This window comes from Trichoplax adhaerens, genomic scaffold (genome assembly GCF_000150275.1).
Source record: "Trichoplax adhaerens TRIADscaffold_1 genomic scaffold, whole genome shotgun sequence".
Classification (NCBI taxonomy): Eukaryota; Metazoa; Placozoa; class Uniplacotomia; order Trichoplacea; family Trichoplacidae; genus Trichoplax; species Trichoplax adhaerens.
In genome coordinates, this window is record NW_002060943.1 from 4,218,697 (window position 1) to 4,284,007 (window position 65,311).

Sequence of the window (65,311 nt, forward strand, 5' to 3'; positions counted from 1 at the left end):
GAAACTACTTACTTGAAAAATAAACGACGGGCCTCCAGCGGTGACCTCAGCAGGTAAACGAGAGAGCGGACAGCCTTCAACACTCATTAAATGCAATGATTCACACATTGCTAACTCCAAAGGTAAATCATTCAACTCTTCATTGTCATTTAAGTACAATTGTTCCAGAGACTTTAAATTACCTAATAATAAAGTTTTTTTAACATGTAACCTTATCCTGTCATAACTAATATGGAATTCAGTACCCAGATACCTATTTCTTCGGGAATTGACATCAGTCTATTTTCACCAGCAGCTAGATACATTAGCTTAGAAAGTTTTCTAACAGTAAACAAGGTTTGGAATTTTGTTAAAGTCAGAAGAATCAGCAATTTTAATTAAATAGAATTGCCCACTATAGGAAATTTAAAATACTATAACATATCTTACCCTATTTCTTTAGGCAGTTGGGTCAATAAATTATTATTTGCAACTAATCGTGTTAGCATAGACATGTCACCTTATAATCCAAAATTAAAATGTACTTAAGAAATATCACAAAGATTGAGACAAACTAGGCATTGGGTATACGAATATTATACCAATCTCAGGCGGGAGGAACTCTAGTTCATTTTCTTCAATTTCAAGAACTCTAAGTTTTTGCAAAGCTGGTAGAGCATTCTGTGGTAATGACGTTAGCATATTATTGCTTAGGATTAGAACTTCTAAGTTTACAAGATTTTCAAGGTCGTCTGAAAGGTTCGTAGAAAGCGATTTTAGGGAATAGATTTTATCATCATAACAAGCATTAACAATTAATGAGAGAATTAAATGTGTAGCAAGAAAATTACCTGATATGCTTCCGAGATGATTTGTTCCTAAGTTAAGTTCAGTTAGGCTAGTCCAAGTTCCAAAATCTAGGAGTCGTCATCAAATAGTAGTAAGCACTTACATGACTATATATTTGTTCTCTAAGTAAATTTAATCATTACCTGGCGGTAAAGATGCCAGTTGGTTGTCTTTCAAATTGAGTGAATTCTGTAAGAGATTTAAAAGTTAGCTAAATCTGTATAAATAACAAATAAGTGTGCCAGTGAAAAGTGTTACATTTTTAGATTAAATTCAAGATTGAATTTTATGCCTTGCAAGACTTACCAGTAGTTTAGCTAATTTGAAAATATTAGACGGAATTCTCTCGATCCGATTGTGTTCGATTACGATAGACTATTTCGATACATATTAGACAAAAATAATTATTTGTCAAAGGTATAGGTTGCCATAGAAATTATTGCATTGCAAGTCATTTACATTTGATAGAGAAATTGTATTTCAGAAACCTGAGTAAATGCAAATTGACTTGGATTTCCGGCAGGAAGTTCATGGAATTTATTTCTAGATAACTGGATTGACTTTAAAGATCTCATTCGTATTAGTGAATTCACCTAGTTTAAGGAATAACTTGGTCAAATGCGAGAGAATTCAAGTATGTTTTGATATTGAATAATTCGAATAAACTTCAATAGTTAATATTAATACCGGTAACTCCGATATATTATTGCCCTCTGCATTAAATTCTTCTAATAATCCAATATTAGAAATAGATGGGGGAACACTGTTTAATCTATTATATCTGTGTAGGCAAAAGAGTTTCGTGAATGTTACCAATTTAATTCATGCCGCGATTATAGAATTCCAATATTACAATGTACGCCATATTGAAAGGTTATAGATTGCGCTTTGACATTTGCGTAATATATATTTAATATACAGGTAAGGATTCGTAAACACACTTAATCTCTAGTCTTTTCAATGATCTTAAATTGCCGATAGAAGCAGGAATTTCTGTTAGCTCATTATGCTGCAAATCCAACGATGTTAACTGAAGGCAATTGCCTATTTCTATGGCAAAAAATGAGAAAACATGGTGAACTATGAAGTTTTGCAAGAATTTTGCAAATATGGGTTTATTACCAGATGGGATTTCTTCCAAATGATTGTAAGAAACATCGAATATTACTAACATTCGAAGATTGCCTGATACACAAAGAACATTGGTTAATAATCATATGGTATGAATAGATAAGTGCGACATGAATTTACTTGCTGAATGCTAGAAGTTTGTGATTCCTACCTATACTTGAAGGTAACTTTCTTATTTTATTTTCTCTTAAGCTGATCAAGTTCAATCTCTAAGATGTTTTATAGTAGTTTGTCAAATTAAGCGTTTATGACTTCGACAATGGTTAGCAAAATGTTTGCAAAGACTAATTAATTATAGCAAAAATAGATGCAGAAATTGACTTGAGCATACTGATAAGTTATCAATTTCGCGATCGACTTCGGTAATACGATTGAAACGTAATAGCAATGTTTCCAGGGAAATTAATTCATATATAACAGTCGGAATCTAAATAGAAATAGAAATGAAGCTGTAATCTCTTGGATATAGTGCAATTGTATTAAGATAAAAAAATTTACATACATCTTTCAATTTGTTATGTCTCATATCTAAAACAGTCAGCCTTTTAAGCTTCTCAAATGAATCTGTACAAAGTTATAGAGATACATGAATTAAGAGTATCGTCTAAATATAACACAGATTGATGATTATGAAATCTAGTTTGCTTTCACGTGAATGAAGATTCTATTACTTGCCTGGTAATGTTGTTATCGAATTTTCACTCAATGATAATTTGTTAAGATTTACTAAGTTTCCCATTTCATTCGGTAAAACACTAATTCGATTGCCATATAAATACAATTCCGTCAATTGAGTCAGCTAGAGCGAGGTTAAAGAAATATAATAATAAGCTTTGAATCAATATCTTGCAATCCTTCCTATCAGCACTAGACATTTAAAATTATAACGATAGATAAACTTTAAGCAAAAAATTGTTGATTATTATGACTAAGATTTCATCCTGCTAACATATATGGTTAATAGATCTGCAATTTAGTAATTTGAACCTAAAACATGACTTTATTTTTCACATAAAGGTATTGATATTAAGTTAGAATACATATAACTATCTTTAAACTTGTAAAATTATCTTTAACATCTCTAATAGTGTTACTTTAGACTAGGAACATCTACACAAAAGCTACGATTTAGTAATAGATAGATAAATAGATTTCAAGTGAGTAGCTATTCCATTAATATCAGTATAAAAACGAGATATGGAATGTACGATAATTTATTTTCTCGTTCATTTCAACAATGCAAAATTTCTATCTTATATTATTACTTACGTCTTTGACACTCAGCGGTACTGAAACTATCTATAAAATTGAAAAAAAATATTGTACATATTTATTTATACTCGTACCTAATATAACCAATAAATACATTAATCCTACTAGTATACGTACTTAATTGTCTAACATACGAGTATGTTAAGAATGTAAGGATGTATTCAGAAAATACGATTACTAGTTTTGCTTATTTCTATATTTTATTGCTTGCACGATTAAGTAAAAATGATAACAGTTTTTCAAGAACAATCCTCTCGTATTTATATCAACCAAAGTTATCATTATTGTTCAAAATAGCACAATGCTCGTTAGTGGCATCTTAATAAAATGACAATTGTTCGAAATAATTTCACTTTTTAACACAAAAGCAGTATCCTATCTATGATTATTATGCTAGTACATTCAGGTATCGTAGTGACGTCAGGCTTTATATTAATCATTTCGATATCATAGCTACATTTGATTTTTGAGAAGAAAATTCATTGCGCTCTGGTCTGTACGGACTGTGCTAAGATGTTATAGTTAAGCGTTAATAATTTTCATGTTAGGGTAAAAAAACGAAAAAAGTATTAAGTAAGATTCAGGATAAATACTTAAACTCTACATACTGTAATTAGAAAAGCAATACTGGAGTGGACGATATGTCTACAAATGTAAATTACAAGGTAAATTATGAGAAATAATCTTTTACATTCTTAAAAAAGAAATGATTTTGGGTGGAAATGGTTCAATTATATATTTAGTGCTAATCATCTTTGCTACATGTTTTTTATTAAATGAACAAGCTATGGACGACGTACTGTGTAATACAGTGTATAGTATTGATATCCCGATCAAAGATATCTATTAATGATAGTATGATAAATTGTATAATGTACAGTATCAGTAAAACCTTTAGTATAAGCATTAGATGCACAAATAAATTTGTACAAAGACAATATTAAAATTTGGAGATGAAACTACAGTAATATCATTATTTAACGGTAAGGATTCCAACATACAAACGTTTTTAAAAATTCATTTATCTTTATTAAGTAGTAAATGGATTCGGAACGGACGGTGTAATATATTGTATCGATTTTGTTATGCCATAAACATTACTATTACTAAAAAATTGAATAATAGAGTGTTACGGAGCAAAGCACCGTACTTGCTAATTAGATTTTGTCAGTATTTAGCTAATGGATCATATTGGTAATTATTAGATCGTGTACGAGAAGGTACTCGGCTACTCTACTAATAAAAACTATACTAATCTTTTAGAACAGTCTTATCCCTGTGTGACCGAAAGTAGTAAAGAACTACCACACAGTAGATCTCCAGGTGTAGTGGAGCAAGGCATATGTAATCTATTAGTTTAGTGTAGTAGTTCGCAACATAAGTTTGTGACAGAGTATCCAGAATCCTCTGGGATATTGATATTTCATTGAAAAAATGAATTAGATATACATATAATCCATTGAAGTGTATCTCTCATTAATCAGCAATCATGTAGACATAGCGATTATTTGGCTACAAGTTCGTAAAGTTTAAAAATGCGGATAACTGTTAATCTTTGTCATATAAACAAAACTATCATATGAATAATCAACGGATAATACTTTACTTCTGTCTCGGATATGATTTCAAGAAAAAGATATACGCGGTAGTAAAATAATAGGAATAGATATTGAACCGATAAATATTTTCTAATCAACAGTGATTGTCTTGTACTTCACAATTATTTTTTATTTACACTATACATATGAAACACTAGGTTACCACGGTTTTTCTTTTCATTGAATTCTATTAACATTTCAGTAATATTTATATGTACGAAAACAGGTAAGGATGTTAATAAATAGTACACGTACAATATACGACGCGAAAATGCGATAAATTGTATATCATTGTGGTAATGATATCCTATTGGCGTACGTTTTCGGTAGTGTATTGTACATTCTACTAACACAACACAATGCATAAAAAGTATTTTAAGTGGCATTTTGATTCTACTCTTGACTTCCGATCATCGTATTTGGTTGAAGCAAAGCTATCGTAAATTAAATTCATGATGATGATAAATCAACTCAATCTATTTTCTAATGTTACTATGTATCAAGGGTCAAAAATGGTAGAAAAAAGAAAGCGAAAACATAATAAAGCTCAATAATAATAAATCTTAAGCGCATAGTAACGTCGATTATACAGTACATTAGCTGTGAAGCTGCATTTCGATTAAGAGAAAAAACAGAGGCATTGTAATGTATAATAATCCACCATTGGCAGACATTAGGATAAATGAGATCAACTTTTAAATAAAAAAAAATCAATATTTTTAAACACCAAAGTCAATTTAATGCAAAAGAGGATCAGTCTATTATTAAATATTTGATGCTTGTACAATGTACTCGTACTCGTACTCTAGTAAGTATCTTATCAGCCTAATTTTTTTTATTTCATTTCCTACAGTTGACTGCAACAGTAGCAAGAATACATCTGCTTGAATATTTTATACTTGAATAGAATTAAATATAGCCTTGAATTATAAAGGAGTAATAGATATAAATTAAAAGAAAACGTCTTGTTTGTTGCATTGGCGCTCAGGTTACATCTAAGTACAACTTTCAAACTAACTCTGTTAACTTAGCTGTTGTTGTTACATTACCGATGTGCATGTATAATTGTATATCCGTGCTATCATAACCTAATTTTAGTAGTATACTCGTATCACTTTACTGACGTTCAATTTTATCGATGATTACCAGATAATTATAATAACTAGGTACAAATGATAGGATATACGTTATCGAACTAAACCGTATGTCAACTGTAATTTATCAATTGCCTAAACATCGATTTCATTACTATTTCCGCTACTCAATTTTTCACAGTAAGAATATTTGAAAAAGTTCTTTTATGTAATTTTTGATACTCAGCGTCTTTCTTGGATTGCATCGTCTCGAAATAAGAGGGTGGTCATAGATCGCTGATACGACATACAGTAGTTGATCAGTAAAATATGCACAAAGGGGATTTGTTGAACTATTATTTTTATCGCTTTCTGAATATTGTAGACTATACCGTAGACAATATGTCAAGCGTAATGTTTTTTACACAATCTTATTTAAAACAGATAAAAAAAATGAAGGCTGTTCATATATATATGTAGTGTTGTTGTCAGTAAGACTTGTGTCGTTATGATGATCATCATGGATACGCGTAGAAAGATCATTTTATAATAAAGCAGCATTAATGAATAGAAATTCGTAAATTATCATTGGAAGGGATAAAAAATAAAACTACTATCCTTATGCTTTGTATTTAGTAATTGGTACCATCTAAGATCACATGCAATTTTCTCGATAATAGCCGGTATTAATTTAGTTAATAGTGTTTAGTCAGGCTCAGTGAAATACGATAATTACTTGCACGAACATGGATGACTAATCCAGTTATAATGAAAAGATCTATACACGCATTCTATGAAAGATTTTAAATTTTTAGATCTATCCTGATTCACCCTATTTTTCTTTACTAGCAACGTTTTAAACATATAATATGCGGTATGTCGAATGATTATTCCGAAATATTAAAATGAAATCCAGTAATAAAGTACGGTAGATCAACTACAGACAGCTAAAACGTTTGGATTAACAAAGGATGGATATATACTGTACCCGGTAAGTATGATCTTTTGTTAAGCTAGAAAGGCAATATCAGAAAATTGTCAGAAGCTGTACTATAATGGACATTGTGCACGATCATTTTAGTAAGCCATATCGGTATTTTGATACTCCTATCAAACTTTAGTTCATCATCATGATAACAAATTATAATAATCGGTCAATCTAGAAAAAGATTACGTACTGTACTGTAGTGGCCTTTTAAATGTGTAACGCGTACTTGTAAAATTATCGTCGTTCGTCATGAGTATAACATGTTGTACGTAGCATACAATGCAAGACAACTTTCCTTTATATTTACTTAAAAGAAATAATAAAAGAGAGAAATAGATGAAGTTTATGTGTAAGAAAAAAATATTTTAGAGTATCAAATATCGAACATGATGCATTCTGGAGTAAGATAAAGCTGGTAATATTGAAAAAAAGTTTGTTGATATTTGTTGGCAATCCCGGAGGTAAACAAACCTATTCTATCTTTTTTACTCATTTTAACCTTTCCAATACAATAGTTCTTCGTAGACAGTACTTTAGAGTCAAAGTCCGAAATCACTTTAGACGGTTAAGTCATATTAATTTATTTTATGAGTTATGCGGAGTTCAATTATTGATAACGATGATATTAGGAGTAGAACAATAAAGTATTGAGGTATGCATCCGTGCCATCAGGCATAACTTTCGTTAGAGCAATTTCTAGTAGAATCGTCACTTTTAAAACTAAGGTCTATTTAACGACTACCTTGGTCGAAGGATAAGCGAAAAGGTAGTACAGTTTGAAATATGATCAATTAATATTATGTTTTATAAATGATCAAATGAGATTTATCGAAATACTGGCTTAATAGAGAAAAATACGGACATAGCAAAGGGCAATTAGAGTGCCATCATAGGTATTTAACATGGCGAGAACTTGTAAAAACATGTACTTGATTTAAATGTAGGAATAATCAAGCAACATCTCGAACGTTGCCTTTTTTACTCGTACAAATATATATCTGGAGTAGAAAAAGTAAAATCTGTCCTATGCTAGGTCGTCGTCTACACGTAGTAAATTAAATTCTATAGTGGACTGGATAAAAATCGCTAGCAATGCACATAAATCGAGTGCTTGCACCTGTATGGTAGATACTTTTCAGCCGGTAACAGCAAGATAATGATGATAACAATAATTGTTTAAAGTTTATTCTGCTACTGCATTAAGCTGTCTAGTACTGTGCTGTACTGTACTATATGTATGTACAGTAGTCTACACTCTACAGTATACTCGTCTATACAGTATATATATATATATATATATATACGTACAGTATACTGTATATGACGTATATATACGCGTACACATAATGCAAGTGGATCACTGCTAAGACTAAAAGAAAATTATCTAAATTAACGGTCAATATTACTGCAACATACCTCCATCTTGCTAAGATTTAAACGAGTAGAATATTGGTCACGGCATTGCGATAATTCCTTTGCAATCTCCTAAGATGTTGAAAAATTGAAAAAACTGGTGTTATACTACCAGAGTGCATAATACGTAGCAAATGCTGATAGTATTTGTCTAACAATAATTAATCTTTTCATTTGGCTAAATAAAAAGTTAAATGTAAAACTTTATGTGTCTTTTTTTCTCAATATAGCGATTGTCAAGGTTATAATATAGCACCACATTACTGGATAATATGTTGATATTACATAATTTAATTTTTAATTTTTAAAAAATATGACATGATGTTACTATGGAATAAAAATCTACAATTTTTTATGTGGACGATAAGACATGCAATTATGATACTGTTAGCAGTTAAATTATGAATAGAAGGGACATCAAGCATAAATTGAGTAAAACAGTAATTTGAAGTCGACTGTTGTATCGTTATATCATGGATCTAAGTTGGTTCATTAGCAGTGAAAATGTATGAGCCAGAAAAGGATGAAGGAAGTAGTTGATCCTATAACTGCAAGATTATGAATTTGTGATCAGCAGTCAATACGCGTATACTGAAGTACTGTAGTATAAGAGCGGGCAACCAAAATTGTTGCTATTTATTTATAAAATATTAAAAATTGCATGCATATAGACAACATAGGATTTCTACTGCAGGTAACTATAAGTATACTATGAGTATATGAATTTTTGCCATTTTTGAGGAGTTGATTGAAACCGTCCATGGCTACAATCATCTTGCACGCATTCCTAATGCGTGCAAGAATACAAGCTAGAATTGGATATTCACGAGCTTAACAACAGAGCGAGTGACAACGTTATGTTCGGTAGAATTCAAAGTCTTTGCCTTATAGTACACACTTATCCTGTTATGCGGAAGCTAGGTATACAGTACAAGGAATGAATCAACATTTAGTTCGTAATGTCCTTTACATTATCAGGCTGTTGGAAGATTGACTACGATATCTTTCGTCCGATGCCATGATTGTAGAGTACAGTGCATTTGTTGTGAATAAAAGTGGTAAGAGAAAGATTGGACTCAGTTCATAGACAATCTAAAGTTATGATTGGCATCATGTTATTGATGTACTATAGAGTTAAGCTACCCACTAATTCAATATTCATATCAAACTCATCAGTCGTCGACACAAGTTGCATTAACGGTTCTCAATATTACAGTACTGTTATCTCACTGTACATACTATTTTTGTAAAAGTATTTCAAAGCAATCATTTATTGATTGATTTTGTTGAATAAGATTGGTTTTCATTGCCATTTCTGATCTTGTAAAGTGCATGTATGACTACAAGATAGGCGAAGGTGCTCGTTGAGGATGATTGTGAAAGTAGTTTTATTTTTTGAAATGTGCTAGTATCATCAAAAATTCAAGAAGGCTCTTACCGCTTGACTTGAGGTAATGGATTGCTTTCTCTTATTCGTCGGTTTTGGTTTGAGTCCAGGTATACTGACGGTAACACGCTTTTTGGTTTCGTTATTTGCTGTGGCGGCTGCCATAGCGGCTACAGCTGATGCGTCTTCACTAAGTGAATTCCTGCCTTTACTTAACCTTCGAAATACTGCCATAATGAAATTGGGGGAAAAAAAAAAAATCAAGCAATTTTCGATGTTCTACACTGAGGTGCAAAATAGCAATCAGTACTGTTGACTGGATTCAGCTACGATACTGAATACTCGTACTTCAAGCTTACTACAGTAAATTAAACTCCTGTACGCCAGGTATACAGTAGAATCTCTTGCAATAAATCAATCTCTAAGAGTAGAATTAATGAAGGTTCCAACTGTTTCAAATCTTCTCTAAGCTATAGTCGTTATGATTATGGCAGCACGAAAATTGAAAATGAATTTTTCGTCGACATGACAATTTGAGAGACAAAAATTAACTGACAACGGTGCCACTCGCATACTGTACACTATCCCTTCCAGACCAGACAAGTGTGCCACAACTAGGTATTGCACAGGTATATATTGTCAGTACAACACAGTACAGTTGACTGAGTCGTCTACTGTACGTTCGTTCAATCAATAAACAGTGCGTTACTGTATTGTAGAAGTGTACAGTACAGTACTGTACTGTACTGGACTGGACTGTGTACAGTACAGTACGTGCCGTCGCATGGTATCATACTGTGCACTGTGCAGTAGAGATTCGATTACATACAAAGAGCTTTTATCTACGCCGCAACGTTTGTTGCCGCTGAGTTTCTGACTCGTGATTGAAATTTATTCTTATCTGGTGCGAACTTCTGCGACATCACAGACGATTGGACAGCGAGCGAGTGACGGCTGACAGTACAGTACAAAAGAAGAACGTTTCAGCCTGACTGATGCCTTCACTCAGGCAAGCTGTTTTACTGTACTGTATAGTAGTGTACTGAACTAATTGTCAAATCACCGTGGTTTGCCTATAGTGTAGAGTATGTTACTTACGCGTGTACTGTAAGTATGCGTTATGTGGTTGTTAGTACTGTACAAGCGTAAAAGCACAAAGTCCATCGTTATAAACTGTCTAGTACACTTTAAAGTGTACACTATACTGTACAGTATATTACAGTAAGTATGCGTTATGCAGTAGTTAGTACGAGCGTCAAAGCACAAAGTCCATCCCTAAAAACTGTACAGTGTACATTGTAATTCAGACCTGATCAGGCCGTCGCAAATGCGACTCAAGTTCACGCATCAGCCCTTTGACTACCGTTTTACATTGAACTCACTGCCACTGAAACACGGTGGTTTGGCTATGTGCATATTGTACTGTACAGTGTACAGTATGGTACAGTAAGAACTGTATGCGTCGTAAACTGTCCAGTACACTGTACGTACTGTACAGTGTAATTCAGACCTGATCAGGTCATCGCAGAGGCGACTCAAGCTCCCGCATCAGCCCTTTGACTACTGTACGTTTTACATTGAACTCACTGCAACTGTACCACGGTGGTTTGGCTATGTGCGTATTGTACAGTACAGTGTATATTACAGTACTGTACTGTACGTCGTAAACTGTCCAGTACTGTACACTGTACTGTACGTCGTAAACTGTCCAGTACTGTACACTGTACGTACAGTACAGTGTAATTCAGACCTGATCAGGTCATCGCAGATGCGACTCAAGCTCACGCATCAGCCCTTTAAATTTAATTTACATTGAACTCACTGCAACTGTACCACGGTGGTTTGCCTATGTGTATATTGTACAGTGTACAGTATAGTACAGTAAGCACTGTATGCGTCGTAAACTATCTAGTACAGTACACTGTATCTTCGGAAATATCCTTCTACGAATATAAATACTATACAGGAATTTCAACGGAATACAACTTTAATTTTTGAACCAAGGGGAGACATCGAAATAATCAGATTGTACTGTACGTACAGTGTAATTCAGACCTCATCAGGTCATCGCAGAGGCGAGTCAAGCTTACGCATCAGCCCTTTGACTGCCGTTTTACATTGAACTCACTACGACTGTACCACGCACACTACAGTATTGTAACCAGTAGTACCGACTGGACAGTGTACAGTATTAGTAGCATTGGCCAGTAGCAAGATTGCTCGTTCACTAGCGATCAAAAAATATCTTATATTGATTTTTGATCGTTAGTAGTGAGTAGCCCTTATTAATATTTCAAGTTTTGAACGTTGAAATTGTTGAGAATTATCATTTTAAACGTACTGTGTAGTGCATAATGAGAACTAATGAGAACTAATGGGAACTGCTACATAGATCTCCAATCGTTTAACTTAATTATACGTACAGTATAATAGACAAATGAAGCCAATGTCCGACTGTGGAGTTTGGAGTATACTGTACGCCCATTCAACCGAAACTACGAAAAATGAATACTGTACAGTGTACAATATGCACGCACACCGTCAACGCGTATACGGAGCCTACAGTGATATCAGTAATTGCGATCTAATTTAATTCAATTTCTTCCAAATCATTACAATAAATGAAATAATACTAGGGATAGGAAACCCCCCCTGCTTTTCAATAAAAGCTTTATACAAGTAATACACCTAGGGTACAGAATAAATTGCCCATTCGTGTCTACAGTAAACAATTCACATCCACTCCACCTGTAGATCTCTCGTTTTATTTTATTATAATAACCGTAGAGGTAAAAGAAAAGAAAACAGAGTACCTCTATGATCTATCTATGATTATAATAATCACCTATTTGAAGGATTGACTACAAGGCGTCACTGGTGTTTATACGATCGGATATTAAAGCAATCGACCAAAACTGTTCCTGTTGCTTTTTTAACTGTGAAAATTTTTTAATACCATTTGGTAAATACTTGACGCTTTGCATTGACAGTAAGTCATCGCAGCCATAGCGCTACATTGCATTTGTTAGAACATATCCCAAGATTTGCCCTAATAATCAATTCATTGGATACATCCACTGTCAATGATATCTACTGTCTGTGAAATAGATTGGGTTATGCCATGGAATACTTTTAGTTATTATTGTACGGTACATAGAAGAACAAGGGTGAGTAAGGCTTTTCTCAATGTGCATTCATTTTCCTATTTTTTGCCAGTGTGCATTGGGTCGTATAATACAGTACAGACTAACTACAAGGCAGTCTATTGGTAAAAATGATAATACGTACATTATATATATTTTTTTACAGTTTGAATACTTGACATGGGCTGATGGGCGCCGTTCCTTTATTGATAGTCAGCAATGATAACTACTATATTATCGACCATCAAGACAGTACAGTACTTACGACGCCAGGTGCATAAATAGACTATAGAAATAGGTAGCAATTGATTATTAAATCATCATGGATTATCCCAATTTGAACTTGTAACATATGACGTTAAGGAAAGTATCATCTGGTCTTGATCTTACCGTTAATTCGATCAGCTTGCTGATAAAACCACTTGGAAGCAGTCAATCGGTATAATGGCTTCGTATTCACAAGATGGGCTAGTACAACTTTATGGTCAAGAATGGGTAATTCCTTGGGGCTATCTTGCAAATGAATTTACTACAGTCGTGTTTCTTTATAAATTGAATTAAAATGATGAACTTTGTATTATTAATTAATTCACGATTGACTACTAAAGCTGTTCTATGGCATTGGCCTACAAACTGATACTGTAGTCATATCGCTTTGCTGTAATTTACACGTATCTATTAAAAATTGAAAAACTTTTCAGGCAGTCTGTGCAAAGGTTGTGTGACAATTTGCTGTGTTGTGTGATTGGTAGGCAGTCGCCAATTGTTGATTTAATCAATTAACAATTCAACTATCATTGTTCATACAGTACTGTACTCACAGTACGACAGTATACAGTACAGTACTGTAGCAGTTCTACAGTACTGTACACTGTACAGCTGTATTGCTCAGTGGCACAGTACTGTACAGTACTCAGTGTACAGTACACTGTACAGTACTGTACTGTACGTCTGTACTACAGTACATTCCCACTCTAGTGTAAATACTGTACAGTGTACAGTACAGTATACACACGCGTGATCTTTTTCGTTTCCGATTCTTTAATATGAAGTTAGACACTTTAGTATTAACCAATGTAACATAATATATGACATATACATCAATCGACAACACATTAGTTGTTAATCCTAAATTTCCACATATAAAAAATTTATCGGATTTCGTAAAAAAATGCCCGCATATACAGTAATTAATACAGTATGTGCTGATTCATCGGATTGGAAAAGGATCATACTGTACAGTACTGTACTGTGTACTGTTACTACAGTACAATCCTCTACAGTAAGTGCGAGATAAAAGCACATTCAACAATTACTGGACATCAGGCATCTTGTTGTATTCTCTTGTTTATTTTATTGAAGTTTACCTCGAATTTTGTTATACGGTGCTCACAACTGAATCCAGTAGCACAAGTAGTTCCGTTGCATCCTCACTCTACTATAAACTTGCCGTACAATGTTAGTGTACAATGTATGTACATATGAGTAAGGTGAGCGTGGGTGAGTGACAGATATAGTACAGTACACTCAAGATTGAGGCAAGAAGATTACATGACGCATCTTGTTTATTTACGGTACTGTAATTTTACCTCTAGCTTATTCTACTGTTCGGTACCGCGGTAGTTGGATTGCTCAGTTGCTTTCTTTTTAGTCTACTGAGACAAGTAAAAAAAATCAAGAGAGCTAACTTACCCTACTCAGTATGCAAAACTAAAAAACTTGCAGCACTGTTCTCAGTAGCGTGACTTACCGTAGAAGCGGACAAGGGGTAGCAGTGAGTTAATCTACAGTATACTATCTATACTGTACAGTGTACAGTACTGTACGTGTACAGTACACTACAATCTACAGTACACTATATTGTACTGTACAGTACAGTCTACACTCAAGAATGACATGAGGCATCTTATTGTTTTCTCTTGTTTATTTAATTTTACCTCATCTTTGTTTATATAGAGAGCTGTAACATGTCATGCTGCATACAGTCTCTGGATTGCATGACTGCATGATTAGGTCATCAGTGTGTTCGTTTGCGCACATTTTGCAGAATAACTGTTTGCATAACTGTATCCCACCTACTATACTGTGTACCATGACTCATTGGTGAATCAGCGATTTCAAGTACTGTATAGAGATAGTTAGATAGGCAAAAAAGAGTAAATACTGTACTGTACTGAGTACAGTTTAATGTAGAAGAGTACGGCGCAGTGATTGCTCTAGGCCTTTGACTACGATGGCCCAGGAGTTGACGAACCGCCCTAAGTACAGTACTGTACTGTACTGTAGTAGCGGAGCAATGTCAACGAAATGAACCGTACTGTAGTGTACAGTGCACAGTGCACACTCACTGCACAGTACTATACTGTACTGTACTGTACAGTACAGTACAGTACAGGACTGGAGAAATCCTATACTGTATACTGTACTGTAACTGTGACAAATGATCAGCATACTAGAGCAAGGTAGTTAACTAGGCCTGACCAACATGAAGTTAAACGATCCACCAAAATGGAGATTTACTATCGTTCATCGTTAGAGTTAAGGAGCATGGAATAACATCAAAAGAAAACTTATTCAGAATACGAAATGGCTTTCTTAGGAAGAAATGTCCGTAGCAATTACTACGATACACTGGGATTTGTAAATGATCCTCATCGAAAACAAGGATTAGAAAATCTTTTAAAAGAGAATGTTATTGGTTGGTGGAGGAATACTGCATCATTCCTTTAATGATAATGTTTTTATTCAAGATTGTAGCCAATCTTCTTGACAATCAATTTAACATCAACTCATATCATAGTCATACTAATCTTAAACCGTAATAATAGATGAATAATTGTACCAAGGGTAGAAGCACTTTCGATCGTTGTTGTACGTGCAGTGTATACTTTCCATGTTAATATCGCATATACAGTACTATACCTATATCTATGTGTCTATCAAACGTACTCTCCCTTGTGGATGAATGGAGCTGTAGTGATACAACATGCATACGTGTAAATAGATAGCGAAAGATCAATGTATTCTATTAAAATCGTTCTGTACCTGCAAGGTTTTATTGATATTCTGGTCTTGAAACTACGTTTTAATTGTTAGCATACAAAGTATTGTTCGCTATTACACTACAATATTGGCGTAGTTTTCAAGCATTTTGCCGTGAAACACATAGCAGCTCGGATGGACGTACCCCTTCACCCATATGCAATAATTAGATAAGAGTAAACATTTCAATATGATAGTTAAAATAACTTAAACTTGCTCGATAATTTAATATCTGGCCATGTCGTTAATTAGGCTATACAATAGACGGTATCTGGGATATACCCTTAGATGTAATAAGATGAGAGTAAATATTTCAATAATACAGTTAAATAATTTAGCTTACTGGATAAGCTAAGGGCTGGCCGTGTCGTTTATTATGCCGTACAATTTACAGTAGCTCGGATGTACCGGTATATGAATAATAATATGAGAATAAATATATCAGTATTACAGTCAAATAATAAATTAGCTTGCTCGATAAATTGATATCTGCCTATGTCATTCAACTTTCAAAGTTTTTATTATATGAAACTTTGCTGTACCCTATCGACTCTAATCTACCAGCTTGCTATCATTGTCAAGATTGCCATTCTGTAACATATCTTAACGGCTAGCTTGATATTCTATCATTAATTATAGCATAAGTAGCCAGTTGATACGCTAACTCATCAACTAATTGATCTGTTACTTTCAATACTTTATCAAGCTCGACCTATTTATTTCATATCATATAAGCGATTAATTGTTTATTCAAGATGTGACATAACAACTGTGCGATATTAAATGGAATCATTGGCGGTATAGAATCATTGAATCAAATTTTAAAATTTTCCCTTTTTTAATTGGCATCTTGTATACTTGTCTAGCGAGCCTAATATACATTATACTGTATTCTATTTAGCTAGAAAAGAATATAAATACAAGAAAATCATTACTTCAAGTATAAAATTATACAGGCGCCTTCGCTAATTTAAAATATCTTCTAGTATTAATTGCAAATAATAATTACAATAGTCTCAGAATACTGTAATTCTTAATCGAGAAAGTTGATGCCAAATATACTTTGAGCTCCGTTGCTACTTTATCTGCATACGAGTGTGAGATAAACTAGTATTTCGGTGCACACGTATGCTCCTCCTATTTCATAATACGTCAGGGTTTACGCATAAAGTCCTGTAGTTGTCTAGTTTATATACAGTTAACGTTAGTATACTCGTACTAGATAACTATGACGTCTAAAGTACGTAAAGCTTAATTTAATGCCTGGATATACGCATGAATACAGATTACTAGTGAAGAGATTGTAGACTTTTTCTTTTAATATTTAATAGTTGTATTATGTAATTGCGATAGATCTAGAATGATTGTGTTCATAATTACGTCCATAGATAGTTACAATGGTATGAAGCTGTGGGCGTAATGCAATAAACATAAATTACTTCTTTACTGGAGTAAAAGAATAACTCAGTTTTGCTTTCTTATTATACTTTAAGATATAAAAGGTATCTCAACTTATCTACTTAAATTTGATATTCCAGCCAAATACCGTGTAATTATGTGGGAACTGCTATTAGGTAAGTTACTTTGTAAACCATTGTAAGTGATGCTTTAATAACCATTAATTGAATAAATTAGTATTTACTTTAAAGTATTTATACTGTAGTGTAACTATTTCACAGTACTCATTCAGAAAGCAAAATATTTGCTAATAGTTGCAATGTGATCTCATCGATTTCGGATATCGATGATAGTATAAGTGTTACTGAAAGAAAAGATTGAATGTTCCTAAGCCTACTTATACTAGAAATAATAATACAATAAATTGATACCAGTAAAGCTTATTTATTCTCAGGATATAGCATTACTTCATATAGGAATTTTACCGAAACACCGAGAATGTCATACATTTATAACGACTCAGTTAAAGGAATCATATCATGATCTTAAACGTGCGGCTTTGATTACGAATAAATCTGTTGACGAATCCAACAAGCCCAATTTGTTAATTAGCGTTTACTCATTAGAGCAAAATATTAACCTAAATACTTATCAGGCAAGTATTACATTACTTTGATTATATTATTATACATAACAACGATTTTAATACCATAGATTACGAAATAGCATTCTAACGGGCTAAATTACATCCTTTTCATAAATATTTGCTCTTTAAATTCGTATAGGATTTTTATACTGTGAGTGAACCTATAAAACCGCTTGCCCGGTTAATTTTTAATGTTGTTAAGCTAGAAGAAGAAGCCTATATGATATTTCGCTCGTTTGTAAAGTTACAGCAAAAGTGGTCAACATATACGAAGGCATTGGTAAATTTTCAGTTATTATGCATCTTTCACTGTACTACAATGTCGTTGCAAAATGATATTATTAGCAGATGGCTGTACTCCATGACTTGCTAGACTATGAATGCTTGTGTAAATAATTAATTTTATTGCTTCTTTGCTGCTATATTAATGTTTTAAATTATTTTAGCAACTTCAAATGCAACACTTCCTGGAGCTAGAAGACCACGATCTTTATCAATTTCTTGATAGCTCAAAGATTCTACCGTCATTGCCACTCTCAGAGTAATGAACATCAAACTCTATACACTTATTTGCACATTCGAAAGTAATGTATACTGGAAAACACTTAAAGCCAGCTTATTGTCTTTAACTTTAATTTTATATAGGTGGTTTGAAACCTGTTATGCTGGAATACTACAAGATTCTACATTACATCGGTAGTGATTTTGTTCATTGAATGATATGTAAATCATCCTATTATGTTAACGACTGCAATAAAAAATTTTGACATATGTGTTATAGGATCCTGGATAAAGTTATCGCTGGTTCCAGACTTATTTTGTTGTTTGTAGCTATTACTATTTTGATATCTTTCAAAGAATCTATTATGACATGCAACGAAATCGAAATGCTACCTAAAATAGTCAATGTATGTCACCTAACCTTGAAAAAATAATGTTAGCAATTGTTGTTTATAGCATTCAATTGCATTATCTGACACGTTATCATACTTAAATAGATTCCCTATGACAGAAGTGAAGCCATAGCGGCAAAATCGATCGAAACTTGGGAGAGATATGGAAGCTTATTAATATAGCAAGTAAAAGTTGTACGTTAAATGATACAATCTGTAATATTTATTAGCTTGGGTAACGTAGCAGAATAATCGTTAGGCTACTGTCTATATTGTCATTTAATGTTGAATTAGATGTTTTATAACTTATACAACGCGTTATTATTATAACAGGAGAAATTTTTTATAATCAATGACCGTCAAACTGGTTATTACCTTTGCAAAAATCCTTCTATTTTATAGGTCCAAAAGGTGTAATTACAGTATATTATATTTTATTGATGATTACAATTAATCAGTTCCATTATATTTGTAATTTACTGTTAGTTAACATTTTATTTTATTGAATCGAAGTAGATCTATTCGTACAAGATGGATAAACTTGTAATTGTTCTATCAAGGTATTGATATGTGTAGTACGTATAGATATGATGTCTAGTTGCCTGTCTGTCGCTACTACAGTACGCTGATCCAGAAGTCGGTGCATGCGTAGCTATTAAAAAATTGGAGGTATATCTTTAGTTGTAGATACTGTCACCTACATAGAAAAATACACAATTTATTGATATTTTGCAGTTACAGTGATTACATAAAAGACAATTCCAATTGGAGCGTTGCTTCAACTAGTTATTAAAAATGAATTTCGTCTTATTGCCTACATGTACTCTGAAAATTTCATATACACTGTGAATATGGTTTTCTTGCAATGTATGTGATATGCAACTTTTTACACACACTGCGCTAGCAATACTCGTTTTTAGTATCTTGTACTGAAAATAACGGATAATAGGACACTATATAGAATATTGATCTATTAAGAAGTTAGATGTTTCAAACTTAAGCATGTATAGGTAATATAAAGTGTTAGCAAACTTTACAATTACGGAATTAATAAAATAATGCTTTTTAGACTGCATAGGACATATTTACTTATGTAATGTATATGCCTGAAATGCTGTAATGACAGGTTTCACTTAAAATTATTTGACTATCAAATACGTTGAATCTGGAATGAGGCGTGGGTGTTTGACTTTTGCCCGCAAAACATGGCATTTATGCGTCATTCTATGTCAATGATAAATGCGCATTGAAATTCTTATTGTTCATAGCTGTTAAACGACAACTGTCTTTCACCGAAACTGCTGTTATGAATTTTATACTGCAAGTATAAAATTTAACTGTTCACCAGGATAGTCATTACATGTGCAGATGGTCTCGATGTGAAGGATAATGCAAACTTAGGCGATACCTTACTGACCTAACCATCTTTGTTTAAATAGCATTATTTGCATATCGTTAAATTACCCGAATTTGGCGATGTTTGCTGAAGCTTTGCTCGACTCTATTAAAGTTGGAATTTGGAATAGGTACAGCTGTTTATTCTTGAAATTTGGACGTTGAGATTTGAACTATATCTGTTTTAGGGAGCTAGTGCAAATTTGTAGTAGGGTATCTGATCGGAATTTGTAAAACTGCGGAAGATTCGATTAACTTAGGTTATTTTAATCATTCTTCTAGCTACTTACATCTATGATTATAGCCTTACTAATAAGGCGAGATCAATATATTTGACCTTAGTTTCTTATTTGCGGCCATTATTAATTGGAGGTAACAGATGAAGTCATTTGTTGACGTTTTGCTAAATCCTGACGTATGAAAATTGCGTAAATGCAGTTCAAATTGAGGCCATTTCTTACTTTTAAAAGGTTCTAGAAATGTTATTGTAAACAATTATCTACAATAATATGACTGTAGATCTGAATTAAGTAATTTTATATTTTTGAAAGCGATTACTAAGCTGCAGCGTTATAGCAAAACTAGATTGCATGTGCATACAGCATAGTTAATATCGAATACATAAATGATCCTTGTGCCCCAGTTCTTTACTTGATTATAAGCAGATTAGACTGGAACATACTAATCTATCTACTAAATTGATGTAGATGTAGCCATTCTGATCAAAGCTATCCTAGAATATTCTATCTGTAATAGGTGATTTCCTAGCAAACTAACGATCACTATTCTAGATTGTATTCTCTCTTAATTTCTTTAGTTCACATGTCAGTTTTTTATTCTTCTATCATTGTCTTGTTTGCATATTTTATTGTGATGGTCAGTATCAACAAACCGCCCCTTGTCTATTATACTATCATTGTACAAGGCAGTGAGAAAGCATCTACGGCAATATGCTGTGAAATTATTAACCGGCAAAGCTATAGAAGATAACCTTAAAATGTTCGTCTAGTCAATGAGAATAACAATCATTGATCAGCATAACTCCTTCCCCTTACTATGACGTCAGGTAGGCCATTAATACGCAAAGTGATTATGCTAATTCGAGAAGTAGTTTAGACTAGAAGCATGGAAATGGCTATAATACAGCTATGCTAATGACTATCAATAGTGATCGATTTGGGGAATTACTTGATGACTGTAACGGAAAGCTAGAATAATAACTCAACGTATAGCATAGACAGCTCAGTTAGCCAATAGTTATTTTAATAATAATCATTGTTTCATTCGTCCATTACCTTTATATTAATAGATCATTTTAAAATGACTATTTTGTAATTAAAAGTATAACTATTGTATCCATTCTTAATTGGTAATTATTTTAGAAATTACATTGGCAACAGGGAGATAACATCAATTTATCTATCGATTGAAAATTCAGAATTACTTTATTGTCACTGGTTACAACGTATTCTTGACTTGTGTGTATAACTTTTTATCTAGCATATTAGTCTAATTTTTTTTATGATTTGCCTTTGTCTTCGTGACTGTACACAAAGGCAAGGTAGAATAAGGAGTACAAGGTGGACAAGAAATTAGTGTACGATTAAGTTAATCACGTTTAAAACGTCATATTGATAACTTAATAGCAACCCCGTTGAGGAAAGTAGCGCAAGGTAAAACTTTATGATAGAAATTTTATATCTAAAGATTGAAAAATCGTCGTTTATTATTCAGTTTCTAGTACTAATCTTAATGTTAGGATACAATATTTCTCTATCAACATTGAGGATTCTGATTTTATTCAATCATGGCTTCATTTTTTAGCATTGTTCGCTCCTTATTTTCTTATTGAATTCTCCTTAACCGATTCAAGAATACACATATACAAGCACTTCAATAGAATTGGGATCGTCGAGATCTCTTGGCTATTATCGTGTTAGCTCCAGCTAGCAATATTTTTTTGGCTACTTTAACCCATCCAAGTTGAAAAACCCACATCGATTTCGATTGAAATCCTGGTGACGATAAATTATACCGGTTGTTGCTGCAAGACTTCATGTTGGTCAGTCATGGAAGACTTGTCAACGCAAGAAATGCATCACTTAATTCGGCAGAAATTACAAGAATTGTTCTCAATATGTGATCCAGATAATCAGGGCTATATCACACTCGATGATCTATTAGTTCAAAAAGATCAATTATCTATTCCATCGGAACAAATGGGTATTATATTTGAGGCATTAGATAAAGATGGGCAGGGTTACCTGACGATGGAAGCATTTGTCGATGGCTTAAGTACTTATTTGAGCCAAAATTTAGGTGGTGGTACTCAATCTCATGGCCAAAATGAAGCAAGTACGGATGATAAAGAACACGCGTTGCCAAATGTTGAAAACATAAACCAAGAACAGGAGTTAACCACGTATAGAAATCATAATATAAATAGCCTCATCGCCAATGCTGAGTCGGCAATCGATCAGGAAGATACCGTCTTTGAATGTGATTTAAGTGGCGATGCAACAACAGATGCTGAAATTGAGGAATTTCTATCGGAAATGGGAATGAGAAACAATGCAAAGTAAGTTGTTATATTACTGTTTTGCTTAGGGATATCCATTTGATTGATTTTTTTTTTCTGGGACCCTTTGAATCGAATGAAGCTATTGTGGAAATAATTCGATAATTTATATTAACGACCATATTATCCATTTCACGAACTATGACTCATTCTACTTGAGATTATACATTTATCTTCTTATTTTAAAATTAGCTGCAGTCTATAACGGCGTGGTTCTCTAACAGCTAAGCCAACAATTTTAAATTAAATCACAGTCATATCGCCATCATTTTACTTGGCATTCTTCCCTTAGTTCATTCCTGACCATATTTTTAGTGAATAATTTGTTAGGGTAGAATTAGTTCAAAAACCAATTCCAATGTTCACATTTACAACGGTCTTTAAGTAATTCTGAATAAGTTTCTTCTAGCTATTAAGCTCTGATACAAGGAACATACGAATATGACCATATTCAATTTACCTGTATTTTCATTAAAAACAGCCGAGGATTGGTTAATGATTTTATGGCTATTTCATATCCATATTGATTTCTTTCTAAGAAATTACTTTGCATACTAAATACTCATTTTACTGCAATTCAGCATTCAAGAATTAATAATCAACTTTAATTCTACAGCAAATTAATTGGTTACTAAGATATTCTATAAATGATAGCTGCAGCAGATTAATCAACTAAACGTTAAATACACTCGGTTATTTCGATAGATTTTCAATAGATGATAGACAATGATAGCAATGCAAGAGACGAGTCTGATTTGTAGTTTATATTATTTTTATATTCTGGAGTTATCTTTTCCCCTGCCATTTAGCACTTCATTTAACTCTATATGATTTCCTTACTCAATACGAATTCGTAGCCATCGATGATCGTAGTCACTGCTTGATTAAATCAAGTAGTCGTACCTAATGTTTTATGATATTTCTATTCATTTCCCGAGTACCTGATACGACGTGAGTACAAATCTGTACTTTAGGTGTCATCAATGAACATAGCTTAGTTTTAACCGCTGATTCGTGTTAACGTTGATTTGTCAATTTCTATACTGTACTATGACAGGAAGAAGCCATATTTATCAGACTTCATGTTTGCGATTGGCGTATAACTTGTTAGTAGTAAACAAGAGCTGTGCCAAATTATCATCCCCACCTGGTCCTCATCTAGATTTTAGTCTTTAATATTATTTTATCATCGTCGTCCATTTCCAACAATCATGATCGTAAAGTCAGCTACGTATCTTGAAATACGTTGCATAATTCCCTAATCTCATTTTAAGTCTTGATAATAAGACAAAAAATCTTAAAAGCACGTTATTATCATTTACTGTTGCTGACAGTGCCTGCTGCTTTTATTATATGCATTATGAATCATCATTATTGTTGGCATTCTTTGTCATCTTTCAAGAAGTAAGCCAACCAGCTGCGTATATCTTACACCTAATCCCCTAGATAAAGTGAATACTGTCGGATACATTTACAGTTAGTATGTCAATGGATCAAACATGCTACGTTAATCTTTTTCGATATTAATAAAATTCCTTCCGCGAATGAATAGCTCGGAAGCAAGATGGGGGTCTTTGCCTGTGATTAGTGGACAACAACAGGATATAAACATCGTGGTCTAGATATTATATAATTCATTTTAAATTTAACAGTGCCCTAATTGCTCAGGCCATAACGTTGACCGTCTGTGTATGGTAATTAATTGGAATTTATTTGCCTTTCTCTTAGCAATGAAAGCTTTAGCTGGCTACCGTATAGATCACTTTCCCTCAATTCATTACTGTACCCCAGTACTTAATTTTAATCTAATCCAAAATTTTACCTCGTTCTTGCCAAGGTTATCGAATAGACATTTGCTGCCAACATATTTCTATGTTACCCGAATTATCTCTTCCTTAAAAGTATAAAGTAGTCGGTGTAACATCTAAACTATTGATAACCCCACTAATCATTCTAAAAGCTTCCGCCAGTTATTGTCTACCTATGCAAAAATAATGTCACTAATATTTAAGATAAAAAACTTGCTACATTTTATAGCTGTCTCAGGTGATCGTTTTTTATATTCATCTTACGTAATATTTATTTACTGAGTGCCGGTAAAAATTAATTCGACAAATGGGATGCGACGATTAAATATCACTTAGATAATTAAAGCTACATAGATCATATAAGTTGTCAGTATTAGAAAATGTTAGATAAAATAAATTAAGCAGACAAGATCTTAATATCTTCGTCCGATATTATCTAGGAGCAAAATCATTGCGGAAGGCGCATACCGTACTTAATAATCATTACAAACAAATAGAAATTCGGGGTAGAATGCTGTATACGTATTCTATTCGGAAATAGAATATACCGTATCACAAATTGAAACTCTTAAAATAATTTTCGATCTAATTTTATTCAGAACTTGAGGTTTCACATTAGTTTGGAAAAAGATATGATCGATAGCATCTTTGCAGACAGAGAAAAGTCAATTTTACTCGTAAAGAGAAATGTTGCATAAAAAGTCAAAGATAATTTATGAGTTCAAACTAGTTTGTTTTTTACTTTGGGTCTTTCAATTGCTCTATCCAGCCTAGCAATTGAACGTTACGGCACAGAAATAGAACAGAGAATTGAGAAAGAAAATTCTCAATTACAGACGATACTGTGCTTCGCTATATCAAAGAAATCATTAAATCATAATGTTAGATTGTATCTTCCGTAGAGTAGTTGTCATTATTTTTCACTGGATAGATTGCCACATCGCCCTGAGTTCTATTCGTGTAGCAGCTGCCATCTATTGGACTAGCAGTATATAGTCATGCTTATGCACATATGCATATTAGGATATTTAAGATGAGGGAAGATGTTATGGTGGGTGTATATTGCCTAGAATAGCAATCATTTTTTTCGTTTTAATACTGTAGATTGCCATGTCGTCCTCATTTCATTCGTAGAACTTCCCGATATGAATCGGCTATAGAGCTTAGCGATGAAAATGGCCATCGTGCAAGATTTTTTACATATGTATATCTGGACATTTTAATGCGAGATGAGCGTTGATGTCACTTTTACACTAGATGTGTCAAAGTAAAAAAAGAGAAGGCTGGGTACAAAAGTCGATATTTCCGGTCAATATCATCACTTGTCATTGCTTATTGCTTACTAATTTGAAAGAATTAATTAATACTCTATTTCGGATATCTTACTTGGGCCTGGTACATATTGATAGACAGATAAAATATCGAATCCATCCCGACTGAACTATAAACTATCTTCAATACGGTGCCTACTGTCGCCAACATCTCTAGTCATTTTCCACAATAGATTAAATAATGATGAGAAAGAAATAATATGGTAAAGAGAAGGGTATTGTTTATTTATATCGTAATCCTATGATAAGATGTCATTTATTATTGTTACCTTAAGATCTGCTCCATTGATTGTCCGATACGACAACAACATTATTATCTTAACTATAATGTAACGGATCGGGCATTAGAGCACTGTATTTTAGTCGATGAATGAAGAAGGTCATTGGAGATTTGATTCCTTTCAAATCTAGTAATATCTTTTCGTTCTTTCTTTCTTAGCCTAACAATTAGTTAATTTCTGGGTTCTTTTACTCGTTAACTTTTCAATACACGTCAAAGTGTATTAAAATACAAGCAGGAAACTTGGATAGTATCGATTCAGTAAGCGAATCACTCAAGGGAGGGTTTAACGGCATAAGTAGGGATGACAGAATAATGTAAATGATCTTTTTTTTTTACAGTAAGACAACGGTATAACTTAATTACAAATCCTTATGTTACTCTTGATCGTAATATTATATTCGACGAACGTGAAAAGATGATAATATACAGTAATAGCTTTGAATAACTTGATTTTAGGAGCGTATTAACCCGTTGTTTTTATACATGAGTAATTGATGCGATAGGTAATGATGAAAAGGAATAGAGAGTATTAAAATACGAATCGTTTTCTAGTCTATTGGATATTGACGTGTTAGAAGTTTTCGATATATGAAGAGAAAATTAATTTAATTAGCAGCATCCTATTTGGCTAAGATCCTTTTACCGTGACTACTTCCGGCGATGCTAAATCATATAAGTTCACATTTTGGGGAATAATTAGTAATTGCAAGTAATCTATACGATCATGTTTGCAAACCATGTCAGTAGACAGCTTAGCTGACAAGATAACTCTAGTTTAACTGCTGATCTATATCAAGAAAATACCATCTAGTAGCTAAATTACCGTTGAATATAAATTCTGTCTTAGATGCTTATTATGGGCGGCAGTTATTTGCTACTATTCTCATGTTTTCACCGTTGCAATAGAATGATTAATCAATCACTAAATTTGGCTTCATTAATTATAGTAGCAGAATAGTGTCTTGAGCTAAACCTCAGGTGGCCTTATATTTATTTTCAGTGATTTATGACTGAATAGAAATGTGGCCACTGATAATTAATTAATGAATAAGCCTATTAGCGGATGTTGATGTAGTAATAAGAAAATAATCATAAATTGTTCAGTATTACATGATGGGTAAATTGAAGACTTTCGTAAGAACTGAATATGATAATCATTACTTTATAGGTACGAGAAACTGCTAAAAATAATATGGCCAAAAGTCAGAAATGATCCTAATATGTCGCCGCTATTTGAAGAATTTGTTGAATTAGTTTTTCTCGATATTCAAGAAGCCAAGACTAACTCTGATCATTTAGAAAATGCGCTAAGAAAGTAAGTGAAATACGAGCACATCGATGGCAGAACTATTATTATTTTGATATACCGGTATTATATGAGGTCTATTTATAGGGAATAAAAGTTGGACTTTATCTGCTATAGTTGTAGAAGATTTTACATGTAGCGTTATCGAGATATTTTTTTCGATCTAATTTCTTGTATTTAGCTTAAAATTCATTACTGTAATCAATTTAACTATAATAATCATGTACCACCAAAGATATTGTTCTCATAGCAAGACATGCGGTACTCGTATATAGGAAATATCAATTGATATTTAATTAAAATTTATGATAATGCTATTCATCAGTTGATATACACTTCTATTGAATACTCTTCTCTTTATTGCTACTATAGAATTAGTTTCTTCCATTGTAGCTTATTGTACTATAGTATAGAATAAAAAAGTAATATTTTAAAGTTAATTGACTTCTAATTACCAGCAGTTTTAGTAGAGTAAGGTTTACTATTTGCTCTTGAAAGAATGATTCGATAGCTAACACTATGAAATAATGAAAACTTTATGCGGTGATCAAGCATTATTAATACTTCATTAGTAAAGAATAAAGAAATATTTTTTTATTTTTGAAAATATTGATGATGTTTTGACCAAGTTAAGAATATAAATTTATGATATGCCCCGTGCTTAAATCTTCTTTCATATTTTTTGGAAAAATGTAGTAAATATGAAGAATACGACAATGCTATGAAGTCTTTATTTGATGAAATGGAAATACAAATCATTAAAGAGAGAGAAAAAGCTAAAAGAGAGGTACCGCAATACCTGAATTACGGATTAAAATTAACTCTAACTGCTTAAGGAGATTAGATTTCAAAAGTTTCTTCTTTACTTTACTGCATATAGTTGTTACTTTCTTCAATTACATATCGTGAAAAATTAACTTTATAACATGGTCGCTAAGACATATCATTACTTTTGGATCTATAGGAGGAGGTAAAGGAAAGAAAGATTCGCGAAAAATTACAACAAGAACTAAACGAACGAAATAGATTATTACAAGAAGTCATTAACACCAAAGAAAAGGTGTGTAAACGTTATTGATACCCGTAATTATCGAGATAGAATCTTAGAAATAGCCATTAAACGTATATCCGAATCATATCGACATTGTCATAGCATACGGTGCAGAATATTAATATATCTCTTGTAAACTATGGATACCCGTGCTTACTGAGATAGAATCTTAGGAATAGCTATTAAACATATATCGGAATCATATCAGCGTTATTGTCGTATACGATACAAAATATTAGCGTACTTTTGTAAACTTTTCGGTATTTTTCGAGTAAGGTTTATAGTAATAGTAATTTATATCTAGTTCGAATTAAATTATTATTAGTCATGTAAATATGTACAAACATTGATATGATTGAGAAAGACTTTAATATTTGGTGTAATTAGTAACGTAATATCATGAAATAGTAGATATTTCCAGCTAAAGACCGTTTCTACACGTATACTAGAGTTTTAATATTTCCATTTTAACTCATTATTATACTAATTATAAAACACAGTTAAGACATAGGATAGAACAATTATCAAACGTGGAAGATGAACATAAAGAAGAAAAGGAACGATTACTGAAAGTAAGCATTGTATCCTATTGCACCTTCTCTACTACGTATATCTCGTAGATAGATCGTCATCCAAGGCTATCTATTATCCTTGATTATTATGCTTGTACTACTACACTAGGAAAATCGAGATCTATCAAAATTATTAAAAGAATCACAAGAGATAGTTAAAGTTCGACAGAGAGATATAGAGAGATTAGCAGAGGAAAGTGAAAAGCAAAGAAAGGCTAGAATTAAGTATGCTCTTACTATTCTGTACTAGCCAAATCCTATCATTCATTTCTCCTAAAGCCTTAATTTTTACTTCGTAAGATGATAGTCAACATTTACAGCCTATCTCTGACTTATTGAAACTACTTACAGGACAACACTTCGTATGTCAGCTGGATTAGCCAAAGAACATGAAAGCCTCAGGACGCAATTAACAAAATTACAGTAAGTAAAGCCAAAGCAATAGTTATCATGAATTAAAGTTTGAATGTAAATCAATGACAGTTAAAAGAATGCATTCCTTCAGGTAAGTATTTCTGTTCTATTTACTCCGAAATTTGCATGAGTAAATTCTCAGAATTTGCTTGTAGTTCTATTTATATTTTAGTCCTATATACCATGTATACAGATCCATTATTCAATGTACAAGAGTGAGTAGTTGAGATTCGTTACAAATTTTCTTATTATTATCCGTTGAGAGATCTTTGTGTTGGATTAAGAGAAACTATCTCATTCGTATCTAAATAATCGATAATTTTTGTTTTTCTAATATGGGTATATCCTATGTGTAGTTAGCAATAATTGCTTTGCTCGTATGCCTGTTAATTGATATATGAATTTGTTAGCTACAGATTTTTAAATAATTTTTAATGCAATACTGACAATCTAAGTGATATCATAACGATAGAACAGTTAAGGAAACTTTTTACTGGCAGTATTTCTACGCTAAATACTAAAAAAATAATCTTAGGGAAATGAATCAAAAATTAAGAGATGATAAAGATGCATTAATACATGATAGTAGCCCTCCAGCTACAAATGGTAATCGGTCTATCCAGGTAAGCTAATCAAGATAGGGTGGAGAAAAATAAACTGGTAGTAAAGATTAGTGATCATAGCATTTAAAGATTAAAAATTTACAGGCCTCCATACTGCCAGACAGCTGGAAAGCTGAAAATCATTCACATATAAATGGACAACAGAAGGGTAGTCCCACGTTAGCAAAGGTAACTATGATTGTATTGCACGTTATTTTGATCTTACATCTTTTTTTAGCTCACTAAAACTTAATTTCTTCAAATTTAGTTATGTCATATAATAATATGTCAAAAAATCGAGCTCTTCCTTTATATCTATCTTGATTTGTTTGCTAGAGATTAGTTGGTGGGAATCGTCCATTGTCTAGAGCTGGTTCTTTAATGTCAAAGTATTTCCCTCATGGCCGAAAACGGCAAGAGTAAGTTAAGAGTAATGTAAAATTGTTTTATTCTTTCGTTTTGAAACGTTTAGCTATTTTTTTACCACGGATTTTTAATTTCAGAGAAGTAGTTAGGTATAAATGTCATTAATGGTACAATACAACTAGTTCAAACATTTCCTGTAATTTAGCCAACTCTATAATTTTTACAAGGCCTCTTCGATTACCTAATGAAGGTCAAGCCAAGCGTAACCTCTGATTTTAGAGAGAAATTCCCTCTAATTTTCGCTTTCTGCGATCGAATACAATAAATTGTGCTAGCTTATGATCCTATTTAATACGCTTTATTTGCGGCCTATTTCCATTTCTAAGATCGATCGCCATAAACTGTGTTAGTTTAAGATTTAATCTCCATATGTTTTACTTATTGTCAATTTCGCCTTCTGAGATCGAATACCATGAATTGCGCTAGTTTATGATTCTATATTCATATGCTTTTACTTACTCCCAATTTCGCTTTCAAAGATCGAATGTCATAAATTTAGTTTATGATTTTATTTACATATGTTTTACTTACTGCCTATTTCGAGAGCGAATGTCATAAATTGCTCTAGTTTTTGATTTTACTATCATATGCTAAAATTACTACCTATTACGTTTTCTGAAATCGAATATGAAGAATTGAGCTAATTTTTGATTCTATGTTCACGACCATTTTTATCCTTGGGTTTATTTAGTTCCATGGCTACTGATGATGATGAAAGTCCACTGAATAGCAACATGAATAGCTTAGTAACTAGTGTAAATGGTTCAATGGAAAGCTTACAGGAAGAAGATTCAGCTTCTATTCGGCAAAATAATAGAACATGGAGTTGTCCAGACGAGGCTAGAATATCCCCAGTGGAAGAAAGATCTAAGTCAGTAGAGAACTTATCACTTGGGAAAGGTAGCCCTCAAAGTTATCATGAAAGCAATACCAATATAGCAAGTTCAACTGGAAGTTGTGACACTGTTTATCATAAGCATCCTTTAGAGATTAGTCATGATAATGAAGAGTTGGATGCAAAACAAAATAGTTCTGACGAAGAAAAGAGTTTACAAAAGCAAGACAGGGTCTCGAGCCAAATGGATGTGTCTAACACTAGTAGTCAATCACAAAATAGTGCTAAAGAAGATATACCGCAAACTAACGAAGACCCTAAGCCTGAAATTGAGGTGGATAAAAGTAAGACTGAGAATAATAGAGGCATTAAAGAAAGACGAAAGCAAATGTTGTCTTCTACTACGAGTGATGATGAAGTTTGGACAGAAATGACAGAAATCAAGAAAGTGGCAGTAGCACAAGGTCAACATGATGGAGGTTCTTTACCAGATATTCATTTTCCTCAGCCGATAGAAGATGTAAGCATCAGTATATTCTATACAAATAGAAAATATCAATTCTATAGATAAATATTTACGTAAGGTCTCTATTAAATATCATTGCTATTTAGCGCTAATCGATATTCCATTATTTAAATATAGTTGCAAGAAACGCAATATATGCTATTGAAGAAAAAAGAATACAAAATTGTCTTTGTTGGTGATTCCGGTGTTGGAAAATCTAGTTTTGTTCAATGTTTTTGCACCGATCAATTTAATAGTAGTTATAGCGCTACTATTGCTATCGATTTTCAAGTTAAGAATTTAATCATTAATGGAATGGAAATTATGCTTCAATTGTGGGATACAGCAGGGCACGAAAGGTAAGATAATTGTTTTACTTACAAATTTTCATTGACAAGGTAAAACAGTCTGAAGGCTCATTCGCCTTTTGCTATTCGCTAGATATCAATAATGCCTCTATCTTATACAATTGAGATTTTCCCTTTTACTAGTGATTTAAAAACGCAATGAGAATAAATTGCTATTTAGTTACGACAAAACTAGATTTAAATCGCTGATTTTAAGATCTTGCAATAGTGCTTCTAATATGATATATTTGAGTTTTTTTTGCTTTTATCTTTTATTTAAAAAATAGAATGAGAATAGATTATTACTTAGTTTAGGTAAAAGTAGATTTAAATAGCTGATTTTAAGATTTTACAATAATGCTCTAATATGATGTATTTGAGATTTTTGCTTTATCAATTATTAATAAAAAAATAAATAGAGTGAGAATAAACTATTATTTAATTTTGGCAAAACTACATTTAAATCACTGATATTTAAGATTTTAAAGTAAAATAGTTGACGAAATTAATTCTTAATTACTATCTGCTATATCTTTAAATAATGTCAATATAATAGGAATTATTATTTAAATTTCGTCTAGCTAGATTTAAATTGCTTATTTTTAAGATTTGTAGTAAAATATTCTGCGAGATTATTTCGTCATTATTGTCTAATCAATGTATAAATAGCTAAAATAGCAGAAGAGTAAATTATTATCCACTATGGTAGAACTAGGTTTAGAAATTGCTGATATTATAGATTTTGAAATAATTAATTTTAAGTTGTTGAATATTTTATAAGATTATTTCGCTATTTTCGTCTACAATATTGATATTTAATATATCTAGTAATACTTTTTAATTCAGCTGATGTTTAAAAACGAGAATTAATACGTTATTGTTTAAGATTAATCATACCTAATTTTTAATTGTTGTCGTGAATACTTCTGTAGATTTCGAAGTTTAACCAAATCATATTTTCGAAAAGCGGATGGAATTGTCATGGTGTATGATTTAAGTAATCCATTATCATATGCCAGCCTACGAGAATGGATGTTTAGCGTTGAAGTAAGAAGTTTTACTTGATAAAGATTGCAATTCAATAATTTATGTAGTTTTTGCAAGTAATTGAGCTATCGTATTAAATAAAACGATATAAGGAAATTTTTTTGCTTAATTTTCATCCATTGCTTGTTGCTTATTTAAATTAATTAAAAATTGAATGTGGAAATATCAGTGTATTGAATATTTTTGTTATTTATCTAACGATACCACAGGATGGTAAAGAAGACTATGCAACGGTCATGATTATAGGAAATAAAGCAGATTTAGCCGATAAAAATCGACGAGTTCAGTATAAAGATGGAATTAAATTAGCTAAAGTAAGGATCATGATTTATTTATATCTGAAATGAATTATAAGCAGAAAATCAACTATAAAATATACAAAAACGAATTCTGCCTGTGGTCAAATTTGTAAATTTTGATAGGTTATTAATTCGAGCAATGGTATGTTGTTTTCTCTTCTAGGACAACGATGCTCTTTTCACCGAGACTAGTGCTAAGGGCGCCTATAACCTACATGAAGCTATGGTTGCTTTAACGACGGTTATCATGCATAAAAATCAAGAGACTCGGTTACCTAAGTTTATTCGAAAGAGCTCTAGTAATGGCAGTGGTAGAAATTTAATAAGAAGAAGTGTAACAAGTCGTAGTTATTCAGAATCATCCACATTCCATCTTTCACCAGAGACGAATTCACATGAGTTTGTCAAGAAAAAGTGTTGCGCAAGTAATTAAAATACAGATGAGATAATACTCAATTTTAATATTTATCGAAAAGAATTATAAAGATTAATTATCATTATCTAAAGTTATTTTATATCAGGATCTTTCTGAATTTGTTTGCAATGAGTTAAGTTGATGTCTAATCTTAAGAAAAACGGTAGTTGTAAACTTAAATTTGCAATGACACATCTATCCATATCGCCTGCTATACGATTTGATTTTTCAAATTTTACAAGACAATTTATCGACAAGTTGTTATCGCATCATATATCATTCACTTTAGTACATAGTTAGATTAAGTTTTAAGATGCAATGAATTAAGAGTGGCTTGCTTCAGCTCTGACCTATGTTACGGTATGATTATTTTACAGCAAATTTACCTATCATGATTACAAAAAGATATTTTATAATATTAGTCTAGTGGCCATAATTATGGGTTATGAACTAATTTATTTCTTTTAATCTTGACAAAGAAAGATTATTGACATAGTAAGCAAGCAATTCCAGTATCACTAAATTCCAATGTAGCTTATTTATTTTGAACGGCAAACTATAGTTTTACTGTTTGTTGTGTTTTGCTCTTTTTTGGACTTTGTTTATCCTATATATTTCTAATTAATGATAATAATTTATTAAATATGGTAATCATCAATAATAATCGATAGTTAACCGTATTTACACCGTACTGACAGAATGAAATTCTAGATAGTGCTTTCCTCATTAAGTATTGATGAAGCCATGCAAAGAATGAAATGAAAATACCCCACTTTTCTTATCAATTGCCTATATCTTTTACGCTCTTCTTACAGAGTTATCAATTTCTTTCCTTATGCAACAAATGTTAGCAAATTCTCATATGATATTCATAATAAGAGTGGCTTGCATTTTTTTTCATGAGTAGATCTCCATAATCATTTGTGTTAGCGCTATAACTATTCCGTATGGAAAATGATGATGGTACTTCTTTTATTATAGTCAAGAAATAGCAATAAAAATACAATCATGATAAAATGGATTAATTTACAGAGCTAGACTGATTGAGGTTTTGCTACATCCATAATATGCATTGATTGAACTAGAAAATTATTATGTGTACTCCTGCATCGAGTACAAATGACCTCTATGGTTGATATTTAAAATCATTTTTTGACATAACAATGATTTATAAACTTCTATTTTAAATCAAATTGGAAATGGGTATACGTTTTGTTTGCTAGGTTTGATGAAGCATGTGCAAGTATAATACTGTTAGGACGCGTTTGATTGTGTCAATAGGTATAGCAGTATACTAGGATAGTTAGTTCGAGACTGAATGGTTTAAGTAGATGTAAAGGGAGCACGGTACCTCTAGGTATATCGTGATGGATAAAAGGGTAATGCGAGCAACACAAGCTGGATCAGTAGTTTATCCCAGAACTACCCTAGGAATTAAGCAGAAAGAGACTGGAGTATTCTTAAGTTACTTACGCTACAGTAAGAGGCAGTTAAGTTATTATTACAGTAGTCGAAAATTATATTAAATACTTAAGACGATTCATACAACCATCTTGAATTCATAACAGACCTAATGCAAAATTATCGTGGCAGAAAGCTGGTTATTAAACAAATACTTTACAACAGCAAATTGTAATCTTTTAAAGATTTATTGACATCGATTATCTGTAATGCTAATAAAGATCATGATATCTGCGACAGAAACATGTTACTAACAGAAATAGCTACTTTACCGGTGTCCTTATTAATATTTTATAATATTTAAAATAGTGCAACGCTAAAAACAGCCTATTAATTCAATTAATGTCAATATAGCCCACCACGTTTTAAGCAATCTTTTGACTGATTGTTTCTATAATAGTAGCATTAGTTTATATAGAGAAATCAATCGAAGTTGTCATTTTCATGCCCATCAATTTCGAGATTATACACCCAATTAATTTTGACTTTGATTTATTATTAAGTAGTCATGCTTTGAAAGGTTAGGGCGTTGTAATATGTGAATCCTTATGAAATGACACCCAGTTGTTTTCCAACTTCTATAAAGGCATCGCTGCACTTGTCAATATCCTCTGTTGAATGGGCTGCTGAAACTTGCACACGAATGCGTGCTTTGCCTATTACATACATAAGTAAGGTATAAACAGAAACCACGGAAATTGTATAAAATACGTAAATACAATAACTCAAGACGAAAAGAAATAGAGGTGTAGAAAATACAACTGTATAATTTTTTAACTTTAGCAATTTTGCTATTACCTTTGGGAACAACGGGAAAGCTAAATCCAATGACATATATACCTTTTTCTGCAATTATGAAACAAGACTAATCAGTATTATTGTAAAAGTATACACCCTGTTGGGGTATATTACAATTAGGCAATTACCAAGCATAGCATTTGCAAATTGGCTAGCTAAGCGTGCATCTCCTAACATCACAGGACAAATGGGATGGCTATCTCCCTACAACAATATAATCGTTTACGTATGAGATGGTTATAATCTAGACAAAAGATAGCAAGAAGTAATATTTGCTTTACAATTATGTTAAAGCCCGCTGCTTTCATTTTTGTTCTGAATCTTAGAGTGTTTTCCTGTAATTTTTGGGTTAGTTCTGAAGTGTCCATTAAAAGATCGAATACTTTACTCGCAGAGGCAACTACTGGTGGGGGTAGTGAATTTGAGAACAAATAAGGGCGAGAGCGCTGACGTAGCAAAGCCACAAGAGACTCAGATCCGCATGTATATCCACCTAGCCCGAAGAAGAAATCATTTAAAACATTGCTAGTTATGCCCGTGAGATGGATCATATTCATTCGGTAGATTACCTGCAGCACCTCCTAAGGCTTTACCGAGGGTAGAATTGATAATATCAACACGTCCTACAACATCAAGGAATTCTTCGGTTCCTCTAGATACATACATAATGCCATTTTTAATTCAAGAAATTAACTCTCGTTCATATGTAAAGGGAAAGTATTAGCGTACCGTCCTGTCTTTCCTAAGAATCCTGTCGCATGGCATTCATCAATGAATACTAATGCACCGTATTTATCAGCCAAATCACAAATTTCTCTTTATATGTATTTAACACATACTCAGAGTAAGTTTAATCAATTAAATTAAATTTAAGGTCAATGAAATACGTATTAACGGTAATTTCTAATTTTGAGTCAATAGAAGTGTATATAACGTCTATTGCCGTTAAATTAGAGGCTAAAAGTGAATTTATACGCTACCTTAAAGGCGCAATGCTACCATCCATGCTGAATACTCCATCTGTCACTATTAACTTTGTAGGTGAATCTTTCGCTTCGGCAAGTTTGCTTTCAAGATCTGATTTAAAAATTTAGCCTTCGTTATTAACAGGTGCTAATTAGGTAGTTTGTCAGTAACCAAAAAACTAAATTTTACTTAGGTACAAGATGGGCAGCTTATAGCATAAGTGATAGATAATCCTTTTTAATATGTAGTGTTGATAGAATTCGTAGCCGAACCTTGTAAATTTCTGTGCTTATAGCGAAATTTGCGCGCCTTGCAGAGACGTATACCATCAATTATCGAAGCATGATTTAATTCGTCGCTTAATACGGCGTCTTCTTCACTCAAGATACATTCAAATATTCCAGCATTAGCATCAAAACAACTAGCGTATAGGATTGCTGCTTCTCTTGCGTGAAATTTTGCAATTTTGTTTTCTAAACCAATATGGATGTCCTAAAAATATACTCGTATAGTGTTACCAACATGGATTAATGACAATAATGGCATATTTAGTGATTTTTGGATGAAAAGGAATGTATGAGGAAGGTTGCTGTTCGGATATTTAAAACTAAAGTAATTAGGCATATCGGAGTACTATTTATTACCTGAGTGCCACAAATAAACCGAACCGAACTAAGACCAGCACCATAATCATCTAAAGCGTTCTTGGCAGCGCTAATAATTAGTGGATGAGACTAAAATTGTAGTAAGATGAATATGGTTATTATTATACATGATACCGTAACGTATGATTAGAAAGAATGCACACATGGCAATACGGCAGAGATTATCAGTTACTACTATCAATAAATACTTTATACATGGACAACTTTGTGACTATCATTTACATCCGATGTATGAGTATATGGACAATCAATAATTTTCCCATAGCACAAAGAATTAAAAATTTTCTTATGATGAGTTTTTCTAAATAACAAGGCATTTACCGAGAGACCAAGGTAATTATTAGCACAAAAGTTAAGAATGTTATCTGTTCTACTTTCAACTGCAATTGCTGCGGCTTGTGGTGTAGTGATGACCCTTTCGTCTTTCCAAGTACCTGCTTGTCTGATTTCTTCTAACTTTGCTTTCGTTGTTACGTTAAAAGCAGAAGCTGCTGCTGAATAGAATCTGTAAATAATAGCAAATAGTTACTCCTGAAATCAGTCCATTAAGTGAAACTCATCACCAATACAATGTAAACAGGTAGGGAAGAAGGTAAAATTCGATTGATACGCGTAAGTACATTGCATTTTACCTTGAATTGACAGTCGATTTAGACGTTAGTAAGTGGGCGGTGCGGTTAGCATTGCCTATTATGCAATATACAGTATGATAATTTCAAAGTCAGTTGGAATGATGAGAAGAATTATTCATTTCAATTTGTTACAGTTAATACTTTGATAGTAAAGTATCGCTTTTATCGCGTATTGTAGATGAGTATAGTTTGCATAAACTATATTCATAAAATTACTTTAGAAATGCGCATTTCAAAATTGTTTAGGCTAAGTAATACAGTATGATTTTAACGTATTACTTGTAAGAAAAAGTTCAGTCATAATTAGCCAGTTTGAGTTGGTAAATAGATAAGGTTACTGGGATACTTAACGTTATCCTGTATCATCTAAAATCCAAGATATTATACGCGTATGATATGCATAAGTAGGTATGTTTATTGCCTTAAGGGTAATATCAACGTATCAAGTACAGTACTGACGAGTCCAAAATATACAAATGTCTCAATCTGGATTAAATCTAGTTGATGGCTAATGGTAGGCATTGATGAGCTATTAGCGAATGATGAATTGATCCAACGAAGGTAAAGATTATCAGTGGTGCCTAGTACGACTATGTTACGAAATGAGATTTTCGTAAGTTATGTTGATACAGTTTCTATATCATAAGCTAACTGCAGCTTTAACTTCTTCTGCTTGACTATACGAGTACAGTTGCATAGTCACTTATGGTAACATAAATAAATAAACCATTATAGGGGAGAAAAACTATCAAGTTTAGCGACAATCAGAGTATTGATTGTAGACTTTTCTTCTTTCAGCTGATTTCTAATAACGATACCTATCTATTACACAGTAGTAAAGTATGCCTGGATTCCTAATATGAATAAATTCATGGATCAATCCATCTATCAAGAGGTATTCCTACAAGGAGTCTAAAGGCCATTTTGTCACTTGGTGGTTATCTCATTGTCGCATACCAGAGGGCACTTTCATCTTGCCACCATTAAACGTGATTGAATTCCATCAGATACAACTAAGGGTCCAATTCGTTGAAAACAATCACTTATAACAGGTAACAAAGAGGTGTACCAAGATATATCTCGGATGGATTGATGATTTGTACATGGGCATCAAGGTTATCCCGTGGTATTTACCAGAATTATTTTCTTGAACAGTAGTAGTTGTAAGAACAAATTGCCACTATTTATTTTTATTTGTATCGATCGTTCTGGAATAGTTTAATATGGCTATGTTATAATTTAGAAAACTAATTGTGACCGAATAAAATGTGGCGTTCTAGCCATCATTTCTACATAAACTAGCGTAATAATATCAAAGTTATCTAATTTGATGGAATAGTGCTAGGAGCATGGCCAGTAGCCATTGCTTGGCAGCCTATTTTGTCCAGTATAATTGTATAGGAAGCGATTCAATTGAAAATCATTGCTTGTAAAGTATGACCAATGCAAACAGAGACATGGCCATTGCTGATAGATAGACTTACGCAATAATGTTGAGGTTATTGGCATCATTTTTCCCAATAGAGTTGCTCAATCTGTCTTAGGCTTGTTGAGGAATGGGAGAAGATGGGATGCAGCAGCAAAGCTTAAAACTATCCCTACCGAGGGCTTGGTAGCCAAGGGCGCATTTGATTGGCTACTGACCACAACAAAGACGCCAGCTATACTGTAGACAGTATCGTGTTTTATGGGCGATTGTAGCATTACTGTGTTAGTATGGACAGCATCGATCTGACAGTGGTGATCCAAGCAACAGGTACCCAAACGGTACTAGTCAGGTCCCAATACCTTATACGGTACATTATCGTTTCGACGCTTAACATGGATTTCACTGCCGTTTAAGCGCTGTATGGTACCGTAGACTAGATTCTGCAGCGTATACTAGAGCCTACAATATAAATGGAGATATCCAGACGGTCGAATTGACTGATTTCTTCTTATTAAAGCAATTATTAAATCTTATTATCTGTTACTCAAGTACTGCTTGGAAACAGCTATATAAGATCGTCAAAGCTTATTTCAATTCATACTAGAGATTTAGAAAAGAGACATGGAAGAACCATAACACAGTATCGTAGTCATTTTTGCCATCCTTGGCAATGTCCGTCCATCGGAGGGAATAATTATATAATCAGTCTAGGTTAATGGCTGGGCGGCATACTGCTGTTTCAATATAACACTTGGAATTTTATGGGTTTTTGAATAGCTTTTTGTAGAGGATAAATACTCTGCTTGAACATCATATTGTCAACAGGATAAAGAAGACTTTTCATTCTGCTATCCGTCCTCAGCTATGCCATACATCTACTCTACCACTTGGGCAAAATTTCAGACAGACAGACTTTCTGACTCAATCAGGCCATTCATATCGAAAATAACTACTTACTATACTGTACTATCGATCTTCTGTGTCCCTTTTTCCAAATCATGGGTACAAATTTAAATGTCATTGACGATCTTATAGAAGTGTTTTCAAGCAGAATTTAGTCTCGGATAATAAGATTCAACACGTAATATTGCTTAATTTAGAAAAAAATCAATCCATTTCAGATCGTCCGTCTGCATACTAAAGTACTCTCATAACCAAGTGTTTGAAACAATACTGTACTTGGACGAGATGAGGCTGAAAAGGTCTGTCCGTCCAAGAGTGATCAGTCTGGCATCGACTGCTAATACTGTACTCTATGATAGCACTCTTTCATGGCATACAGTAACTATACTGTATACTGTACTGTAACTTACAGTGGTAGAGGCTGAAAAGGTCTGTCCGTCCAAGAGTGATCAGTCTGGCATCGACTACTAATACTGTACTCTACAGTATGATAGCACTCTTTATACTGTATACTGTACTGTAACTTACAGTGGTACAGACACGTTGCTAGCCTAGACACTCAGTCGACAACTAAATGGCAGATTAGGATTAGCAGGCTATCGAAGGTTAGCATTGATTTTCTACTAGTATAAGACAGCAAAGTTGGACGAATGGAAGAGCAACACCAATCGAAACGAGCTAGGCTTGAAGAAGATGCAGGTAGAAAATCTTCCATGTAATTTATATCGCTAGTCTATGCAGAAGGTGAAATCGAACTCGTTTGCAAGTCAACATTACCTACTTGCATGGACACTAAATGTACAGTACAGTACTTACTGGATTTTCGCCCTGATTAGTCGATCATTGCAGCCATCAGACAAATGTAGTGAAGGACTACAGTGCAATTATAGTAGTATAACTCGTGTTACTAGGACTAGCTAGTACTGCTACTGGCATCATCGATGCTGGATAATATTGTATTTATGGTATGGAATAGATACCTTTGATGGAATTGGTGTAGTAGTCTTGATAGGAGGTAAAATTCAAATTGTTTTGCAGTCAACATCTTCTATCTATTTTGCCTGATAAGTTAATCATCACAGATTCACAGTACTGAGTATACAGTAGTCAACTAGTTAAAACTAGTAGTATTCATCATGCCAGACTTACAAGTAGCTGCTTGATAATAGTGTACTTCTTGTATGGAGTAGATATCTTTTGTAATATGTGTAGTAGTCTTGATAGGAGATAAAATTAAACTCTTTTACAGTCAACATATCTTATCTATTTTGCCTAATGAGTAGTTTATCATCATAGTACAGTAATTCACTAGTAAGACTAGTATACGCAGTAGATACACGTATCTTTTTACGTAATTTGTGTAGTAATCTTCGTAGAGGTACAAATGTACAATTGAACTCGTTTGCAGTCAACAATATGATCGATCAATTTTACCCTGATTAGTTTATCATCATAGCACAATAATCAACTAGTACAACTAGTATTCCATCATACGAGACTTGCCAGTAGATGATTGATAATTAATAGCGTACTTGTTGTGTGGAGTAGATATCTTTCATGTAATATGTGGTGTAGCAGTCTTGATAAGAGGTAAAATTGTAATTGTTCGCAGTCAGACTGCAAACAATTTCAATTTTACCTCCTATCAAGACTACTACACCAATTCCATCAAAGGCATCTATTCCATACCATAAATACAATGTTATCAAACATCGATGATGCCACTAGTAGTACTAGCTAGTCCTAGTAACACGAGTTATGCTACTATAATTGCACTGTAGTCCTCCACAACATTGTCTGATGGCTGCAATGATCAACTAATCTGGGCAAAATACAGTACATACTGTACAACTAGTGTACTGACATGTCCCATCTATTTTTCACTGATTACTTTATCATCATAGTATTAAGTACAGTAATCAACTGGTACAGCTATAGTTCATCATAAGAGTGGATGCTTGATAACATTGTATTTCTTGTATGGAGTAGATATCTGTTATGTAATTTGTGTAGTATTCTTGATGAAGGTAAAGTTGAACTCGTTTGCAGTCAACCTGGCCTATATAGTTCGCTAGGTCCCCTATACGTTGATGAAACTTCTGCCACATTTAATTATTTCTGTTCAAAATTAGCAATTATATTCTGACAGGTATATTGGTTCTATAGTATGGCAGAAGTAGTAGTATTTCATTAACATAGGGGGGGATCTGGCGGGGCCTAATGTACAGTGATCTACTAATACAGCCGGAGTTAATCATGGATGCTTGATGATATTATATTTCTTATGTGTACAGTAATAGATACCTTTTATGTCATTTGTGTGGTTGTCTTTTAGGAAGTAAAACTGAACTAGTTTGCAGTCAACAAGTCCTATCCATTTTGCCCTGACCACTTTATTATCATGCAATAGTACAGTACAGTACAGTAATCAACTAGTATAACTAGTATCTATCATACGACTAGATGCTTGATAATATTGTATTTCTTGTGTACAGTAGTAGATATCTTTTATGCCATTTATATATGATTAAAGTTAATCATAGATATTTGATAATATTGTATTTCTTGGGCAACTAATTTGCAGATCAGTACAATGAATTTCAAGACGCTCAACCTAATTATCAAGAAATACCTGGAAATTACAGCAATGTGGCTAAAAAGTTGATGGTAAAATTTTTATCTAATCTTGTTAACTCAATTCAATTGGCGCTGTGTTACCATTGTTTGGTAAAGATATTAATTTAGTCATTTGGATCATAGTTATAACATTGATATTGGATCACTATTATCGCAGCTGATTAAACGTCAGATTATGAATAGCTCTGTAGCAGGCACTGCTCTGCTTCATGACTATAGCTGTCATGAAATCATCAACTTTATAGTATAAAGTAAAGCAAATTGAAATTGTTTTGTGGACAGTAATAATAGTCTAAAATGATTAGTTACATAATTATTATTATCAAAGCTGTAACTATTTGATATCTTTTATAGTTGGGCAATATCAAGTTGTTAATGGTAGCATAGTTATAAACGGTAACTTTGAATTCGGCTAAGATCGAAGAATAATTTTATCTGTAATTTTTACAGGCCAAAATGAAATATACTCCTGGTGAAGGGTTAGGCAGGCATAGCCAAGGACGTAGAAATATTATTGAAGCATCTAAACAACGAGGTCACCGAGGTCTTGGTTCAGAGAATAAACATTTTCAACAAGATGAGGATACTGAATGGAGTGTAGATGATGAACAGGTATATCATCTACCTGTACAGAGTGGACGTATTGATTGTAATGCTAGGCTTTAGACCATAAAAACAATCCATGCTTTAGACTCTAATAATTGCACATAGTCAGTTTAATCTTTCGTAACGAACTAATTATGGTGGAATAAATCCATATGTGTAAGCTACACGAATTATATTATTAATATTCAATCATTCTTCATAGATTAATATCGAGGAAATGGCAACTTGGATAGATGAGTGTCAGTTGCCCTTGCCTGATAGAGCTACACTTGATAGTTGGATGAAGATTGGAAAGGTTATAACCAGTTAACAATTTACTTTGATGTTGGCTATTCGATGTTTGTAATGTAGTTATGCATTATTAACTATAAATTAAGCTCTACGTAATGATGCAATGCGAACGTTTGACCATTATGGCTGTAAGATACTCCGATATTCTAACAGTATCATTTATCTCAGTACTGAAGTTGATAATTTTCGTATCCATGTAGAAGAAGATGACTATTGATGATGAAGCCAATTTTTGTGAGCCTAACATTCTTAAGGATGTTCTAGAGTGCAAGGTTTTTATTGACATATTATAGCGTGTATAAAATCATACAGATATAGTAAACTTGGAAAGTGTGCATGGTTGGAATATTTGGTAGACTTATCTTCGAGTGTTATCATAATTTGAATATAATAGCAGTTATTTCGATTTTTTATGCCGATCATTGACTGATATAATAAAAATTATTCAGGATATGTTTGATGAATTAGAAAGCAAAGAAATGGTCGAAGCTAGGACTAGGGCTAATCCTTATGAGACAATCAAAGGGGCGATATTCTTGAATAGGTAATCGAATAATACCCTACTATACTCCTATAACTTAGCTGAAAGATTTACATGGAGATAATTTTATCATCGTACAGAGCTGCTATGAAGATGGCTAATTTAGACTACGTATATAAGTATATATTTACCAATCCAAGAGATGATAAAGGCGTAAGAACTTAAGTTAATTTTACTTACTCGTAATTATACGAAAGTTATCGATAATCTAATTGATTAGGTTTTTAATATGACTGACGGTATTTGAAATTGGGGTAAATTATTCATAGAACGAAAAGATAAGATCATTGGATATACTTTACTTTGCCGATATTTGCGCTGGACCGGGAGGATTTACGGAATATGTACTCTGGAAACGAAGATGGCACGCGAAAGGATTTGGAATCACTCTGAAAGATCGTTAGTACAATAATTTAACCAACTTTAAAATGCTTTTCGACACTTCTTACAGTTACGCTATCAATTTAATGTCGAAATTATCTTCTGTTGATTTTGTTATTAGCAAAGAATGCGAGCGACTTCAAGTTAACTGATTTCTTAGCTGGTACTCCGGAAACGTTCGAGCCATACTATGGTAACATACTCAGTATTATTTCGTTGTTAGTTAAAAATTTATTACGAGTATGTAATCATTAATTAAATTATCGCTTATTTATGATGACTTAATTATCAAAGGTGTAAACGGTGTTAATGGAGACGGTGATGTAACACGGACAGAAAATTTGAGGGCATTTGCCGAGTTTGTTCGCAGTTCATCTGAAGGAGGTGTTCATTTTGCCATGGCGGATGGTGTAAGTTATTGGGTGAATTCGAAATAGGGTAATCGAAGACGTAGTTTACGTTAATTGTTTTATTTATAATCCTTAGGGATTTTCTGTTGAAGGGCAAGAGAATATACAAGAGATTCTAAGTAAACAGCTGTATCTGTGTCAGTTTTTATGCGCTATCAGTGTTCTACGAGAAGGTATGACACTATCTCAATGGTTTCAAAATATTGAAATTGTGTCTAATTAGTAAATAAATATTACATGCTAACAGCAGAATTAAAACCGGTAATACCTTTAATTATTGACAATTTGCTTTCTCTTTTATTAGGAGGAAATTTCGTTTGCAAACTATTTGATATTTTTACTCCATTCAGTGTTGGCTTACTATACTTGTTCTATCGTATATTCCGTCGTATATCATTAGTGAAACCTTTAACTAGTAGGCCTGCAAACTCAGAAAGGTTTGCATGTTGTCGAAGTAGGCTACAAATTTGCGTCTATTTAATAATATCTTTTTCTTTAGGTATATAGTTTGTGAAGGTTATAGAAATGCAGACGATGTTAGAGACTATTTTTATAGTGTAAATGACAAGATAAATGAATTAAAATTGGCCGAAAGGAAAGAGGCTGTAGTTTTTACGACATCTTATAAACGTAGTGAAAAGACTTCAGGTTAGCTAATCAATGTAATTGTTGTAGATAATCCTACGTGTTATTTATGCAGCTATTATAATCAATATGTCTAACAATACGTTAAAAACGAAAAGTGTTTTAGCCATCTTACTAATTCTGTTACTGTCGTATTAGGTAGTGAAGAGGATTATTTCAATACGAGTGAAAATGAAAATTCAAATCAGGTATGAATATCTAATCGACGTATATGTGATGGGACGATATTGTAAACTACTTTCTAGTCAAGTGTCGTGCATATCTGAGGTTGCAATTCTAACTATCCCTTGTGCATTGAAGCTCTCTGATAGTGAGATTGAATCGGATCAACAAGATGAGGAATTAGGAGCTGAATTAATGACTAACGCACTTCAAGATGATAGGACGATAATTCAAGATAAATCTAGCAAACATAATCTCGATGTTACGGAGGTATAAGAACTTGTCATAAATAAAGTTTGAGCTCTTTAGAATTAATTTATTATCGAACTTTAGGATGTAGGCAAACACTTAGCATTTTGCTAATACACATCTAATACTGACGTGATGCTTGTATAGGTAGTACCTTTGGATGTTATTCGTGGTGACAAAGCTTTTTTTGAATATGTTGTGCAGTCAAATAATAGGTAACACGGTAGTGAGATTTTTATGATAGAATAAAGTTTAGCATCTTTCTTTAATTAAAGGATAAATTCATCATTTCAAAATAGTATTGGTGTAGCCCAAGTGTATGCTCTGCGAAAAATTCAAGCTTTTGCCAAAAACAGGTTTCAATTAGATTATTTTGTTAGTATTTTACTGTTCTACAGGCCATACTACTAGTATAATGTTGATGATATTATCAAGTTTAGAATAACCAAGAGAGATTTGTATTACAGGAATTTAGTTACACAACAGCAAAACGATATTAAAAACGGCTGTTTGACTTTGTGGAATGTTAGTAACCGTAATATATTATGATTAATTTTTGATATTCTTTAACGCAATAGCTTTATATAAGGTACTACTACAAATTTTTTTTAGATTCCTACCAATCCTAGGAGTAAGCGAAATATACCATCACCAAGGGATACATTTTTCAAGTTACTGAATACTTCTTTAGATGATTGGGTAGGAAGACTATGCGAAATGAAAAACTTGTTTGATATTTTCCCTTCAGATATTGTAACCTAATTTTATCTTTTGTGATTATTTAGGAGACTAATAATAGAATTATAGAGGTAACTAAGAGTACAATAAAGAGAATGACAGCTATCTATAATTATAGATTTACGATTTCTGGAGGACGGCGATATTTTATCCTGAGCTTATCAGTAAGTTACTAGTATGGATTCTTGAAACAAAAACTAGGTAGAATTACTTAACGTGTTAAAATTTTCAGGGAAAGTTTATCTATCGGACGAGTTTTGATAAGTACGGGAATATGGATGTTAACAAATGGGAAGAACTATCAAATAGTGAAAATCGGATAAACTTAGAAATGCCGGAAAACACGTTGATTGAAGCAGAAATTGTAACAGAGTATCGTGGCGAGGTAATTTCTTATTATAGGTTCACGTTATTAGCATGGTTGAAAGTACTTATGCCATATTTATAATCTGCGAAAAATGATGTTATCGTACCTGGAAAACTGTTCGATGTACAGTAATTACAAGACGTAAATCATAAAGTGTGCTGATATTGACTAACCCGAAGGGGAATGACCTCGTTTTTTTAACAACTTGTAAGCTACAAAGTCTTTTGCTTACGGAGTCGTTATTCTTTCGATGACTTATTTGTTAGGGTAAAAGCCAGAAACACGTAAATGCTATTCATATTGTGGATATCGCTTTTCTTGGTGGTGATGATTATCGTAATTTCCATATTAAAGAAAGGTGAAAACAGTCTATTTCTGTATAATGATATATTGCTTCCTGGCATAAGTCTTATATCGTGAATTTTATCAGATTGAGATATGCTGAAAAATTTGTTAAAGCCTTGCAAAAGAAGTCCATCAATACGGCTACTCCTTTAAGGTAAGAATTAGCACATAGAAGATTTTAGAAGATCCTAAATGTGCAGATTTGCCTATTATATTTATTCAAGACTTGAATTAATGATAAATGATTTCTAGGGTTAAGTTATTGCACAGATTAAACGATTCATCTACAATCCTTGCACGGTTAGTAACTATGCTAGCTATTTCAAGATTTAGCTTTAATTTAATTGAATTATTGTTTTAGTTATTGTTGCAACTTTTGCTACTGTCATAGTTTACAATCTAAGAAAATGAAAGGATCTCGGGGAAGGAAGAATTGCTGTATCGTAGGTTCTGATAAATCTGACGATAGTTGCTTCTTTATCCCTACTGGATTGTATATAGTTAAAGATATTTTAGGTATGCTGCTGAAACATAGCACTTGTTGTATTCTTTGTAAATGATATAATAGAGTTAACTCTGTTTTATCGTGTATTATGTAGATCCTTGGGTAGTAAGAATTAGTAATACGCATAATAGATATTATTTCTTTAATACTGCAAATAATTCGAGTCAGTATGATCTTCCTCAAGAAGATATTGCAAGTTTTAGGTAAATAAAAGAAAGACTAATATTATTAAGATATCATCATGAATTGAAGCCTTCATCGAATTTCTTTTGTAAAAATTATTTGTTATACCCAATTAATCAGGTTTTATTACAGTAAACGGGTGTTTTTGTTATTTTAAAAGACAATGTCATGAATTACGGTTGTTTTGGCCGTGGGATGATAGTAATGATTTCGTGGATAGTAACACTGCTAAGATTAAAGGCAACCGTGATGATAAAGTCAGCAAAGATGAACTTCTAGATTTTATCAAGGTTACTTTAAGTGGTGGTAATCGCTAAACCGGGAATTATAACTTTATTAACTTTAACATGTTAATAATAATTATTAGCTTTGAAATTAGTTTTGTACGCTATCGCACGTTTGATATATAGTAGATTACGCGTATGCTGAAATCGTGTATGGTCAATTGTTGCCTTTGAATATAGTAATAGTTTTTTATAACTACATGGATTAATGTATCCTCTGTCTATATCTGTAATATAGAGCAAATCTGTTATTATTCGTGTATAGTTTCTGTTATAGGCTTTGTTGTAATGACGATGGCGTTGTTTTATTTATGTCTTGCTTAATTACGGGAAAATAGTCTCCGTTGAAGGCAGTACAAATCATTGTATTACAAAAGTAAAGAAAATTGTTGTGCTAATGTATGCTAGTACAAATGTACAATTTTAATAAGGTTATCGTCGTCCTAATATAAGTCTAAGTATGCTTGTATATCGTGAACACAGTAAATAGGAATGCGGTACAGGTTTGGTATAAAATTGCCAAAATCTGAGTAGAATATGCACTGTAAGTTGAAGTGCAATTATAGATTTTAATACTGGAATGCATAGAAATGGATAAGAGATAATTGAAGAGATATTTAATTTGCTTTAAAGTCTGAAATAAAATTTAGAATGATTTTTGTGAGATTTTAATTAGATCATTAAAATATAAGATGCTGTAGAAAAGATTTTTTAACAATCACATTTTATACTCCGCTTTATATATCGATAAACTTTACATGACTTTCAGCTAGCGTGGTCTCAGCTCTGTTGTATTGATCGACGAAACACACTAATATCATAAATTATAATTATCAATGATACAATGAAGTTATTGCCGTTACTATCGTTGGAAAAGTTAAGCTATTGTCATAGTTAATAGTTCGGTTACGTTATAAAAGAGTTGAATGATCTATGATGATTATCTAACATAATTTTTACTGAAAAGTTATCAAAATTATTTTAAGGTATTAAGATTAATGATTCTCCTTGCCTTGTCAGTCATTTAGGTTGCACAGCGCAGCATTATTAACGCTATAAATGATCAATAGTTAAAATAGGATAACTAGAAAAATTAAAATTCAAATGTTGATCTTTTTAAATTGTTATGTGGGTAAATTAGCCTGAAGGGAAAGTAATTCTGAACTTTTAAACGTCAAGAAGACAAGTGTGATGATTAAGGATATTTCAATTGTAAATTCAAGGCGGATTATTAATGTATCATTGTTAATCTATCTTATTGAATGTATATTAATAGTTGGAATCAATAACAGCTGATTCTTCATAACTATCATGGCTAAGAAAATAAAGGAAAAATCATCGGCTATAATTAACGGTCTCCTTTTCAATGTTAGTATAGGAATAATATTTCAATCGAAAGACTATTTTGCTCGAGGCTATGCTTTATCAGTTCTTTTGCGTCAGTTGTTATTGTATCGATAGTTTTTAAAGTAGTCCTTTCTCACTTGTTGCTACAGCAATGGGTAATCGCTAATGGTCGGTATTTTATGGCTATTCATTTTAATAACTAACGTTTTGTTTTTTGTTATAGCTATCTATTGATTATTTATTATTTACGATAGAGGCCTAGGTTAAGGTTGGAAGTTTGGGTAGCTTGTTCACTGCAAATAGCCCTTAAAGTAAACTAAAGTAGACTCTAAAAATGGATCAATGAGATAAAACATAGGGAAATAATTCATCTAATTGATGATGTTATTGATGAATAATAATTAAAGAATGGCAACCATGATAATAACTCATATCTTATGGACATACATATTCTACGTTTCAATCGCGTTGTCTACTGTTGTAAGAGCCAGACATTATAATTAATAGTTCAATTCTGGGTGTGCCACCTTGATTGCGATTGGATTATGACGTGAGAATTGATAGAATTGATTCTAGTCAATAGCTTTAACATGTAGCAATTAATTTGCTAGACAATCAAATAGATGTGATAATTTATGAAAATCTGAACAATTCTTTTTTTTCATCATTGAAAAGTTACTGTTTTGTTATTGGTTATTTTTTTTAAAATTAGCGTATAACTGACATTTTAGTTATGACATAACAATTAAGATGATGAAGGGATAGGTTTAATAGAATCATTCTTGGAGTTTTAATTCGAGGGGATAATTCAAGGTACCAATCGATATCATAATGAATTATGATTAATTGTTACTGTTGATTAACATAAACAACCGCAGGCTAGTCCTATTTCAATGTCTTCCTTGAACAGTTTTCTTAATTAACATCTGTTTTATAATTTGATCAATGTATTGATATCGTCAATCCGCATTCGATTATTCTATCATCATTGGATTCGAAAAAATCTTCTGTGGAACAATATAACGTTGATAGAAAGATTCCAATATCATAATTATTAATTTTATGAGGTTACTTTTGTCAATTTTGACAACGACTTGTTTCCACTTACTATGTTAAGTTTTAATTAGGTTGGTCAAGGGTGATTCATTATCATTTCATTTAATAAATAGCATGAATATCATTAAAATAACTATTGCTAATTGTTATTGGTGTTATTATTATACATTAAGGAAACGGTGATGATGATTCATTTTATTAATGATACTACTGTGTTTTATGACCCAATTTTCAATCAGTTTTACCTCCAAGACTTTACATGCTATAAGCGTTATTTCTGGGTGGGATATGAATCCAAAAACTCGATTATCACTATTAGTAAGGCTGTGTGATAATGGAATTGAATGTCTGATAAAAATATTTTTACTAAGGTTTCAAATCAATAAAGAGAGTGATGTTAACATGTTATAGAATACTTCAAGATTAGCTAAAAACTATTTACTTTATTTACTTTTGGTGTAGATGACTGGCTGCACATGCTTGCAACAGAAATCCATTTTATTACTTAGTTGTCTTTTGTTCTTATCTTTTGCTATTGCCAAACAACACCGAAGCTAAACTAGTTATTATCATAGACATTGAAGGGGGTAAAGCTTGAAATATTTTGGCTAAGACGGTCATGATAGTAAGCATTAATTATTTGCCAAATATTAACCGTCTGTTAAATGTTTCTTGGCTCGCCGTTATTTATTTGTCTTATTGTCTAATCATCTTATCTGCGATTGTATCAGTAGAAAAATCAAGGTGGTTTGTTTAATTTAGTTGCTTATTAACGCTTGTCATGGAATTCTTTTGTTTTGTATCTCGTGATAATTAATTATTACTGATTCAATTATAGATGGCTATAGGATGTACAGTACAATGAGTTAGCATCAGAAAAAGAAGAAGAAGGAGAAGAAACATACGACGATGATGATGATGATCGGGATGGTTTAATTTCGCTGTAAATTAAAGTTGAACGTAGAATAGCGGGCAGCCTGCATTTTATTTTTCAGCAGACTATGACCTAATATTGCTATTAATTAGTTAATTAAAAATCCTTAGCAAAGATCAAATGATTATGCCTTCCCCTCATCAATACAATCAGCAATTATGATGATGATCCATAGCCTATAACCCACGCGTTACTGTCATGATAATCCTTTGTTACCATTTTAATTGTTTTTGATACCTTCTATTTCCAATATTCTCTATCTTTAGCCTCTTAGTCGATATTCAAAGGCTATTTTGATGAATAAATGATGACCTGGATATCAGAGTTAGTGTTTTCATTATCTTGACTACAACTATCGACTATCAAACAATGATGATCATTTTATTCTTTTTTTGTTGCCACTGAGCGATTGATTCCCTTAAGGGCAAATTATTTTAAACATCTACGGCATGTTTTATTTTTTACCGATGCAAAAAATAACAAAAATGAACCTCTATAGTCGTGTCGATTTTGAATGACTAGGCGAGCATCCGTTGATGAGGACAGTTTATATTTCAGCAATTTAATTTTTGGATTGCATAGATTATCCAAGGCTTAGTCATCAGGTTAATCATAAATATCCTAGCGATCCTTAGAATAGAAAAGACTTTATAGAACAAATGCCGCCAGTATGTTTACCTTCAAGTGGCTTTGCCCGTAGGAAACGGCAATTGATTATCATTGTCTTCTGAGGTTATAATCTAAGCTAATTAGCCTGTGTTCGGCATAAGATGTTAGAATAACGATATGAGTATTTCATTCCTTGTGATATACCAATGGTTAAAAATTGTTTTAATTGGATATATGCAAGGACATACTATCTATGCAAGATTACTTAGCTATTCATCTAGTTTTTCAATAGTTATCACCATAAAATTCCTAAAGATAGCTTGCATGAATGATATATTAATATAGCACGATTAATAAAGGCTTTAATTGACACCATCTAGTTCTGTACTCTTTGAAAAATTATATTTCAAGGTAGAAATTCAAGCTGTGATAGTGCGATTCATTTTAATCTCGGTAAAAATCAGATTAAAAGTAAAAAATAAAAGGGCACAGTCAAAATCGAAGCTGACTGAATAAAATAGAATTCGCCTTAATTCAATTCTAATCTTCAATCATTCATGGTAAATAAGATATTAGTTTGATTTAATCCGCATAGGGCAGACGGATATTGTAATGCTAAATTATTCTGCTAAACATGCTATAGCATAAGTCCGGCGGTAGTCACGATTTGAATATATTATCCCTTGCGTAAATCTTTAATCTATACTCTTCATTTTAGATAACAATTAGATAAGATTTGCTGGCGAAATTTTATAATATTTCCTAGTAAATGTTGAAATAGTAAACTCCAATCATTTTTCACATATTTTATTCCGTTCCCTAGTCGTAAAATTCTTATCGCATTGATATTATTACTGTAAAGCTTTATTTCGATAATTGCGAAGAGGGATAGCGCTATTGTTATATACTATACTGTATTATGAAACTAGATTCTGGTGAAGAATTTCAAACTCAGTATCGCTAGTTAATGTCACTGATAATTGTCATTCATGAGATCCTCAACAAAGATTAGGTGGTGTATATACATCCATGATTATAAGTTTCAGAGTTAGTAGCTCAATTATTGTAGGGTTACCGGAAAATGATCATATTGATAAATAATATTTCTGTGCTATTTTACGGGTAATGTATTTGCTTAGCGATTGTTTAATGATAGAGAAAAGAAACTCAAAATTACTCTCCATCATCTTTCGTCGCCTCTACAGCCAGGTGCATACCGCTGTATTCTTTTTTATTATTTGACATTTATTTAATGTCTATGACCACTATCGAATTATTTTGAGGAAAGTAAAATCAGACAAAATTATCTTATAAATGTATTGATTGTTTTTAATGACGTAAAATAATAGAACAGTCTTAAACTATCGTATTCATTGCAGTAGCATGCAGGCTATTCGATCTATCCGTAAATTGAAATTCTTGTATCTATAATTTATATATTTCTAAAATATTTGTCTTTTAAATAGATTTATTGCCTTTATAATAACAAATAATGGTGCAATCTTCAACTCATATAATTAATTATTACATCATCGATAGTCTAGTTGAAAATTTAACGCGTAAAAGCGTTTAGAACAATTTTAAATATTAACACACATGTTTAACCTACTCAAATCGTAAGCATAATTTAGAAAAAACGAGGTCAAATTATAATTTAAATTAAAATAATAATAATACTTAGGGGAGGAAATTAAATTATAAAAACATTAATAAACTGATATTAAATTATAGTAACAAAACAGCATTTTGTCAAAAACATGAAATCTACCATGGTACAGCAGTCGCTGCTCGATGATAATATGAAATTGAGTGGGTGTTCTATACCTAACCTCATTCGCTTGATTGAATAAAAAAATGGAACAAAATAAGTTGTTTCTTATTAACAAATAGTTTATGGCCAATATCCTAAGTTGGCTGATACATAAGGCGCGTGAAACACACTTTCCTATGATAAAACAGAATATCTATATCATAAGTGAGGATTGAATTATGTTCTATCAGTGCCAAGGGTGTATTAAGCCGTTCCCGTAAGGGTTGATAATTCTTGAAATATAGATGGTAAATTTTATCAATAGATGTTGAAAATAATTTATAGCGTAGCTGACAGAGATTAGTTGAATGTTAATCTTGCATTAAAATAAGACGTTATGAACGAATCAAATAGATTCCAATGACATAACTTAATTTATAAGGTTACAAATCTAATGTTTGCTAAAATTACTTTTTTAAAAACCACTTAATAATTTTTCAAGAAAGTAAAAAAAATGAATATTTTATCATCATTAATGATGAACAGTGTTGCTGATCCAATCTTTCCATTAATAGAATAACGTTAGATTACAGTACATAAATGAGATAAGTTAATAACCGTTGCAATAAAATGGGGCTTATTTTACCTAGGCAATAGCAATCATGTAAATCAAAAAATATTTAATTGGTCAAGACAGTAGCTAAGCATTCTCAAAAAACGATTGCTTCAAATATCTATCACTTGATTGAAAGCATCTACCGATTAAATTGAAATCAATGACAAAAACTAATACATACTTAATAGAAAATATTCAAAACAATTCATGCTGCCATCGCGGCAATCTTTAAAGTTAAAAGAAGTCGATTGAAATAGTGTAATTCGTAGGTGAAATTTTTTAAGCTATAATTTAATGGTGTTCTATTGGATAAACTTGTAAAATGGCCTACGAAACAGATAGTCTTAAAGGTTCAAGATAATAAATAAAAGCGCCATAACAAGGAAATTATCTTTTTCTCTTAAACGACTGAATAATGGTAATGTACAACCTGTATATAAGAATATTACTATCACATCAAGTTTAAAAATTGAATTGAGCAGGATAAAATGGACTATTGCCTGATCTCAAAGTGTTATTTTTATCCGAGCATAAATTGTAATTTTGATTTGTGTAGACTAGCAATGTTGCCGCCTCTTTTCTTAATATCAGCCGCCTTTTGCACAGAGTTTGAGAAATGAAAGATGATCATTTATAGGTTCTGCTGATATTTAAGTCGAACTTGTTGATAGATATCGATTTTACGAGTACTGCCAGGTAGATTTTGCCTAATTTTCATGGATTTACAAGTTGGATTATCTCCTTACGAAGAATACCAGGATAGAATGCCATGCATCACTGGCACATCAACGATATTTCAATTCAATTTATTTTCAATACTTTTGGAAATTTTACTTCTATATTTATTGTCTCATCTGATGTGATATATCTATCTTTAAATTACTTCAATAAGGCCATTTTCGAATCAGTGTCGCTTAAAGAATCCGATGAATCTGATGATTCTGATGGCTCATCCAATTGAAGTTTACCTACATCTGATTTGAGAGTTTCCTTGAATTCTGAAAGAGTCAATCGTTGACGGACCCTGTTAGCAGGTATTGACGTATGATTATCATGATATTCTTTCACCGATTCTGGCTTGGCTTCGCTTTCTTTAGAAGCCAGATGACCAGGATTGTCCGCAATAGGTTTATTGTCTTCATTACAACTTGATCGAGCCAATCGAGAGTGGTTTGGGTGCTGATCTTCATAATCTAAGTCTGCCGATTCTACCTTGGATACGCCATCTGTTTCGGCTTCATTTTCTTTAGATATCAGATGGTTATATTTCTCCTTCAAACCCATTGATTTTATATAATCTCTGATTTCGCGCCTTTCTTTTCTAGATTTAGCTCGACGGTTTTTGAACCAAACCTATTAAATATCATGGAATATGATTTTAAGGTTCTATTTCTATAATTGATAATTAGGCTAACTATTTACAGTATCTTTTCTTAATTCTTGACTACAGCATTTATACCCTTACTAAATGTACTAATGTAGTTGGAATCAAAATGAGGAGAGAGAAATTAAAGATTCTGTCGAGTTTAAATATTGCAAAATTGATTTTAAGCAGCATTGTTGAAAGTTAGATTGAAATTAATAGCCTTATGAAGGATTATATTAGTCGTAAATAAGCTAATCCAGATAATTGGTGATAATTGAGGTATGCGTTTTGTATTGCTTTAGAACATCTTTTATACATTCAATTCAACTTGTATTTTTGTACTTTAATCCTATTGGTATCGAGCTTAAGATGAACAAGATGTCTCATGTTTTTGTTGTAGGAATAAATGTTCATCTACAGTACGATCCATTGCGCGTTTAAAATTGATTGCGTTTAAATTTCAAAATGAATTAATTGGGAGTTAGTAAAAGTTGAGATAAATCAACGATTTTAATTAGGAATGATCCAAAATGAGACTGAAAGGGAGTTTTATCGTTACTTATATTGATAAACGAGCACTGGTATAGACTACGATAATTTGTTAATTAATTAGGCTAGCTAAACCAGTTGAATGTATTGAATTTCTGAATGGGATTACATCATTATTATCGCTAGGCACAAGATGGAGCCAAATAAAAGTCAATTAGCAAGGCTATTGCTTCAAACAATGCAACTTGATTAGCTTATTAAATATCCCTGAGGATAGAAGAGAACCGATAGGAGATGGCGAACAATGCCATCGTAGTTCTATTCATTTTCCAAACTTAAAATAACAAAGCCATAACGATGTTGATCAATGGATTCCATGCTTGTAAGTTAGAGGTAATGAAATGTAAATTAATGAACTCTAAATTAATTGTATGTAAAAATTTTACAACTTGACTAAAAGTCCAATTTTCATGAAGTAGAGAAATTTTTGAAATTGATATTCATGTCTATTACAGCATAGCAACGATCCTTCAGTAGGATTGGTAAAAATAGATGAAATTGTTCTTTAATAGGTTAACTAAAAATATCTGATTTATGCCATGGAGTGGAGGCACAAGTTAGGGCTCATATTGATGAATTGAATACTATAATATTATTGTCGAAGTCGCTAAAGAAGACAATTTAGTACTTTACTTAATCGAAAATCCTATAGGCTGTTATTTCATCTCTGATAGTTAGTATTATTCTTGTTATTCACAGTGAACTTCTATACATAGAAGCCTGCTTTGTCTATTATTTAAAACATGTTTTAAGTTGATAGCGATATATGAAACTGTTTTGATTCACCTTCTGCTCGAAAAGATGGAATTAATAGGCCAACTGAACCTGATCTATAATTTGAATCATTTTAGATTAACATGTACGAATACTGCTGTTGTACGGTAGACTTGTTAATATCTACTATAGTTTTCAAATAATAAGATTAATAAGCAAAAGGGCAAAATAAAAAGCAAATAGCAGTTGCAACTATAGGTGAAAAACGAGAAAATTAGTTTATAATTTTTTCGCTTCCCTTTAACGGCTAAATAGGTGCTAGCTAATGATATATAAGTATAAGCTCAGGATAGAGCCGTAGAGTTATCTTTAAAGTAAGATAAATTAAAATAGTCGAATAATAGTAATAGTAATTGTAGTATAAGATATAATTAGAAAATTCTTAGTTTAAAATCGTTTCTAGACTGGAATGCATAGGGTGTTTATTTCCTTAAATTAAGAATGGATAAATAGCTATAATATTAAATCCGGATTACTGCAAATTTAGTTGTAAGTCATAAGTCAATATTTCCGTCAAGACATTATCCATTCTGTGGCTGTTATGGGGAATAATGGGTTGTATCATATGAAACTAGATTAATCTGTTGCAAAAGATCCCAGTTATAATTGGCGCGATATCTTAGTACCGCACAAAATCGTGAATATGAAAAGATGTCATAGTAATTTATTATTGATTAAAAATAGGCAATTAAATACTGTATGATTGCTTTGTTGTTATTTAATATAATTTTACTACCCGAACTGTTTAGTCATTGCCATGATGGCATAATTTACCTCGACTCGCTCTTCTTTTAAATCGATTTTTTGAGCTATTCGTTCTCGCATCGTGACATCGGGATATTGCGTTTGTTCGTACAATTTCTCCAATTCAGCTATTTGTTCATCGGTGAAGATAGTTCGATGTCTTCTTTTCCTTTTCTGATTTTTACCGTAGTCAGCATAGTTCAAAGCTGGATGATTATTAGGTGGAAAATAAGGTATGCCTCGCATACCTGCGTGGGGTATCGACAGTTGGCTTAGTGCTGGGTGAGAAAGAGCTGTGGATGCTGTCGGTAGATGTGATAATCCAAATGGTGGAGCCGTAGGTAATCCTGCTGTTCTATAACTATAATTATAATTTGGACTGCTTAATGGAGCAGTCGTGACAAGACGACTTGCCGTAGGGTTTTCAAAGTACGACATAGGATATTTAATAGGAAGAGATCGCGGATCTGGTGTATATCGATGATTAGGGATTGAATTATAAGTCAATGGAGTTGCATGATGAGGAACTGCTTCAGGTGGCGGCATCATACCACCACTCATAGCCATACAACTGGCAACCACTGTAACAGAAAGTTTCGGATAAATTATTTCCATATTATCATTAAGAGAACGATTTCATATTGTATATGGTACTGGACAGCAGAGTCGAAATAATTAATTTAAAAATAAAGTAATTTAGTGATCAATAATGGCTAACTCACTATCGCTATTTTGACTAATAATAGCATTCTATTTTAGCCATGAAATTTAAAAAATATAAAGCTTTTCTCAGATAACAATATAACATGATTTTCCAATAAGAGAGAAACTAACAATTGATATAAATAGATAAATGATGACGCTATCTATAAGATTAACTAGATAAATTAGATAAGATGATTTTTTACTATTCTTTGTATTCTATAAGAGTAGTACTGTGTTGCAAAGGTGTAATTAGAGAAGTCTGTAATAAATTAAAGATCGATTTATTGAATTGCAGATAATAGCCATCTACGTAAAAATGCTAATATCGCTCAGCTACAAATTAGTCGAATTGATTGATTTTTATAGTTATACTCGAGTTTGCAAGAGTAAACATGCTTGCTGATTTACCTGGAGTTATATCATTTGTTGCTCGGTAGTGAGCTATAGCTTCTGGCATTGTTGGAAGCCGCTTTAGCCACGGTGTAGTATTAGGCTCATCAGACGATAAAAGGCTGTCAATACTAAAGCGCTTGCTATCTACTGCCATTTTAAAAAATTCTCTCCAAGACACTTATAGCAATAACATAGAACGCAGGAAGTAAAATTTTAAAGTAAAAGTCTATAGCTTTTACTTTTCTATTGAGGTACTGATTCCTAAATAATTTTAGGAATTAATTGTATTCTTTCAATTAGGAAGTATGGAAAATTAAATTGGTCAAATCAATGATACAATCCAATCGGTTAAATATTCTTATATTGGCTGCTTTTAAATTGGATTCGCAATCGGCAATTCTATTCAATATTTCGAACAGGATGCAACAGGTGTTAAAATAGCGTTGATAGTAAAAGAGATTTGAACCGTATTTAAAGGAATTCTTGTTGATCAAGTTGAACTGAACAGGTCATTACCGGAAATTTTTTTATTGGTTATATCAGTAGAATAGAATGATATGGAAAGGAAAAAATTAGATAGAAGAAGACTAAATGCATTTTTGAAAGAATAATTATTCTACTTATAAATATTTTTTCAAGAGTTAGCGCATTAATAAACAGAGTCATGATAGAATGTGAACTTACATGAAAACACAGAAGGAATATTCGAAATTCAACTCAATTTGATGAAGATATCCCAGAAATGACTTTACAAGGTATAACTTTCTTTCAGTATTGATGATATCATTAGAGTAAACTGATGAAGAACGAAGAAAGTAATTTGGGCACAAGAGCAGACTGATTCAATTTTTAATCTAGTTTTTCCTCTAAACAGTAGCAGTAAGTAAATTGAGACGGTAAAGAAATTAGTCAGGAAACTAATACATATTCAACGCGATGGTAGTGACTAGACGTGCAGGAGAAAAAGTGTTACCCAATGTTGATATGTCCACAGTAATTATAGCATGTTTAAACAATGATGGAATTGATTTGTTACGATAAATGTGGTACTGTTAGAATAATATCATTAATGTGCAGTCATAGTCGTCACGCAACCTTTTACTCATAGTCAGCCCACTAGGTAAACAACGTATTATTACCAATCCGATTGATTATAATGATGAATAGAATGGCATTCTTTTTCTATACGTTATGTACTTTTGATGAGACGTTAAGGGGAAAGAAAAGAAATAAAGTTGACTTATATTAGCATATAGTATGTCCAGATAGTCTTATTTGAGAAGGTGTGGGAAATTCCAAAAATTTTCAAAAGTTAGCCATAGATAGTATGAAATTAAGTTGTTACAGAGCATGAAATAGTTTCTTTCTCTATGTCAATTTATAAGTAACAATTTTTTTCTTTATCTCCTCCTCTTTTTTCCTAATATTTCCCCAATATTATGACAGTAAGCTCAATTATTATTTTTTGCCTTTAAGTAAGTTGATACTAATACTATTTAATACTGTATTTTAGGAGTTAAAAAAACAAATGCAATAGTGATCATCATGATAAAACTGTTGAGATAGATAATATCATCAATTAATCGATTGATTGTTAGATTACGGACTCATTTCATAGGCATTGTTACTAAATAGTTTAGTTAGATGATGAACTTAATGATTAAATTAATGAAAATAATAATAATCGTCGCTATGATGATAAAGAAGATAAAAAAGATCTCATTTCAACTTAGTTGAAAAGATGGACCGTCAAAGAAATGCTGATACAATTAATTGTCATGCAGATTGCAATTTTTTTTGCACTATTTTCCATTTCTCTGGTATACCAATACATAGTATTTATCACGATGAAAAGATACGTAGTTCTGAGGGAAATGAAGAGGGGAGTGGAAGAAAAACAATTCAAAGTATCATCATCATCAAATAAAGCTAAGCAGTTTGAATATTGCACAATAATGAAAGAATGCCTAGACCTAAAAACAATATGGTTTTGATTGATTGTTGCCAATTCAATGAAATCTAGTTATTTATTTTTTGGCATGGCATTCGTATGTTAACATTAATCAGACGGTCATCAACTATTTTATGATTATAGTCAAGTCTTTGTTCATGATATCTTTAGCATGTTATGAAAGGAATATGTTGTGTTTAATATCAATTATTGTTATACTGGTAGCTTCATAAATCGATTCAAAGCGTTTATCTATACATTGCCAATTACAACTACTATACAAGTACTCATATCAGTGGGGCTAGAAAAGCTATTTATTACATTTAATGAGCTACTTCCCGAGCGATCGTTATTGTCCACACCAACTATTCAAACAGATGATTGTTGTATTGCTATGGTGGAAATATAATCACAATATCAGTACTCCACGTAAATCAGTTATTAGTATTGATTACTACAGGCGATATAATTTTTTATCATAAGCAAGTATAGTAATGATATAAAATTTTCACATTGATGATGAAGGTCTCGATTAACAAGTGTTATCAAATCTATTCGGTGGCTACGGTTTTATCTCTATCACAATTAAATAAAAATCTATTTTCGAGTAACTACTTCCTTGTTGATATTCAGTTTTCGATATACCCAATTTACCGGTAATTACATAGTTCTTTCATTAGATTATACTCTATTATCAATAGTAATGAAAAAGATTAGACTGAATGTTGATTAGCTCCACGATAAATTACCGACATAGTAAATAAGAATTATCATGATCCTATTTTCTATGCCGTTTCATTAATTATTTTTTTCAACATAGTTTGTAAACTAGATTTAATTTCAGTATAGTTCTACATTAGGCTTCAATAGAAGCCAATAACGATAACAGAGCTAAAAAATCGGGCAATTCTATTAAAGAACAACTACCATAACTTTAGCTTACATTATACAATTTATATTGACGTATTTTACTGAAAAAATGATGCTACACACTTTGTAACCATGCTGGTCTAGGTCGTTATCATTAAGCCTTTATCATTTTTATTGAGTATTCAGGATATGTATTACGGGAATCGTTTTATATATTGTGCAATATATTATTCTATTTCGCAAATTTAAGCGAGTACAGTGTAGTATACATTAACTTGATAAATACCTTGCAATAATAGTTTTAAAAAGGATCAGCTTCTAAATTACTAATTTTATTTTATTACAGTAATAACTGTATTTACAGCAATAGCTTTGATAGCATATGCTAATGCTGGTTACTCATGCCGTAGATTACAGACAGTTCTCTAGTTCCATTTAGAAGATTCTTTTTCTCATATTCATCCTCCTCAAAATGCAGACTACTATTTTAAAGACAGAACTGGTGCTAGAGCTATTAGAGTGAGGCCATGCCATATTTTCATTACATGGTGTCATCGGTAGCTACTTTTAAGGGCGTAGATTATAGTTATTTACAAAAGGTAGCCTAGGATGGCTATTTATTTCCTCGTGTCTTTTTAATGTGAATTATGATTGCTTTTACAGGATAATAGAATATCCTGATTCTGAAATCTTTTCTAACCATGATGCGCTAGTAATGATCCCAAGAAGAAGTCTTAGCTACAGCAAAAACTAGTAGAATTTCATTAATACTAATATTACACAATTGATGCGAAAGCCAAGATTGTCTCTAGTCACTGATATGAAAGAGGAAGTTTAGATCGCATTACTATTTTAGGTGATCCACATAAAAGTGAATAACTACAACAACAATTAACAACAAGGTACTTCATGATATATTCATTTTAATCAAAAGCTTTAATTTGATCAGGGTAATCTTAATTTCTTATTTTTGTTGTATTTGTTTTACGTCAGACAAATTCATTCTCTTCCTTAGCCGATTACGATGACAACAGCTGATGATTTTTTTTATATCAATTTCAATTCTTGAATATACAAACGTCATGATAGACTTAATTGGCTCTTTAACACATTCATGTTTGGTTTCAATAACAATTCTTAATTGATGTTGTCAATCGGATATCATTAAATGCCTTCTCAAATACTTTAATTCGCGGTAGCTAAAATAAAATACATTATTCAATTAATAGCAAGCCCTTCTAACCAAGATGACTAATTGATTATTGCATTGTTGATTTAATTCAATAAATTGTTAATGATCACCTTATTGTTTTTCATTCAAATGATGATGACATTGTTTACGTGTATTGTCTGTAGGGATAAGATCGTAGATAGTGAGATAGATAGATTAGTGGGTGCAATATGTAATGTCAAAATAAATATAATCATACCATCTTGGCTCGAAATAGATATGTCCAGTATTGTTTTAATAGTGTCAGAGTCGGAGGATTAGCATATCATTTTTGAAGATGATGATAACAATATAGGTTATTCAAGACCCCGATCATAGTCGAATAGTAGGGATTAATCGTATTAGGTAAAATCTGCACTACAACTGCAAGTGTGTAATCGATATGTTAATGAGAAGAAGTCGCGTTGGATGAATAAGGAATCCAATCGAAATCTGTTCAGCAGACAGTATGTAAAGTATTAAACGATTTTGTCTCGATAATCGTCGACTTTGTTAACATAAGGTCGAATGGCACAATATTGCTAGAATTCATCGGCATCATTTGTGTACAATTAAGGCGTCGCATGATAGCTCTTTGTTATGTTGTAAATAAACAGATCAATTGTTGTAATATTTTGGAGAATTAGATCCATGCCATCTTAGCTTTGCTATCTTTGCACTAATGCAGGCAGTAGTAAACTTATACTACTGGAAAATTAAGAACTATGATCTAATATACAATCAACAATATGAAATGATTATGTTGACGTAGATTAGGGGTAAATAGATGAAAAATAAAATATGAACAAGTTTGAAAAAATTTTGCAATTTACACTCTTTCAGATAGAAACAATTTTTATCTATGGACATATTAATACATAAACACGTACATTTATACTGTACATACATTGGATTAAATATTGAATTTTACATCTTTAATATGATATGTGAATTTTATTTGTTAATTCAGAACAAGTCCTATCGAATAGTAACAGTTTAACAGCGGATTTACAAGACTGATTGTGATAAATAATGATAAATCGTAACAGAAATAATATCCGGACAACTTGTTAATGTCTATATACGGTACAATAATAAAGTTGAGAAGGAACAGGATTGGACATATTGACAACCGTCCTGCTAAATGGTATTTTCAAGTATCATGAGATATAGCAACGAAGTTAAGTATTTGCCATAGTTACATAAGAGTTAT

General features: G+C 32.3%; 7 protein-coding genes across 7 annotated transcripts in view; 4 read left to right on the top strand and 3 right to left on the bottom strand.

Annotated features, from left to right (window-relative positions):
• Positions 1-3,327, bottom strand: part of TRIADDRAFT_51723 (uncharacterized protein) — a gene marked incomplete at both ends in the record, with an annotated part of 3,487 nt that extends 160 nt beyond the window's left edge. Inside the window, 15 exons of the mRNA XM_002108589.1 lie at positions 13-182; positions 254-321; positions 430-499; positions 582-731; positions 831-896; positions 972-1,017; positions 1,135-1,203; positions 1,317-1,421; positions 1,516-1,609; positions 1,770-1,878; positions 1,951-2,013; positions 2,111-2,168; positions 2,462-2,523; positions 3,229-3,258; positions 3,306-3,327. Coding sequence (XP_002108625.1) covers positions 13-182; positions 254-321; positions 430-499; positions 582-731; positions 831-896; positions 972-1,017; positions 1,135-1,203; positions 1,317-1,421; positions 1,516-1,609; positions 1,770-1,878; positions 1,951-2,013; positions 2,111-2,168; positions 2,462-2,523; positions 3,229-3,258; positions 3,306-3,327 — 1,182 coding nt within the window. The remainder of the gene's footprint in view (positions 1-12; positions 183-253; positions 322-429; positions 500-581; positions 732-830; positions 897-971; positions 1,018-1,134; positions 1,204-1,316; positions 1,422-1,515; positions 1,610-1,769; positions 1,879-1,950; positions 2,014-2,110; positions 2,169-2,461; positions 2,524-3,228; positions 3,259-3,305) is intronic.
• Positions 3,328-22,276: 18,949 nt separating this feature from the next.
• TRIADDRAFT_51724 (uncharacterized protein) lies at positions 22,277-22,890 on the top strand (the record flags this gene model as incomplete). The annotated part of the gene is made up of 2 exons (XM_002107786.1): positions 22,277-22,785; positions 22,815-22,890. 2 exons carry the CDS (start codon positions 22,277-22,279, stop codon positions 22,888-22,890), a joined length of 585 nt encoding a protein of 194 aa, XP_002107822.1.
• A 4,537-nt stretch (positions 22,891-27,427) lies between these two features.
• TRIADDRAFT_51725 (uncharacterized protein) lies at positions 27,428-30,791 on the top strand (the record flags this gene model as incomplete). The annotated part of the gene is made up of 10 exons (XM_002107787.1): positions 27,428-27,522; positions 28,210-28,300; positions 28,478-28,573; positions 29,065-29,136; positions 29,246-29,361; positions 29,488-29,559; positions 30,086-30,173; positions 30,258-30,341; positions 30,489-30,571; positions 30,746-30,791. 10 exons carry the CDS (start codon positions 27,428-27,430, stop codon positions 30,789-30,791), a joined length of 843 nt encoding a protein of 280 aa, XP_002107823.1.
• A 1,304-nt stretch (positions 30,792-32,095) lies between these two features.
• Positions 32,096-33,882, top strand: TRIADDRAFT_6445 (uncharacterized protein; the record flags this gene model as incomplete). The annotated part of the gene is made up of 4 exons (XM_002107788.1): positions 32,096-32,277; positions 33,198-33,319; positions 33,535-33,626; positions 33,775-33,882. Coding segments are annotated over 4 exons (504 nt in total), but the record flags the coding sequence as incomplete, so codon positions are not given.
• A 2,151-nt stretch (positions 33,883-36,033) lies between these two features.
• On the bottom strand, positions 36,034-38,375 carry TRIADDRAFT_19375 (uncharacterized protein; the record flags this gene model as incomplete). The annotated part of the gene is made up of 10 exons (XM_002108590.1): positions 36,034-36,143; positions 36,286-36,333; positions 36,414-36,489; positions 36,567-36,778; positions 36,855-36,937; positions 37,015-37,101; positions 37,266-37,362; positions 37,524-37,743; positions 37,896-37,985; positions 38,238-38,375. Coding segments are annotated over 10 exons (1,161 nt in total), but the record flags the coding sequence as incomplete, so codon positions are not given.
• A 3,155-nt stretch (positions 38,376-41,530) lies between these two features.
• TRIADDRAFT_51728 (uncharacterized protein) lies at positions 41,531-49,257 on the top strand (the record flags this gene model as incomplete). Its single annotated transcript, XM_002107789.1, has 27 exons — positions 41,531-41,579; positions 41,857-41,895; positions 43,465-43,547; positions 43,968-44,129; positions 44,326-44,418; positions 44,615-44,686; positions 44,864-44,958; positions 45,036-45,108; positions 45,225-45,354; positions 45,458-45,529; positions 45,631-45,746; positions 45,823-45,919; positions 46,051-46,183; positions 46,246-46,394; positions 46,530-46,579; positions 46,692-46,823; positions 46,950-47,017; positions 47,078-47,177; positions 47,415-47,501; positions 47,588-47,704; positions 47,773-47,925; positions 48,174-48,265; positions 48,338-48,406; positions 48,505-48,552; positions 48,644-48,768; positions 48,852-48,960; positions 49,101-49,257. 27 exons carry the CDS (start codon positions 41,531-41,533, stop codon positions 49,255-49,257), a joined length of 2,670 nt encoding a protein of 889 aa, XP_002107825.1.
• Positions 49,258-56,847: 7,590 nt separating this feature from the next.
• TRIADDRAFT_9391 (uncharacterized protein) lies at positions 56,848-59,137 on the bottom strand (the record flags this gene model as incomplete). The annotated part of the gene is made up of 2 exons (XM_002108591.1): positions 56,848-56,889; positions 59,000-59,137. Coding segments are annotated over 2 exons (180 nt in total), but the record flags the coding sequence as incomplete, so codon positions are not given.
• Between the last annotated feature and the right edge of the window lie 6,174 nt (positions 59,138-65,311).